At 48.1% G+C, this 71673-nt stretch overlaps 2 protein-coding genes and 1 long non-coding RNA gene across 6 annotated transcripts; all 3 read right to left on the bottom strand.

Moving 5' to 3' along the window:
• Positions 1–8632: 8632 nt before the first annotated feature.
• LOC140422024 (uncharacterized) lies at positions 8633–15239 on the bottom strand. Of its 4 annotated transcripts, none has more exons than XM_072507009.1 (3): positions 15109–15233; positions 11916–12823; positions 8633–10298 (listed from the first exon to the last, which is right to left on the bottom strand). In XM_072507009.1, exon 3 carries the CDS (start codon positions 9986–9988, stop codon positions 9206–9208), a length of 783 nt encoding a protein of 260 aa, XP_072363110.1. In that variant the 5' UTR covers positions 9989–10298; positions 11916–12823; positions 15109–15233; the 3' UTR covers positions 8633–9205. The 4 variants fall into 4 exon arrangements, with proteins under 4 accessions (XP_072363110.1, XP_072363111.1, XP_072363113.1 ...); XM_072507010.1 differs by having other exon boundaries at positions 12367–12823; XM_072507012.1 differs by having other exon boundaries at positions 12672–12823.
• A 19591-nt stretch (positions 15240–34830) lies between these two features.
• On the bottom strand, positions 34831–47975 carry LOC140417961 (uncharacterized; the record flags this gene model as incomplete). Its single annotated transcript, XM_072501392.1, has 2 exons — positions 34831–36750; positions 47231–47975. Coding segments are annotated over 2 exons (1521 nt in total), but the record flags the coding sequence as incomplete, so codon positions are not given.
• A 5470-nt stretch (positions 47976–53445) lies between these two features.
• On the bottom strand, positions 53446–54721 carry LOC140422031 (uncharacterized). The gene is made up of 2 exons (XR_011947230.1): positions 54388–54721; positions 53446–53982 (listed from the first exon to the last, which is right to left on the bottom strand). It is a non-coding gene; the product is annotated as an uncharacterized lncRNA (long non-coding RNA).
• Positions 54722–71673: the final 16952 nt, after the last annotated feature.

The following is a 71673-nucleotide window of genomic DNA, read 5'->3' as shown; positions in this document are numbered from 1 at the left end:
TTTCTCCTGTTTTTATTCCTGTTGTGATTACGCTCTGGGTAAGGATGGTTGACAGGTGACAGGATGGGAAATTGTGGTTTGGGTCTTCACTGACCAAATGTTTTATTGATCTGAAAGGTGTAAAAGGGACCAAACTCCAGCAGAAATCGAGCAGAGCTGAGAACAGACGACTTGCTGTGTGGGAACAGGGAGATAAACAGCTCCCAGAGGACAGAGAAAACAAGAGTGCCTGGAATCCTGGACAACACCTGGCTGTCAAGGCCACCATGTTTTCACTGCTTGGCATGGGAATGCTGACTCCCTGTACCGGGGACGGAGCGTGGGGAAGACAATTGTTTGAGAGTTTGACGTGGCTTGGGCGGGTACAGATGGTTCAATGACAGGCTTTGTAATTAGTCCATGTGTAAGGATTCTTTTTAAAATCCTTGTCTGATCCATGTCTCCCTTTTTATTACCGTCTTGCTCGCTGCTGCACCATTGCAGATTCTGGGTTTGAACTACAGACTTTGGAACCCCCCCCCCGGCTGCAAGCTGTCAGTTGAACTGACCAAAGGGATTCCCCTCTGTGCTGTGTGGTAGGGTCCCGTGGTGTCATTTTGATGGACTTGACTAGAAGTCAATCAGCTCTTCTAAAATTCCGAGATTTATCCCATTCTTCATTGTGATTGGTGGAACCCTTCAGAAACGTCAGAAGCTCGGTGTCCATAAAGCGGGGTGCCACTCTCCTCACTGCCATCTTGTTGGCTAGGATGGTGTGTATGTGGAGTGAAGTGTGTTTATGCAGCTTGTCAGCCTCCCGAGTGTCAATCGTTAATCCAGCAAATCCGGCACCGTTTCTCATTGGAATGGATTGAGTCCCATGTGGTGCTGATCCTGGCCCCTCAACAGTCGTTGAATCGGACCAGGTGCGGCATCAGTTTTGCAATCGTAGAACTCGCGAATCCTGCCCCGGCATCAACATTTAGTCTCAGGAGTGGAGAATTTAGCTAAATAAATTTCCCAAAGTTAGAGATCCAAGGAACTAGGGGGAATGAGGAATAAAGGATTACTAAGAGGTGGGGGGGGGGGGGGGGAGGGAAAGTCAGGGAACCAAGAGGTGAAGTAATCAGTGGGAAGCGTAGCTGCTTAGGAATACAAAAAAGCACGAAAAGACAAAACTCAGGAGAGGTTACGATAGTCCCCATCCCACAAAATATGACAGTGTATGGAAAGGCTCAGTAAACCAAGGTCCACCACACTAAGAAAACAAAAAGGGACGGTCAATAGAGAATTAAAGGTGCTATATTTAAATGCGCACAGTGTACGGAACAAGGTAGATGAACTTGTGGCCCAGATTGTGACTGGCAGGTATGATGTGGTAGGCATCACAGAGACATGGTTGCAGGGGGTTCATGACTGGCATTTAAACATCCAGGGATTCACAACCTATCGAAAAGACAGAGGGGGCGGGGTTGCCTTGTTAATTCGGAATGAAATTGAATCAATAGCACTAAACGACATGGGGTCGGATGATGTGGAGTCTGTGTGGGTAGAGTTGAGGAACCACAAAGGCAAAAAAAACATAATGGGAGTTATGTACAGGCCTCCTAACAGTGGTCAGGACCGGGGGCACAAAATGCACCACAAAATAGAAAGTTAATGTCAGAAAGGCAAGGTCACAGTGATCATGGGGGACTTCAATATGCAGGTGGACTGGGTAAATAATGCTGCCAGTGGACTCAAGGAAAGGGAATTCATTGAATGTTTACAGGAGGGCTTTTTGGAACAGCTTGTGATGGAGCCCACGAGGGAACAGGCCATTCTGGACTTAGTGTTATGTAATGAGCCAGACTTGATTAAAGATCTTAAAGTAAGGGAACACTTAGGAGGCAGTGATCATAATATGGTAGAATTCAATCTCCAATTTGAAAGAAAGAAGGTAGAATCAGATGTAAAGGTGTTACAGTTAAATAAAGGTAACTACAGGGGCATGAGGGAGGAACTGACGAAAATCGACTGGGAGCAGAGCCTAGTGGGAAAGACAGTAGAACAGCAATGGCAGGAGTTTCTGGGAGTAATTGAGGACACAGTACAGAGGTTCATCCCAAAGAAAAGAAAGGTTATCAGAGGGGGGATTAGGCAGCCATGGCTGACAAAGGAAGTTGGGGAATGCATCAAAGCAAAAGAGAAAGCCTATAATGTGGCAAAGAGTAGATCATAGAATGTTTCATCATAGTAGTGGGAAGTCAGAAGATTGGGAAGGCTACAAAAACAAACAGAGGATAACAAAGAGAGAAATAAGGAAAGAGAGGATCAATTATGAAGGTAGGCTAGCCAGTAACATTAGGAATGATAGTAAAAGTTTCTTTAAATACATTAAAAACAAACGGGAGGCAAAAGTAGTCATTGGACCGCTCCAAAATGACGCTGGTAATCTAGCGATGGGAGACAAAGAATTAGCTGAGGAACTAAATAAGTACTTTGCGTCAGTCTTCACAGTAGAAGACATGAGTAATATCCCAACAATTCCGGAGAGTCAGGGGCAGAGTTGAATATGGTAGCCATCACAAAGGAGAAAGTGCTAGAAAACTAAGAGGTCTAAAAATTGATAAATCTCCGGGACCAGATGGGCTACATCCTAGAGTTCTAAAGGAGATAGCTGAAGAAATAGTGGAGGCATTAGTTATGATCTTTCAAAAGTCACTGGAGTCAGGGAAAGTCCCAGAGGATTGGAAAATCGCTGTTGTAACCCCCCTGTTCAAGAAGGGAACAAGGAAAAAGATGGAAAATTATTGGCCAATTAGCCTAACCTCGGTTGTTGGCAAGATTCTAGAATCCATTGTTAAGGATGAGATTTCTAAATTCTTGGAAGTGCAGGGTCGGATTAGGACAAGTCAGCATGGATTTAGTAAGGGGAGGTCGTGCCTGACAAACCTGTTAGAGTTCTTTGAAGAGATAACAAATAGGTTAGACCAAGGAGAGCCAATGGATGTTATCTATCTTGACTTTCAAAAGGCCTTTGATAAGGTGCCTCACGGGAGACTGCTGAGTAAAATAAGGGCCCATGGTATTCAAGGCAAGGTACTAACATGGATTGACGATTGGCTGTCAGGCAGAAGGCAGAGAGTTGGGATAAAAGGTTCTTTTTTGGAATGGCAACCGGTGACGAGTGGTGTCCCACAGGGTTCAGTGTTGGGGCCACAGCTGTTCTCTTTATATATTAACGATCTAGATGACGGGACTGAGGGCATTCTGGCTATGTTGGCCGATGATACAAAAGATAGGTGGAGGGGCAGGTAGTATGGAGGAGGTGGGGAGGCTGCAGAAAGATTTAGACAGTTTAGGAGAGTGGTCCAAGAAATGGCTGATGAAATTCAACATGGGCAAGTGCGAGGTCTTTCACTTTGGAAAAAAGAATAGAGGCATGGACTATTATCTAAACGGTGACAAAATTCATAATGCTGAAGTGCAAAGGGACTTGGGAGTCCTAGTCCAGGATTCTCTGAAGGTAAACTTGCAGGTTGAGTCCGTAATTAAGAAAGCAAATGCAATGTTGTCATTCATCTCAAGAGGCTTGGAATATAAAAGCAGGGATGTACTTCTGAAGCTTTATAAAGCATTAGTTAGGCCCCATTTAGAATACTGTGAGCAATTTTGGGCCCCACACCTCAGGAAGGACATACTGGCACTGGAGCGGGTCCAGCGGAGATTCACACGGATGATCCCAGGAATGGTAGGCCTAACATACGATGAATGTCTGAGGATCCTGGGATTATATTCATTGGAGTTTAGGAGGTTGAGGGGAGATCTAATAGAAACTTACAAGATAATGAATGGCTTAGATAGGGTGGACATAGGGAAGTTGTCTCCATTAGCAGGGGAGACTAGGACCCGGGGGCACAGCCTTAGAATAAAAGGGAGTCACTTTAGAACAGAGATGAGGAGAAATTTCTTCAGCCAGAGAGTGGTGGGTCTGTGAAATTCATTGCCACAGAGGGCGGTGGAGGCCAGGAAGTTGAGTGTCTTTAAGACAGAAGTTTATAAATTCTTGATTTCTCGAGGAATTAAGGACTATGGAGAGAGAGCGGGTAAATGGAGTTGAAATCAGCCATGATTGAATGGTGGAGTGGACTCGATGGGCCGAATGGCCTTACTTCCGCTCCTATGTCTTATGGTCTTATGCTGCATTGGAGAAATTAATGGGATTGAATATTGATGAGTTCCTGAGACCTGATATTCTACATCCCAGTTGAAAGAGCTTGCTATAGAGATCACAGATACATTGGTGATCATCTTCCATAATTCTATAGATTCTGGAATGGTTCCTGCAGATTAAAAGATAGGAAATGTCACCCCACTGTTCAGGAAGGGAGGGAGAGAGAAAACGGTGAACTACAGACCTGTTAGCCTGACATCAGTATTGGGAAAATGCTAGAATCTATTATACAGGATGTGTAAATGGACACCTGGATAATAATTAACATGGATTTATGATATGGAGATGCCGGCGTTGAACTGGGGTGGGCACAGTCAGAAGTCTTACAACACCAGGTTAAAGTCCAACAGGTTTGTTTCGAATCAATAGCTTTCGGAGCGCTGCTCCTTCCTCAGGTGAAGGAGCTTCTTCCTCACCTGAGGAAGGAGCAGCGCTCCGAAAGCTAGTGATTCAAAACAAACCTGTTGGACTTTAACCTGGTGTTGTAAGACTTCTAACATGGATTTCGGAATAGGAAATCATGTCTGACGAAACCTTTGGAGTTTTTGAGGATGTTATTACCAGAATTGATAAAGAGTCCGTGGATGTGGCACACTTGGATTTTCAGAAGGTTTATGATAAACACCCGACAGGAGGTTACTCAGCAAAATGAAAACACATGGGATAGGAGGTAATATACTGGCATGGATTGAGGATTGGCTAACAGGCAGAAAACAGAGAGGAGGAATAAATGGGTCATTCTCACCTTAGCAGTTGGGACGAGTGGGTTACTGCAAAGATCAGTACTTGGGCCCCAGCTGTTCATGGTTTATACAATGATTTGGATGTGGGGACCAAATGGAATATTTCCAAGTTCACTGATGACACAAAGCTGGGTGGGAATGTGTGATGTGTGTTGTGAGGAAGATGTAAAATGGCTACAGGAGGAATTGGACAGACTTAGTGAGTGGGCAAGGACATGGCAGATGGAATATAATGTGGAAAAATGTAAGATTATCACTTTGGTAGGAGGAACCGATGAGCAGAGTATTTCTGAAATGGTCGGAGATTAGAAAGTGTAGATGTACAAAGGGACCTGGGTGTCCTCATCAATAAGTCACTGAAGGCTAACATACAGGCGCAGCAAGTTATTAGGAAGGCGAATGGGATGTTGGCCTTTATCACAAGCAGATTTCAGTAAAGGAGGAGTGAAGACTTGCTTCAATAGTGTAGAACCTTGGTTAGACCACAGCTGGAGTACTGTGTGCAGTTTTACTCCCCTTGCCTCAGGAAAGATAATGTTGCCACAGAGGGAGTAAGGAAGGTTCACCAGACTTGTTCCGGGGATGGGAGGTGTTGTTTCTATAAAACCACAGACACTTCAACCAGTTTACTAATCAAATGTTTTACCCAGGTATCTTTATTGACCAGATAAACAAAGGACAACGGAGTGTATAAATCACATAACTTTATTCCACAAGCAGTAAAACAGTTACCCTTAAATTATCCCACTAATTACAGTCCCAAGATTCTGATTAGTACCCGAGCCGATGGACTCATTCGAGCTGCGGGTTTGATTCTGTATCTCAATCTCCTCGGGGTCTTCTTCCGAGAAGATGGGTCTCGCTGCTGCTTCTTTCCGTCTCTGGTCAGTCGTCTCGATTACCTCTGCGTGGAGTCTTCACTGCTGGGCGGTCCGAGGGTTCGATCGTTATACCCTTTCTAGGTCCTTCCAGAATGTTCTCTGACCAAGCCGATGAGGTCACAGGGTGGGAGTGGTACCACCCAATGGAGTTACCAATGGCCACTCAGCAGGACACTGGAATCTGTCCACAGGAGTCCATTTCCTGGTGCGTTGTTTGTTATGTAACTTTGTCTATTCAAAACAATCAATAGATGAATAGAGCCAATTATCTCTTGATTGGTGATTGATGGAGCAGAGCAGCTCCAGACATGTGCTGGCAGCTTGTCGGAGTTCAGTGTATTCAGGCTGGTTGCTGGAGCTGGCTGTGGCTTGATTTAAAATGTCCAATTTTTAATTTAAAGTGTCTGATTTTATCGAGCCTAAAATACAGGCCACGGCACATTTTACCACCGAGGACTGTCCTGGGAAGAGACATTGGGGAAACTGGGCCTGTATTCACAGTTGTCTGTGCTAGATTGGGAAATTACAATAAAAGCTATGACGATACACAGGCAATCACAAGTATTTGAGGAATTGTTACATATTTACATAAAATATAGACTCCCTTAATAAACAAAAATCCAACAGAAGTTTTGCAACCGTGGCTGACAAGCAAAGTTAAAGATTGCATTAGATCAAAGGAAGAGGTTCATAAAGTGGCCCAAATAGTAGCAAGCCCGAGGATTGGGAACTTGGTTCTCCTTTGCTGAAAACCAAACCAAGAGACTGATAAAGAAAGAGAAAATAGAACATGAGAGCCAACAGGTGAGAAACATAAAAACCAACAGGAAAAGCTCCGATAGGAATGTGAAAAGGAAAAGATTAGCAAAGACCAATGTGGGTCCATTCCAGGCAAAGGCAGGAGAGTTTATAATGGGGAAGTGACAGAGAAACTAAACTGTGTGTCTGTCTTCACAGAGGAAGATACAGAAATTTCCCCCAAACATGAGAACACCAAGGGACTAGTGAGATTGAGGAACTGAAAGAGATTAGTAATCGTGAAAAACTAGTACTGGAGAAAATAATGTGGTTGAAAGTTAATAAATGGTATTTTTTCTATGTATGGAATGATCTGTCTGGACTGTACGTAGGACAATACTTTTCACTGTACCTCGGTACACGTGGCAATAAAAAAATAAATCAGAAATCTCCAAAAGCTGACGCTCTCCATCCCAGAGTGTTGAAAGAGGTGGCTGGAGAGATAGTGGATACATTGGTGATCATCTTTCAATATTCTATAGATTGCAAGGTGGTAAATCTAAGCCCGCTATTTAAGGAGGTAGAGAGAAAACAGGGAACCAGAGACCACACGGGATGGCAGGACTGTCCTATGAATAGAGATTGGGGAAACTGGGCCTGTCTTCACTCGTGTTTTGAAGAATGAGAGGTGATCTCACCAAAACTTCTGAGATATTGAATGGAATAGACAGGGTGGGTGCAGGTGAGATGTTTCCCCTGGTTGGGGAGTCTGGAACCAGGGGACACAGTTTCAAAATAAGGGGAAAATCACTTAGGATCGGTCTCGGAGGAGACATTTCTTTACTCAAGAGGGTTGTGAATCTTTGGAATTCTCTACCCCAGAGGGCTGTGGAAGCTCAGTAATTGAGTGTGTTTAAAGCAGAGACTGACAGATTTCTAAATACCAATAACACAAAGGGATATGGGGATAGTGCGGGGGGAAAAGGCATTGAAGTGGATGATCAGCCATGATCATATTGAATGGTGGAGCAGGCTCGAGGGGCTGAATGACCAACTCCTGCTCCTATGTTCCAATGATACAAAGATAGGTAGGAAAGTAAATTGTGAAGAGGACATAAGGAGGTTACAAAGGGATATAGAAAGGTTACGTGAGTGGGAAAAGATCTGCCCAAACGAGTATTATGTGGGAAATTGTGACATTATCCATTTTGGCAAAAGTAATTAAAAAAGTTTCTTATCTAAATGGTGAGAGATTGCAGAGCTCTGAGATTCGGAGGGATCTGGGTGTCCAAGAGCATGAATCACAAAAGGCGAGTATACAGGTACAGCAAGTAATTAGGAAAGCTCATAGAATGTTATTGTTTATTGTGAGAGGAATTGAAAACAAAAGTAGGGAGGTTATGCTTCAGTTATTCAGGACATTGGTGAGACCACATCTGGAGCACTGTGTACAGTATTGCTCTCATTTAAGGAATGATGTCAATGTGTTGGAAGCAATTCAGAGAAGGTTTACTGGACTCATACCTGGAATTGGAGGCTGGTCTTATGAGGAATGATTGGACAGGCTGGGCTTGTGTCCGATGGAGTTTAGGTGACTTGATTGAAGCGTACAGGATCCTGAGGGGCTTTGACAGGTGGATGTGGAAAGGATGTTTCCTCTTGTGGGAGAATCTAGAATTTGGAGTCACTTTAAAAGTAATAACTTGCCCATTTGAGGCAGAGGAGAACTTATTTTCTCCGAGGGTTGTGAGTATTTCGAACTCTCTTCTTCAAAGGGCAGTGGAAGCAGAGTCTTTGAATATTTTTAAGGCAGAGCTGGATAGATTCTTGCCAAGTAAGAAGGTGAAAGGTTATTTGGGGGTGGGGGGGGGGGGGGGGGGGGTCGGCGGGAATCTGGTTTTGAGGTTATAATCAGATCAGCTGTTAACTTATTGAATGGTGGAGCAGGCTCGAGGGGCCGAGTGGCCTACTCCTGCTCCTAATTTGTATGTTATCACATCCTTTATAATAGGTTGTAGCATTTTCCCTCCTACTGATATCAGGCTAATGGGTCTGCAGTTCCCCGTTTTCTCTCCCTCCTTAAATAATGGGGTTACATTTACCACCTTCCAATCTGCAGGAACCATTCCAGAATCTGTATAATTTTGAAAGATGATCACCAATGTATCCACTATCTCTACAGCCACTTCTTTCAACACTCTGGGATGTCGAGCAGCAGCTTTTGGGGATTCATCAACTTTCAACCACATTAATTTCTCCAATACTACTTTTTCACTAATACTAATCTCTTTCAGTTCCTCCTGCTCACGAGTCCCTTGGTTTTCTCGTGTTTTTAGGACAATTTCTGTATCTTCCTCCGTGAAGACAGACACACATTGTTTAGTTTCTCTGTCATTTCCTTATTCCCCATTATAAACTCTCCTGTCTCTGCCTGGAATGGACACACATTGGTCTTTGCTAATCTTTTCACATTCCTATAGAAACTTTTCCTGTCTCAGAATCCCGGAGAGAGAAAGAGAAGAGAGAACGAAATGCAGTCCTGGATGTAATCGAAGCAGAAACAATAACGGCAGAATCCATCACTGTAATCAATTGTGAACTTGTTGGTGTCTCAGCAGGGACGAGGAAACACAGAATCCCTTCCCACACTAAGAGCAGGTGAACGGCCTCTCCCCAGTGTGAACTCGCTGGTGTCTCCGCAGGTTGGATAAGTAAGTGAATCCCTTCTCACACTGAGAGCAGGTGAACGGCTTCTCCCCAGTGTGAGCAAGCTGGTGTGTCTGCAGGCTGGATAACTGAGTGAATTCCTTCTCACACACAGAGCAGGTGAACGGCTTCTCCTGATTGTGAACAAGTTGGTGTCTTCGCAGGTTGGGTAAGTCACTGTATCCCTTCTCACACTGAGAGCAGTTGTACGGCTTCTCCCCAGCATGAACAAACTTGTGTCTCCGCAGGTTGGACAAGTAAGTGAATCCCTTCTCACACTGAGAGCAGGTGAATGGCCTCTCCCCTGTGTGAACTCGCTGGTGTGCCTGTAGGTTGATTAACTGACTGAATCCCTTCCCACACTGAGAGCAGGTGAATGGCCTCTCCCTAGCATGAACACGCTGGTGTATCTTCAGGCTGGACAACTGAGTGAATCCCTTCTCACACTGAGAGCAGGTGAACGGCCTCTCCCCAGTGTGAATTCGCTGATGTAAATTCAGGCGAGATAATTGAATGAATCCCTTCCCACACTGAGAGCAGATGAACGGCCTCTCCCCAGTGTGAATTTGCAGATGTAAATTTAAGCTAGATAACTGAGTGAATCCCTTCTCACACTGAGAGCAGGTGAATGGTCTCTCCCCAGTGTGACTGCGTCGATGAATCTCCAGCTCTGATGGGGCTCTGTATCCCTTCCCACAGTCCCCACATTTCCATGGTTTCTCCATATTTTGGGTTTCCTCGAGTCTCTCCAGGTTGGACTATCAGTTGAAGCTTTGACCACACACAGGACACGTGTACAGTCTCTCCCCGCTGTGAATGGTGTGATGTTTTTCAGGCTGTGTAACTGGTTAAAGCTCTTTCCACAGTCAGTGCGTGTGTCTCGGTGCTTTTCCAGTCGCAATGATGTTTAAAATCTTTTGAAGCCTACAGGTTGAGTAAACATTACTCCTAGATAATGGCCGATGAATCGAGTGACTGTCAGAATTAGCCGTGATGTTTGAGATTTTGGTCTGTAAATCAGATCCTTTTAACATCCTGTAAAAGGAGTTTGGAAAAGAGATCACAGTCAGTACATTATAGAAATTCAGAAGAGATTATTTTAATTTCTCAGGAACATTCTTTCCTCTCTCGTTCCCCAAAAGCTGTAAATCTCCATCCCACACACTCTCCCTCCATTCTCACTAATATTCATCCTCCCAATTCTCCTGAAGGTGCTGATTCAGGATGATTGACAGATCCATGCTCACTGCTTCCCGTCCTGGACACAGAGATCATAACAAATAGGAGCTGCAGTCGGCCATTCAGCCCATCGAGCCTGCTCAAACATTCAATGAGATCATTGGCTGATCTAGCTCAGCACCATTTTCCCACACTATCCCCCATATCCCTCAATATCTTCAATAGCAAGAAACCTATCAATCTCTGTCTTGAAAATACTTCTCAACTGAGGCTCCACAGTCCTCTGGGGTAGAGAATTCCAAAGCTTCACTACATTGTCTTTAAATTCATTGAAGATCCTGGCCCCGTGTCACTGTCCGTGTGGAGTCTGCACATTCTCCCCGTGTCTACATGGGTCTCACCCCCACAATATAAAACGATGTGCAGGGTCGATGAATTAGCCAGGCTAAATTGACACTTATTTGGGAAAAAAAGAACTTGGTACTCTGAATTGTTTTTTAAAAATAAACGAATTTACGGGATTTGGGCGTCGCTGGTTAGGCCAGTATTTGTTGCCCATCCCTAGATGCCCTTCAGAAAGTGGTGGTGAGTTGCCTCCTTGCACACCCACTGTGCTGTTAGGGAAGAAGTTCCAGGATGTTGCCCCAGCGACAGTGAAGGAACGGCGATATATTCCCAAGTCGGTCTGGTGAGTGACTTGGAGGGGAACCTCCAGGTGGTGGGGTTCCCAGATATCTGCTGCTCTTGTCCTTCTAGATGGTAGTGGTCGCTTTGCTGAGCACCTTAGGTCTGTGCACATTCAGGACCCTGACCTTCCCGTTGCTTGCCATTTTATTTATTTACATATATATATAAATTTGGAGTACCCAATTCATTTTTTCCAATTAAGGGACAATTTTACCATGCCAATCCTCCTACACTGCAGATCTTTGGGTTGTGGGGCAAACCCCAAGCAGACACGGGCAAAATGTGCATACTCCACATGGACAGTGACCCAGAGGCGGGATCGAACCTGGGACCTCAGCGCCGTGAGGCAGCAGTGATTAACCACTGTGCCACCGTGCTGTCCCTGCTTGCCATTTTAACACAAGACCCTGCTCCCATGCCTGCCCTTGGCTTGTTGCAATGTTCCAGTGACGCTCAACGCAAACTGGAGGAACAGCATATCATCTTCCGGTTAGGCACGCTACAGCCTTCCGATCTCAACATCAAATTCAACAACTTCAGATGATGAGCTCTACCCCACCTCAACCCCTTTGTTTTCTTTCCATTTCATTTTCACTGTCTATTACCTTTTATTCCTTTCTTGACTTTCTTCATATATATATTTGCCCCTCACTCTTTCCCCCTATCTTATCCCCCCCTTTCTTTACCTTTTGTTCCCTTTGCTTCCCCCTTCCCCCCCTTTTTCTCATTTTGTCTCTCTCCCAACAATGCCCCCTTACCCCCACATCTACATCTGTCACAGCTTACCCTCTGATTTTAGTTTCTCTGCTGTTTGGTCTTTCACACCTTTTATTCTCTCTGGGGACTGCCATTATAATCTTTATTTTATTAAGTATAATTACATTAACACTGCAATTAAGTTACTGTGAAAAGCCCCTCGTCGCCACATTCCAGCAAGTTTTCGGGTACACAAAGGGAGAATTCAGAATGTCCAAATTATCTAATAGCACATCTTTCGGGACTTTTGGGAAGAAACCGGAGCACCCGGAGAAACCCCACACAGACACGGGGAGAACGTGCAAACTCCGCACAGTGACCCAAGCCGGGAATTGAACATGGGACCCTGGCGCTGTGAAACCACAGTGCTAACCACTGTGCTGCCCTTTAGCACTCTATTTCCTTTGTTTCTGTGGTTCTGACTCACCTTTCTTTCCCTTGCCCTACAGTATAAATATCTCCCACCTTCTATCCTTTTTACCTTTGACAGAGGGTCATCTGGACTCGAAAACATGAGCTCTTTTCTCTCCTTACAGATGCTGCCAGACAGGCTGAGATTTTCCAGCATTTTCTCTTCTGGAAATATATAATGTAGCTCTACAGTACTATATTACACAACTGGAAATAATAATGAATGTGCTTTATTACAGAACCAATAATATATCTAATCTGTATGATATAACAACACTACACATATTTCAATCCTACATTAATTTACTGTCCCCTTAAATGTCAGCCATCTCCTGGGGAAACCAGACCACTAATTGTGAACACTAGGAAAGAGACCATCAGGGGCAGCAAGGTAGCACAGTGGTTAGGCCAGTTGCTTCACAGCTCCAGAGTCCCAGGTTCGATTCCCGGCTTGGTTCACTGTCTGTACGGAGTCAGCACGTTCTCCCCTGTCTGCGTGGGTTTCCTCCGGGTGTTCCGGTTTCCTCCTACAGTGCAAAGATGTGCAAGTTAGGTGGATTGGCCAGGATAAATTGCCCTTAGTGTGCAAAAAGTTTAGGTGAGGTTACTGGGTTTCGGGGATGGGGTGGGCTTAAGTGGGATGGTCTTTCCAAGGGCCGGTGCAGACTCAATGGGACAATTGGCCTCCTTCTGCACTGTAAAGTCTCTGAATCCTTTTAGCCAGACAAATAAATGTGTCAAGCTGAGGGAGCAAAGGATGTCAATGTCTTTGAGAGAGAGAGAGAGAGACCTGGGCCAAGCTTTGCAGAGTCGGCACCCTCCCTGGATTCACTTCCTTTCCCTTCAGTTGCTGCAAGTGACCAATTGAAGGTGAGAATGAGAAAATAAATGGAAAGGGGGAAAAAAGAAACTGTTTTACTCACAGATGTTGGAGACAGGAGGACGTTTCAGTCTGTGTGAAGCCCAATCTCCTTTCACATAAAGCCCGTGCTGATTGGAGGACCAGCGTCCTTCCGGTCCTAACTCTATCCATTAGCCAACACCTCACAGGAAGGTCAGGGGCTGGGCTTTCCTCCACACATGCGCAGTACCTGATCACCCGCCCGTGTGGCGGATAGAGCGGGTTCCCCAGCGCGGGGGATTGTGGGAGCTACGGCCGACACTGTCCAAACTCCTGGGGTGAAAAGTGGAGGAACTTGGGCGGTTGTGTGCGAGCTTGGTGTCCGCCCCCGGGCCGATTCGAAAGGCAGGCTGCCTCTGGGAGCTTCCTGGATGGGGTGAAACAGCAACTCGGCGCCCATTGCTCCTGGTCCCCGAGGGAAGGGGAGAAGACCGGTTTCGGAGTACTGCGACCAGTCGTGTTTCAAGTCAGCGGTTGAGCTGCGGAGACGCTGCTTCGGACTGCGAGGTTTGCTGTCGGCGGTTTTGAGTTCGCCCAATGGAGGACGAAGGAATGGAGGAAGGATGGCAGCTGGATCGGCTGCTGGAAGCGGCGGGTCGGAACCGGGAGTGGATACCCGATGGGCGGCCCACGGCCTGCAGCCCGGGGTGGGTTGCTGCCGTTCCTGGGGTCTCCGGGGGTTCGGCCCCCCTGGACGCCCTGTGGGCGGTTGGGACTGACTCTGGGACTTTCTTCCCCGTTGTCGACTGTTGCCAACATTGGAGCGACTCTGGCCGCTGCCATTGGAGGACTTTGAGGACATGTTGTTCCTTGTGAAATTTCGGCTGGAGCGCCGGGGTCATGATGTGGAACGTGCAAAATTAATGGACTCTTTTTTTATGGACTTTTCTATGAGTACTAAGGGATTTTGTTTTCATGTTTTCTTTGCTTTCGTTTTCTTTAGCAGCCTATGACATTCAACTCATTTCGGGTTTCCCTGAAATGGTAATTAGTAATTGTGGTGGAACGCTAGTTGGTGTGAAACTGCTCTCTCTCCGAATGGTCCCGTGCCTTTGGGCGGGGTCCAGGAGGGGGGAACCCTCTCTCCTCCGCCGCACCCGGGTCTGGCTCTCCGGTGGTCTGTGCTCTTAGCGAGGAGGAGCCTTTCCCCCGGGGTGTCGGCTGCAGGGCGGGGTGAACGGGGGTGGATGAGCGGGGATTAGTGTTCGGTGATTGATTCTATCCTGTTAAATCTTTTCTGGGGTGAATTGAGGCCTGGTGCCTGGTGATTGGGTTTGATATGACACTGTTAAAATGTATCGAGGCCCTGTGGGTCATATTTGTTTCCGAAGCGGCCGTATTGTATCGGGGCCTTGTGCCTCGCGACTGCTTGTCTTATGTGTTTAGAGTCGTCACCTTGAAATGTGCCTGTGTCTTGTGTTGTACTTTTGGGTTTTGTTTCTTTTCTTTTCTTCTCTGTTTCTTTTGGAGTGGTCGTATGGTTTCGAGGCCTTGTGCCTCGCGACTGCTTGTTTATATGTTTAGAGGTCGTTGCCTCGATGTACTTGTGTATTGTGGTTCTCTGTTCCTTCTTGCTTTTGGAACGGTCGTTTGGTTTCGTGGCCTTGTGCCTCACGACTGTTCGTGTTATGTGACTGTCCGATTGTTACTTGAACTATGCGTAGGGCCTGTGCCTTGCGGCTGGTTGTGATAAGTGACTGGTTAATTGGTATTTGGAAACGTATTTCGGGCCTGTGCTTTGCAGCTGTTTGTGTTCAATGACTGTTACAACGTTATTGTGAAATGTAATTGTGCCTTGCAGCTGTTTCGTGTTCAGTGACTGTTTAATCGTCAATTTGAAGTGTAATGAGGCCTGGAGCCTTGTAAATTGGTTTCTGTAATAATTGTGACGACAATAAAAGAGTTACTCACAGATGTTGCGCACAGCAGGACGTTTCAGTCTGCATGAAGCTGGAACATCATTAACACAACGCCCGCACTCTGATTGGTTGGAGGACCAGAGTCCTTCCGGTCCTCCAACTCTCCCATTGGATTCTGGCCAACTGAAAACATAATCAAAGGATGTCACGTGATCATTGATGCCCTTTTGACCTCAATTGGAATAAGCGTCACTACGCATGCGCAGGATCTCCTCTCCTTTGGACATGGGCAGCCCCTGTCTTTCCTCCCCCCCCATGGCGGACAGAGCGGTTTCCCTGGCGCTGGGGACTATGGGAGATTCAGCTGCCAGTACCCATCCGGAGCCCAATCTCCAAACCCCTGGGACTGGGATGAACGTGGGAGTGGAGGGCAGTGACCCCATTCCGGACACAAAGTACATGTCACTGGGTTTGATTGTGACGTCCCCCTTAGAAAACAGTTTGTTAACTTCAGATATCTGGGTGACATATTGGGCAACGGATGTCATGTGGTCATGGATGCGCATTTGACCTCAGCGGGAATAACCGTCACTGCGCACGCGCTTCTTCGCCTCTCCTTTGGACATGCGCAGTCCCTGCCCCCCTCCCGGTGGATAGAGCAGTTTCCCCGGCGCGGGGGTGTATGGGAGACTCAGTCGCCAGTACCCATCCGGAGCCCAGTCTCCAAACCCCTGGGACTGGGATGAAAGTGGGAGTGGAGGGCAGTGACCCCATTCCGGATACAAAGGACACGTCACTGGGTTTGATTGTGACGTCCGAGAGTCAGCATCGTCAGGGGAGGAGAATTGGGGGGGAAAGCAGGAGGAGGATAGTGGGATGAATTTGTGTTACAATCAACAGGGAGGGAGTGTGTGGAGGCAGAGTCAGAGAGAAGCAGTATTTTCTGTCACATGATCGTGAGCTTGGACAATGTTGCCAAATCATCTGTCAAACCTGGATTTACAATGACCGTGAAAACACCTTGGGATATTTAATTACATTAAATGTGCTGTATAAATGCAGATTAATGTATTATTGAAGGCTGTCACTTGAGCTCCTCCAGTACCCTGAACACCAAGACCCCGATCATGAACAGTATGATTAACCAGCTTATTCACACAGATCAGGGCCAGCACGGAAGCATAGTGGTTAGCAAAATTGCTTCACAGCTCCAGAGTCCCAGGTTCGATACCCGGCTTGGGTCACTGTCAGTGCGGAGTCTGCACATTCTCCCCGTGTGTGTGTGGGTTTCCTCCGGATGCTCCGGTTCCCTCCCACAGTCCAAAGATGTGCAGGTTAGGTGGATTGGCCGTGCTAAATTATCCTTAGTGTCCAAAATTGCACTTAGTGTGGGTGAGGTAACTGGGTTATGGGGATAGGGTGGAGGTGAGGGCTTGGGTAGGGTGCTCTTTCCAAGAGCTGGTGCAGACTCGATGGGCCAAATGCATTCCTTCTGCACTCTAAATTCTATGATCAGACCAGCCCACCATTCTCAGTGAATCTGCGTTTCTCAGGCTCCCTTGTTTTTTTGGTTTTTTATTTAAATTTGTTTTTATTCAAAATGTTTACAAAATTTTACAAACGAACAAAGCAACAAAAACATAATAATAAAGAAAAGCGAATTAACAACTTAACAAAACAAGGTGGGGTATCTACACTTTACAAGTGAAATCCATCCACCACCCATACCGCCCCCCCCTCCCCTCTGGTTTGCTGCTGCTGACCTTCACTTAACATTCTGCGAGAAAGTCAAGGAACGGTTGCCACCGCCTGGAGAACCCCTGCAAGGACCCTCGCAAGGCAAACTTTATCCTCTCCAACCTGAGAAACCCAGCCATGTCACTGACCCAAGCCTCCACACTTGGGGGTTTTGCATCCCTCCACATTAACAAGAGCTGTCTCCGAGCTACCAAGGATGCAAAGGCCAAGACTCCGGCCTCTTTCAACTCCTGCACTCCCAGATCTTCTGACAAATATCGCTATCCCCCAGCTCGGCTTTTCCCGAGTGTCCAAGACCTTGACATAACCTTTGCAAAGCCTCTCCAAAATCCTGTAAGTGCCGAGCATGCCCAAAACATATGGACATGGTTTGCTGGGCTCCCTGAACACCACACAGACCTATCCTCCACCCCAAAGTATTTACTCATTATTGCCGCTGTCATATGTGCCCAGTGCACCACCTTAAACTGGATCAGGCTAAGCCTGGCGCAAGATGAGGAGTAATTGACCCTGCCCAGGGTGTCTGCCCACAGGCCCTCATCCAGCTCCTCACGCAGCTCCTCCTCCCACTTGGCCTTCAGCTCTTCCACCGAGGCCTCCTCCGCCTCCTGCAGCTCCTGGTATATGACCGATACCTTGCCGTCCCCTACCCACACGCCTGAGACCACCCTGTCCTGTATCCTCCGGACCGGTAGCAGCAGAAATTCCCCCACCTGCTTCCTCATGAAAGCCCAGACCTAAAGGTATTCCCTGGGGCAACCCAAATTTCTCTTCCAGCGCCCTCAGGCTAGCAAAGGTCCCGTCAATAAACAAGTCCCCCATCCTTTTAATACCCGCTCTGTGCCAGCTTAGGAACCCACCGTCTATTCTACCTGGAATGAACCTGTGATTGTTTTGTATCGGGGTCCAGACTGAGGCCCCTACCTCCCCCTGTGCCTTCTCCACTGACACCAGATCCTCAATGTTGCCATCACCACCGGTGTACTGTGTTGGCGTGAGTGGCAGCGGTGCCATTATCAATGCCCCCAGGCTAGTATCCCTGCAAGACACCGCCTCCAACCATTTCCACGCCGCCCCACCCCCTCCCTCTACTACCCATTTCGAATCATGGATATATTCGCTGCCCAATAATAGCTGCAGAAATTCGGCAGCGCCAGCCCACCCCACCCCGACTGCACTATAAGAAGTCTCTTGACACGCAGGGTCTTGTTTGCCCACACAAATCCCGTGATAATCCTGTTCACCCGCTTGAAGAAGGACTTGGGGATGAGGATGGGAAGGCACTGGAAGACGAACAAGAACCTGGGGAGGACCGTCATCTTCACGGACTGCACCCTGCCCGCCAGGGAGAGCGGCAGCATGTCCCACCTCTTAAAGTCCTCCTCCATCTGATCCACCAGCTGTGCCAGATTGAGCTTGTGCAGGGCATCCCAACTCTTAGCCACCTGTATTCCCAAATAACGAAAGCTCCTCTCCACCATCTTAAGCGGTAGCTCTCCCAGTCTCTTTTCCTGGCGCCTCGCATGGATCACAAAAAGCTCGCTTTACCCGACATTCAATTTATACCCCAAAAAGTTCCCGAAGTCTTTAAGGATCTGCATGACCTCCCCCATCCCCTCCACCGGATCCGAAATGTACAGGAGCAGGTCATCCGCATACAGTGAAACCCAATGCTCCTCCACGCCCCCCCCCCCCACCCCGAACCAGCCCCCTCCAGTTTCTAGACTCCCTCAACGCCATGGCTCGATTGCCAGGGCAAACAGCTGGGGGGACAGGGGGCACCCCTGCCTTGTTCCTCGATGTAGCCTAAAGTACTCCGGCCGCAGCCGGTTCATTGACACACTCGCTACAGGGGTCTGATACAGCAATTTAACCACCCTATGAATTCCTTGCCAAATCCAAATCTGCCTAACACTTCCCACAGGTACTCCCACTCCACCCGATCGAAAGCTTTCTCCGCGTCCATTGCCGCCACCACTTCTGCATCCCCTCCTTCCGAGGGCATCATGATCACATTCAGGAGCCTCCGCACATTTGTGTTCAGCTGCCTGCCCTTCACAAACCCCGTCTGATCCTCATTGATCACTCCCGGTCAGGCTCCCTTGTAATTCCATCCCTGTTCTCACTGTGCTGAGCTCAAGTGTGAACAAAGCATTTTTGTCTTCAGATTTTTACTGTGAGAGGTTAAACCTATCAGGAGACGATGAATATGCCGGGTCACTGCTCTCATCGAAATACAAGGCTGAGGGACTAATGAGGGCTGAAATTATGAAAGATTTTGAAACACATGGAGAATGTTTTCACTTGCAAGGGTAAGAGCAAAACTAGAGGCTATCAATGTGATAATCTAATCAGGAATTTAGGAGAAACTTCTTCCCCAGAGTGGTCGGAATGTGGAACTCGCTACCACAGGGATTGGTGGAGGTGAATAACATCGATATATTAATGGGGAAGCTGGATGAACACATGAGGGAGAAATGAACAAACGGATACACTGATAGAGTCAGATGGGAAAGCATGAGAGGAGACTCAAGTGAAGTCTAAACACTGGCATGGATTGGTTGGGCTGTTTCTATGTTGTATATTCAATGTAATTTAGCCTGGTATTGCCTTTAACTCTCACATAGTCGAGTCCGCGTGAAAGTGAAACAGTTTCACTCCCAGAAAAACATTTGAGCTCATTGTTTCCAAATATTGTCCAATCAGTGCCTCTTGTCAGTCAGGTGTCCGTGTGAGGAGTCAAGGTATTCAATTCAACAACAAAGATCTCATGTAATTTGTACCAATATATCTTTGAAGAGCAGATCTTATTTTCATATGGGCTGGATTATTTAAATGTAATAGGTTTTAATCAATTTTTTAAAATGCTTAATTATCAGTCTTATTCAAAGTTTGTTTTATACAGGACAAAGCAGACACTTGATCAGCACCCCATTCACCACTCCACCATTGATACACAGTGGCAGCAGTGTGTAACATCTACAAGCAGCACGGTAGCAGAGTGGTTAGCACTGTTGCTTCACAGTGCCAGGGACACAGGTTTGATTCCCGGCTTGGGTCCCTGTCTGTAAGGAGTCTGCACGTGCTCCCCCTGTCTGCGTGGGTTTCCTCCGGGTGCTCTGGTTTCCTCCCACAAGTCCTGAAGGGCGTGCTGTTAGGTGAATTATCCCTCAGTGTACCTGAACAGGCGCTGAAGTGTGGCGACTAGGGGATTTTCACAGTAACTTCATTGCAGTGTTAATGCGAGCCTACTTGTGACATTAATAAAGATTACTATTCTGAAGAAGCTCTGCATCGACCTTTCAAGCATCCTTTGTCAGCAGCATCCAAACAGGGTTACACCCATTTTCCAACATTAGAGGTCGCTGTGGCTGTTGGACAGATTCACTGTGGAGCTTCAGTGAACTCGTCTACCCAGGGTCTATTTCTAAAACCTCATCGCAACATATTGCCTAGTTAGCTCCCAACTGTCAGAATTCCTGTTACATTTCAGGATGCAACTCAAAACTCAGCATCCATGAGATGCTGTGGACCATCAGCAGCAGAATTGAATTAAATCACAATTTGTAACCTCGGGGCCTGGTATATCCCCACTCTACCATTATTTAAAAAACATTTTTTTTTTTTTAGAGTATCCAATTCATTTTTTACAATTATGGGGCAATTTAGTGTGGCCAATCCACCTACCCTGCACATCTTTTGGGTTGTGGGGGCGAAACCCACGCAAACACGGGGAGAATGTGCAAACTCCACACGGACAGTGACCCAGAGCTGGGATCGAACCTGGGACCGCGGTGCCGTGAGGCAACCGTGCCAACCCCTTGCGCCACTGTCTACCCTCCCACTCTACCACTATGATCAAGCCAGGGGATCAGCCGGTTCAATGAAGAGTGCAGGAGGGTATGCTGGGAACAGCACCAGCCATACCTGAACATGAGGTATCATCCTTGTGAAGCTACAACATAGGACTACTTACCTGCAAACAGCAAAAGCAACCTGTTATAGGAAGGGCGAAGAGATCCCACAGCCAAGGGATCAGATCTAAGCTCTGCACTCCTGTCACATCCACTGGGAATGGTGATGGACAATTAAACAACGAACAGGAGGAGGAGGCTGCACAAATACCCCCATCCTCAATGATGAGGGAGCCCGGCACTTCAATATAAAAGACAAGGCTGAAGCATTCGCAACAATCTTCAGCCAGAGGTGCCGAATGGATGATCCATCTCGAACTCCTCCTGAGGTCCCAAACATCTCAGACGGCAATCTTCAGTCAATTCAATTCACTCAGAAGCTAAACTGAACCATCCATATCAATACTATGGCTACAAGACTAGGTCAGAGGCTGCGAATCCTGCAGCGAGGAACTCACCTCCTCAATCCCCAAAGCCTGTCCACCATCTGCAAAGCACAGGTCAGGAGTGTGATGGATTATTCTCATTGTCTGGATGAGTGCGGCTCCATCAACATTCTGGAAGCTTGACACCATCCAGTACAAAGCAGACCACTTGATTGGGACCGAATCTAACACTTTCAACACTCACTCCCTCCACCACCATCACACAGTGGCAGCAGTGTGTGTACCACCGACAAGATTCACTGCAGGAATTCACCATGGCTCTATCACCAGCAACTTCCAAACCCACGGCCTCTGCCACCTAGAGAAGGACAAGAGCTACAGACACACGGGAACACCATCATCTGCAAATTCCCCTCTGAGCCACACATCATTCTGACTTGGAAGCAAATCGCCGTTTTTCACTGTTGCTAGGTGAAAATCCTCAAGCATTATTAAGGAAGTAATATCAGGACATTTGGAAAGTCAAAACACAATCCATGGTTTTATGAAGGGTAAATCATGTTTGACTAATTTGCTAGAGGTCTCCGAAGATGTAACAAGCCAAGTGGAGAATGGAGATCCTGTAGATGTAGTAAGGAACTGGATGAAAACTGGAAACGTTAGTTTCCCTGCTATTTGACCTTTCACATCTTTTGTTCTCTCCGGGGACTGCCATTAGCACTCTTTCCCCTTGGTTTCTGTGGCCATTAGCACCCGGTTTCCCTGGGTTTCTGTGGCTATGGCTCATCTTTCATTCTCACTCCACAGTAAAAATATTTCCCACTTTCTCTGTCTGTTAGCTTTGACAAAGAGTCATCGGACTCGAAACGTTAGCTCTTTTCTCCCCCTACAGATGCTGCCAGACCTGCTGAGATTTTCCAGCAATTTCACTTCTGTAGATGTAGTATCTTTGGACTTCCAAAAGACATTTGATAAGGTGCCGTAAAGAAGGTTAATGAACAAGGTTAGGTCACACAGGATTAGGGGTAATTTATTAGCTTGGTTAAAAGATTGGCTCATGGACAGAAGACAAAAAATCGGGATGAATGTATCTATTTCTGGATGGCAAGATGGAACTAGTGGAGTGCCACAGGGTTTGGTCCTTGGGCCCCAACTATTTACAATTTATATAAACGACTTGGAGACAGCGTTAGATGGTTCTGAAGCCAAATTTGCAGATGACACTAAAATAGGTGGGACAGTAAGTTGCAATGAGGAAATAAGAACCTTTCAAATGGATATAGATAGGTCAGGTAAGTGGGTCAAAATGTGGCAGATGGAGTTTAATGTGGATAAGTGTGAGGTCATCCATTTTGGTCAGAAAAATTGAAACGCAACTTATTATCTAAATTGAGAGAGACTTCGGGGTGCTCCGATGCAGAGGGATCTGGGTGTCCTCTGCATGAGTCACAGAAACCTAGCATGGAGGTACAGCACGTAGTATAGAAAGCCAATGGAATGTTGACATTTACAGCTAAAGGCACAGAGCATAAAGGTAAGGAAGTGTTGTTGCAACTATACAAGGCATTGGTGAGACCACACCTGGAGTATTGTGCACAGTTTTTGTCCCCTTATTTGAATAAAGATGTAGTAGCATTGGAGACAGCTCAGAGGAGGTTCCTAGGAACATAGAAATTAGGAGTAAGCAATTCAGCCCTTCGAGCCTGCTCCACCATTCAATCAGATCACGGCTGATCTCTTCCTGGTCTCAAATCCACTTCCCTACCTGTTCCCCATATCCCTTTAACATGTTTTTAAAATCAGAAATATATCTATCTGCTTCTTGAAACCATTTATTGATTCAGTTTTCACTGCACTTTGGGCCTGCGAGTTCCACAAATTCACCATTCTCTGCGAGAAGTAGTTCCTCCTCATCTCAGGTCCAAATCTACCGACTCTCAACCTATACCTGATCTTCAATTGGTGACTTGCAGCATCTGAAGGAAAAGAAAGTGAATCCAGGGAAGGTGCAGGTGATTCTGTTCTGATACTGTATAAGTATTGAGGATTTCTGTTGTTCAGTGGAGAAGGCTTACTCCCTGCGAGCATAATCATTAAATGTTTGATGTTTGGGGCAGACCCGAAAGAGTGATACTTTCAGATTCATTCCTGCTAACAGGAGATTTTCAGGTTTGGAAAGAAAGGGATCAGCATGGATCTGTCAATCAGCCTGAATCAACATCTTCAGGAGAATTGGGAGGGTGAATATTAGATACAGCAGAGTGAGAATGGAGGGAGAGTGTGTGGGATGGAAATTTACAGTTTTTTGGGAGCGAGAGAGGAAAGAATGTTCCAGGGAAACTACAACTGTCTGTTCTGAATTTCTATCCTGTACTGACAGTGATGTATTTTATAAACTCATTTTACAACCTATTACAATGTGAGATCTATAGACAGAAATCTCACATTAAATGTCACGTCAAGATCTGACAGTCACTCAATTCACCTGAATATCATTGGCTTGTGAATCTCGAAGGAGAAATGTTTGTTCAGTCGGCTTAAACAGATTTTTAGCATTAGTGTGACTGGAAATGCACCGAGACACACACACCCGAGTGAGAGTGTTCCAGAGCACTGACTGTGGAAAGAACTTTAACCAGTTACTCAGCCTGAAAAAACATCACATCATTCACAGCGGGGAGAGACCCTACACGTGTTCTGTGTGTCGATGAGCCTTCAATTCATCATCAATCTTTGATGGTAACAAGGACACCTGAACCATGAAAAAACCGTGGAAGTGTGATGACTATGGGAAAGGATTCCAGTCCCCATCTGCTCTTGAAACCCATCAACGCAGTCACACTGGGGAGAGGCCGTTCACCTGTTCTGAGTGTTGGAAGGGATTCAGTGACTCATCCAACCTGCTGTCGCACCAGCGAGTTCACACTAGGGAAAGGCTATTCAACTGCTCTGAATGTGGGAAAGCATTCACTCGTTCATCCTCTCTGCTGCGACACCAGCAAGTTCACACTGGGGAGAGGCTGTTCACCTGTTCTCACTGTGGGAAAGGATTTACTCAGTTATCCAGCCTGCAAACACACCAGCGAGTTCACACTGGGGAGAGGATGTTCACCTGCTCTCAGTGTGGGAAGGGATTCAGTCGGTTATCCCAACTGCAGACACACCAGCGAGTTCACTCTGGGGAGAGACCATTCACTTGCTCTGTCTGTGAGAAGGGATTCACTGATACATTCTACCTGTTGATACACCAGCGGGTTCACACTGGGGAGAGGCCATTCACCTGTTCTCAGTTTGGGTAGGGTTTTAGTCAGTCAGCCCAACTGCTGACACACCAACGAGTTCACACCGGGGAGAGGCCATTCATCTGCTCCGAATGTGGAAAGGGATTCACTGATTCACCCGCCCTCCAGAAGCACCGGCGAGTTCACACTGGGGAAAAGCCGTTCACCTGCTGTGACTGTAGGAAAGGATTCGCTCAGTCTTCCCAACTGCTGACTCACCAGTGGGTTCACACAGAGGAGAGGCCGTTCGCCTGCTCTGAGTGTGGGAAGGGATTCACTCAGGTGTCCAACCTGCTGAGGCACCAGTGTATTCACAAGTGATTAAAGGAGGTGGATTCTGTTGTTATTGCTGCTGTTAATCACATCCATGATTGAATTGTAACATAGAATCTCTACAGTGCAGGAGGCCATTCGGCCCATCGAGTCTGCACTGACCCTTGGAAAGATTACCACATCGAGGTCCACGCCCCGACCCTTATTCCTGTAACCCAATAAACTCACCTAACCTCTTTTAGACACTTAGGGACAATTTAGCACGGCCAATCCACCTAACCTGCACATCTTTGGTTTGTGGAAGGAAACCGGAGCAGCCGGAGGAAACCCACGAAGATATGGGGAGTAAGTGCAAACGCCACACAGTCACCCAAGGCCAGAATTGAGCCTGGATCCCTGGCGCTGTGTGACAGGAGTGTGCACCACTGTGCCATCCCTGTGCCATTGTTCTGCCCCAAACATAAAGGATTAACAGCTGGAATGCGCTAATGTCTGACACTGATGATGATGTACCAGTGGCATCAGCCTGTCGTGTGTTAGACTCAGAGGTTGGAATCCTGCCTCTGAGCAGCATGCCTGCTCTGTAACCTGTTCAGATATCGGACTAATAAACTATTTTCAAGCAGATATCAGAATGTAACCATAGTTTGTGCAAGAACCGAGGCCCTTGCCTGTAGTCCAATGTAGAAGGACACATCAAAGAACATGGTGGCAGTGATGAAGATGTTGATGTAAAAAACATTTTGGTCATATCGAAGAAGGAGACTAACTGGAGAGAGGGGTAATAAATACCCTACCTGGTGAGCAGTCCCTGTCCTTGTCCTGAAGTGGAGATGCCGGCGTTGGACTGGGGTGGGCACAGTAAGAAGTCTTAACAACAGCAGGTTAAAGTCCGACAGGTTTGTTCCACATCATTAGCTTTTGGAGCACAGCTCCTTCACTGACACTCACCTGAGGAAGGAGCTGTGCTCCGAAAGCTAGTGATTCAAAACAAACCTGTTGGATTTTAATCTGGTGTTGTAAGACTTCTTGTCCTGGAGGAGGAGGTTCACTGGAGAGACAGGTAATGATGACCCTCCCTGCTGAGCAGTCCCTGTCCTTGTCCTGAAGGAGGAGGTTCACTGGAGGGAGAGGTAATGATGACCCTCCCTGCTGAGCAGTCCATGTCCTTGTCCTGAAGGAGGAGGTTCACTGGAGGGAGAGGTAATGATGACCCTCCCTGCTGAGCAGTCCCTGTCCTTGTCCTGAAGGAGGAGGTTCACTGGAGGGAGAGGTAATGATGACCCTCCCTGCTGAGCAGTCCCTGTCCTTGTCCTGAAGGAGGAGGTTCACTGGAGGGAGAGGTAATGATGACCCTCCCTGCTGAGCAGTCCCTGTCCTTGTCCTGAAGGAGGAGGTTCACTGGAGGGAGAGGTAATGATGACCCTCCCTGCTGAGCAGTCCCTGTCCTTGTCCTGAAGGAGGAGGTTCACTGGAGGGAGAGGTAATGATGACCCTCCCTGCTGAGCAGTCCCTGTCCTTGCCCCACCCACAGAGAGGCCAGCAGTGCGGGTTGTGGAAACACCATTTTCTCTGGTACCGGCTGCATCAGGTCTTCATGAAATGAAGCAAAAGCTTCAAGTCAGCACCTTTCTTGTCTGTTACTGGACCGACTGCAGCAACGTTCTCAAAGGCAGGTGTGCAGGCGGCACTGCAGACTTTGTGTACATTCTCATAACTGTTGCATGTATTTTAGACGGCTACAGAACTCCTGGATAGTATATTTGGGAGTGGGGAGGGGTGGGGGGGGGGGGGGGGGAGAGAGATCTAGTGTAACAGGTTAAGAGATGGCACATGCTACTGTATGATGTGGATGCTGATTTATTAACATGTGTTAGACTCTCAAGGGAGGGTTGAAATCGCACCGAGGAGTAACATGCCTACTCTGTAACTTGTTTAGATGTAGAACTAATAAACAAGTGTTAAACAGACACCGGAGTAAGTCCATAGTCTGCGAACCAAGTCCCATGTCTCGAGTCCAATCTAAAAGGACACATCTCAGAATAGGGATGTTTGGTTTGTGTTTCCTGTCTGCAAAAACCTCTCTACTCATCGCCTGGGAAAGGAGATTACAAAGGACATCGCCGTAAGGAAAGGGCAGAAATCCAGAACTGACAATTCTAGTCATCAGAAAACATACTTTTCCCTCTCAAACTATAAATCATTGTTCCCCCGCACACTCCCTATTGATTGTGACCCTAATGCATCTCCTCCCATCACACTTGCCATGGGCACCTCACTAACAGAGAGACAGGAAGGTGCTGGAGGATGGACTGGGAAATGGGCCTCTATCAATCAGGGCACGAGGGGGAGGGGGGGGGGGGGTTATTGGGGCTGATGGTGCCCTGGCCACAGGGTTCAGTGCCCGTGTCCAAAGTAGGGAGTCACAGGAACAGGGTACAGAGGAACCAAAGAGAAACAATTTGCATCCTTAACATTGTGAACATCCTTTATTCTGGTTGGCTTTGATCCTCAAATAACCTTCTATATCTCACCTTTTCTCTTAGATTAATAAACATTTGTTATAAAAGTATTTGATTTTTCTGGACTTTTCATGAATAGATTGATGTACTTTAGGGAAAGTGGGTGAGAGGGGTTGACAGGCTCTTTAACAGAAAGTGAGTCCCTCAGAGGTAATTGGCAAAGGAGCCAGAGGGAGAGATGAGAATTTATTTTTGACACAGCGATGTTAGAAATGGGGTTCCGGGGCAGAACGGTGGATCAGTGATTAGCACTGCTGCCTACGGTGCTGAGGACCCGGGGTCTATCCGGGCCCCAGGTCACTGTCCGCGTGGAGTTTGCACATTCTCCCCGTGTCTGTGTGGGTCTCACCCCCACAACCCAAAGATGTGCAGGATAGGTGGATTGGCCATGCTAAATTGCCCCTTAATTGGAAACTCTAAATTTTAGGGAGTCAGTTAGCCCTTTTTCCCAAACTCTGAAATGATTCGCAGTGATAACCTTTATTGGTGACCGTGGTTAGATGCTATTCAGTATAAATAAGAGCTGACACATGCTAATGTCTGAGCAGTAATATCAAAGTGCAGCAGCATTCCCATTACACTCTGGGTGGAAGCACCATCTCCAGGTAAATGCTCCCTGCTCTGCCCCAGATGCCATGGTCCCAGTCAGTGGAATATGTAAAACCTCAACAAATCTCTGTGCTCGGGGAATCCCTTCTTATACTTTATTACATCACAAAGTCTATGGAGACTGATTTCACCCAATCATTGCTGAGATAACATTTGAATGGACCAATTACAAAACCTGTCATTGAACCATCTGACCCCGCCCAAGGCACATCAAACTCTCAAACAATTGTCTTCCCCACGCTCCGTCCCCGGTACAGGGAGTCAGCATTCCCATGCCAAGCAGTGAAAACATGGTGGCCTTGACAGCCAGGTGTTGTCTAGGATTCCAGGCACTCTTGTTTTCTCTGTCCTCTGGGAGCTGTTTATCTCCCTGTTCCCACACAGCAAGTCGTCTGTTCTCAGCTCTGCTCGATTTCTGCTGGAGTTTGGTCCCTTTTACACCTTTCGGATCAATAAAACATTTGGTCAGTGAAGACCCAATCCACAATTTCCGATCCTGTCACCTGTCACCCATCCTTACCCATAAGACCATAAGACATAGGAGCGGAAGTAAGGCCATTCGGCCCATCGAGTCCACTCCACCATTCAATCATGGCTGATTTCAACTCCATTTACCCGCTCTCTCTCCATAGCCCTTAATTCCTCGAGAAATCAAGAATTTATCAACTTCTGTCTTAAAGACACTCAACGTCCCGTCCTCCACCGGCCTCTGTGGCAATGAATTCCACAGACCCACCACTCTCTGGCTGAAGAAATTTCTCCTCATCTCTGTTCTAAAGTGACTCCCTTTTATTCTAAGGCTGTGCCCCCGGGTCCTAGTCTCCCCTGCTAATGGAGACAACTTCCCTACATCCACCCTATCTAAGCCATTCATTATCTTGTAAGTTTCTATTAGATCTCGCCTCACCCTCCTAAACTCCAATGAATATAATCCCAGGATCCTCAGACGTTCCATCGTATGTTAGGCCTACCATTCCTGGGATCATCCGTGTGAATCTCCGCTGGACCCGCTCCAGTGCCAGTATGTCCTTCCTGAGGTGTGGGGCCCAAAATTGCTCACAGTATTCTAAATGGGGCCTAACTAATGCTTTATAAAGCTTCAGAAGTACATCCCTGCTTTTATATTCCAAGCCTCTTGAGATGAATGACAACATTGCATTTGCTTTCTTAATTACGGACTCAACCTGCAAGTTTACCTTCAGAGAATCCTGGACTAGGACTCCCAAGTCCCTTTGCACTTCAGCATTATGAATTTTGTCACCGTTCAGAAAATAGTCCATGCCTCTATTCTTTTTTCCAAAGTGCAAGACCTCGCACTTGCCCATGTTGAATTTCATCAGCCATTTCTTGGACCACTCTCCTAAACTGTCTAAATCTTTCTGCAGCCTCCCCACCTCCTCCAAACTACCTGCCCCTCCACCTATCTTTGTATAATCGGCAAACTTAGCCAGAATGCCCCCAGTCCCGTCATCTAGATCGTTAATATATAAAGAGAACAGCTGTGGCCCCAACACTGAACCCTGCGGGACATCACTCGTCACCGGTTGCCATTCCGAAAAAGAACCTTTTATCCCAACTCTCTGCCTTCTGCCTGACAGCCAAGCGTCAATCCATGTTAGTGCCTCGCCTCGAATACCATGGGCCCTTATTTTACTCAGCAGTCTCCCGTGAGGCACCTTATCAAAGGCCATTTGGAAGTCAAGATAGATAACATCCATTGGCTCTCCTTGGTCTAACCTATTTGTTATCTCTTCAAAGAAATCTAACAGGTTTGTCAGGCACAACCTCCCCTTACTAAATCCATGCTGACTTGTCCTAATCCGACCCTGCACTTCCAAGAATTTAGAAATCTCATCCTTAACAATGGATTCTAGAATCTTGCCAACAACCGAGGTTAGGCTAATTGGCCTATAATTTTCCATCTTTTTCCTTGTTCCCTTCTTGAACAGGGGGGTTACAACAGCGATTTTCCAATCCTCTGGGACTTTCCCTGACTCCAGTGACTTCTGAAAGATCATAACTTAATGCCTCCACTATTTCTTCAGCTATCTCCTTTAGAACTCTAGGATGTAGCCCATCTGGGCCCAGAGATTTATCAATTTTTAGACCTCTTAGTTTCTCTAGCACTTTCTCCTTTGTGATGGCTACCATATTCAACTCTGCCCCCTGACTCTCCCGAATTGTTGGGATATTACTCATGTCTTCTACTGTGAAGACTGATGCAAAGTACTTATTTAGCTCCTCAGCTATTTCCTTTTCTCCCATCACTAATTACCAGCATCATTTTGGAGCGGCCCAATGTCTACTTTTGCCTCCCGTTTGTTTTTCATGTATTTAAATAAACTTTTACTATCATTCCTAATGTTACTGGCTAGCCTACTTTCATAATTGATCCTCTCTTTCCTTATTTCTCTCTTTGTTATCCTCTGTTTGTTTTTGTAGCCTTCTCAATCTTCTGACTTCCCACTACTCTTTGCCACATTATAGGCTTTCTCTTTTGCTTTGATGCATTCCCTAACTTCCTTTGTCAGCCATGGCTGCCTAATCCCCCCTCTGATAACCTTTCTTTTCTTTGGGATGAACCTCTGTACTGTGTCCTCAATTACTCCCAGAAACTCCTGCCATTGCTGTTCTACTGTCTTTCCCACTAGGCTCTGCTCCCAGTCGATTTTCGTCAGTTCCTCCCTCATGCCCCTGTAGTTACCTTCATTTAACTGTAACACCTTTACACCATTGCGCTTTACAAGCATTGAGCTGGTCAAGGAGACACAGCCTGAGTGAGTGAGACACAGACAGAGTGAGAATTTGGTAATTTGGTGCAGTGAGGTAACCAGGCAAGGTAAGTGGTTAATCTAATTTTGTTTTTCAGTTAAAAGTGCAGTGTAGATTAGTGTCTGATTGGCTGAAGCTGCCCCCACCCTAATTGCTGAGAGGCAGTTATCTGCCAGTCACCCGAGGCCTGTTAAGGGGCACAAAGGTACACATTGTATTCTGCTCTTTGAAGTTTTAGTGTGAGTCATCCTAAAGTCTGTATAAAAGACAGACAGAAAGCGCACTTAGTAAGCATTGCGCTGGTCAAGGAGACACAGCCTGAGTGAGAGAGACACAGACAGAGTGAGAATTTGGTAATTTGGTGCAGTGAGGTAATGCGGTGAAGAGTGGGAGAAGGTGCTTTTACCCAACTGTTTTGTTCTCTCCCTTTCTTCGGGCCTAATTTTGGGAGCAGTTCGGAGGAGGAGGAGCAGTCTCTGTGAGTATAAAAACCTAACGGAAACTTCCTGTTTTCCAGTTTTTTTTCTCCAAAAGTGACGTCAGAGGGAAGCTGTGATCTGATTGATTGCTAGCAAATCTGCCCCAAATTTTTTTAAAAACACAGCTAAACTCGTAAACTTAAATTAAACTAATTAATTAATTAGTGATGGCTGGTCAGGTGATGTGCTTGAGCTTCTTGATGTGGGAGCTGGCAGATCCCATTGCGAGCTGCAGCGACCACATCTGCAGTAAGTGTTGGCTGCTCGAAGAGCTCCGGCTCAGAGTTGATGAGCTGGAGTCTGAGCTTCAAACACTGAGGCACATCCGGGAGGGGGAGACTTACCTGGACACTGTGTTTCAGGACGCAGTCAAACCTGTCAGAGTGAGTAGTTTAAATCCTGCCAGTGGCCAGGGACAGCAGGGTGTGACTGCAAGTCAGGCAGGTAAAGGGAACCAGCAGTCAGGAACTCAGGAGCCTCAGCCCTTGACCCTGTCCAACTGGTATGAGGCACTTGCTCCCTGTGTGGATGGCGAACAGGGCTGCAGGAAGGATGAGTCAGCTGACCAAGGCACCATGGTTCAGCAGGTCATTCAAGGGGAGGGAGTAAATAGGCAAGTTTTAGTTGTAGGGGATTCTATTATCAGGGGGATAGATAGTATCCTTTGTGAGCAGGATAAAGAGTCCCGCATGGTATGTTGCCTGCCCGGTGCTAGGGTGCGGGACATCTCTGACCGGCTTGAAAGGATACTGGAGAGGGAGGGGGAGGATCCAGTTGTTGTGGTCCATGTCGGTACCAACAACATAGGCAAGTCTAGAAAAGAGGACCTGTTTAGAGATTATAAAGAGCTAGGATTCAAATTAAAAAACAGGTCCTCAAGGGTCATAATCTCCGGATTACTGCCCGAGCCACGTGCAAATTGGCATAGGGAGGCAAGAATAAGGGAAGTTAACACGTGGCTGAAAGAGTGGTGTGGGAAAGAGGGGTTCCTTTTCATGGGACACTGGCATCAGTTCTGGGACAGGAGGGACCTATACCGTTGGGATGGTCTCCACCTGAACCGAGCTGGGACCAGTGTTCTGGCGAAAAGAGTAAATAGGGTGGTCAATAGGACTTTAAACTGGAGATTGGGGGGGAAGGGAAAGTCAGGGGACCAAGAGGTGAAGTAATCAGTGGGAAGCGTAGCTGCTTAGGAATACAAAAAAGCACGAAAAGACAAAACTCAGGAGAGGTTACGATAGTCCCAATCCCACAAAATATGACACAGTGTATGGAAAGGCTCAGTAAACCAAGGTCCACCACACTAAGAAACAAAAAGGGACGGTCAATAGAGAATTAAAGGTGCTATATTTAAATGCGTGCAGTGTACGGAACAAGGTAGATGAGCTTGTGGCCCAGATTGTGACTGGCAGGTATGATGTGGTAGGCATCACAGAGACGTGGTTGCAGGGGGTTCAGGACTGGCATTTAAACATCCAGGGATTCACAACCTATCGAAAAGACAGAGAGGTGGGCAGAGGGGGCGGGGTTGCCTTGTTAATTAGGAATGAAATTAAATCACTAGCACGAAACGACATAGGGTCAGATGATGTGGAGTCTGTGTGGGTAGAGTTGAGGCACCACAAAGGCAAAAAAACCACAATGGGAGTTATGTGCAGGCCTCCTTACAGTGGTCAGGACCGGGGGCACAAAATGCACCACAAAATAGAAAGTGCATGTCAGAAAGGCAAGGTCACAGTGATCATGGGGGACTTCAATATGCAGGTGGACTGGGTAAATAATGCTGCCAGTGGACCCAAGGAAAGGGAATTCATTGAATGTTTACAGGAGGGCTTTTTGGAACAGCTTGTGATGGAGCCCACGAGGGAACAGGCCATTCTGGACTTAGTGTTATGTAATGAGCCAGACTTGATTAAAGATCTTAAAGTAAGGGAACACTTAGGAGGCAGTGATCATAATATGGTAGAATCAAATTCAAAATAAATCCACAGCCAGTCATAGAATTTAATTTAATGTTCACTAATTAGTGAGAAAACCTGAAGTAGGGAGTCCCCCAGGAATCTTACAGTCCACACCTTGAGGGGGAGAACTCTCCCTCTGACCCCTCACTCAGTTATTTTCCCATTTTGTTCTGGCTCAGTTTGGGGTAACATCTACTCGATCTTTCCTTCTCCTGAAGGAGCGCCGTGAGTTCTCGGTTCCTGGTACATTGGGACAGATGCTTCAAGGAACAGATCAAACATGGATGTAAAAAATTCTCCAGCTCCCTCTTTACCCCATCCAACAAGTGGAATGTTCTTACTCAGTAATATTTCTCTCAAACCCTTAATTGGCCCAATCAAATTCTAATTAAAAATGATTTACAGGATGTGGGCATTGCTGGCTAGAACCAGCATTTATTACCTCTGAGAAGGTAGTGGTGAGCTGACTTCTTGAACCGCTGCAACCCATGTAGTGTTGGTACATTCACTGTGCTAATGGGGCAGTGAAGGGAGGTGATGTATTTACAAGTCAGGATGGTGTGTGGTTTGGAGGGGAACTTCCAGGTGATGATATTCCCATGTCTGTTGCCCCTCTATAAGTTAGTGGTCATGGGTTTGGAAAGTGTGTCTGAGGAGCCTTGGTGAGTTCCTGCTGTGCATCTTATAGATGGTACACTATGCTAATGTGCCTCAGTGGTGAAGGGAGTGAATGTTTGTGGGTGGGGTGCCAATGAAGTGAGCTGTATTGCCCTGGATGGCGTTGAGCTCCACTCATCATGATAACTGGAGAGTGTTCCGTCACACTTCTGACTTATAGATAGTGGACAGGCTTTGGGGAGTCAGGAGGTGAGTTACTCCCTGCAGGACTCCCAGCATCTGACCTACTCTTGCAGCCAAAGTATTTATATGGCTAGTCCAGTTGAGTTTCTGGTCAAGGGTAACCCACAAGATGTTGATAGTGGGGGATTCAGTGATGGCAATGCCATTGAATGTCAAGGGGAGGTGGTTATATTCTCTCATGATGGTGATGGTCATTGCCTGGCACCTGTGCAGCTCAAATGTTAGTGGCAGCTTAGATCTAATCATTTAGCTCTGACTTATTGCTTGCTGCTTATGAGGTTTGGCATGCAAATAGTCCAGTTTCATTCAGAATAACATTGCTACCTCACAGCGCCAGGGAATAAGGTTCGATTCTGGTCTATGGTGGCTGTCTATGTGGTGTTTGCACGTTCTCCCTGTCTGTGTGGGTTTCCTCTGGTGCTCCGGTTTCCTCCCACAGTCCAAAGATGTGCAGATTAGATGGGGTTATGGGGGTAGGACCGAGGAGTGGGCTGAATTAGGGTGCTCCTTTGGAGGGCTGGTGCAGACTGGATGGGCTGAATGGCCTCCTTCTGCACAGTAGGGATTCCATGGATTCTCCCATGACAATGACATCATACCCACACGTTTTAAGACTCCTTGCATTAAAATAAATGGCATGCAATCTTGACAAACTCTCTTGTGACTTAACTGTTCTACAACTTCTATGTTCCCTGACTCACTTTCTTTTGAACTCTTGCAAATTTGTCTTTTATTCATTTACAGGATGTGGGTGTCGCTGGCCGGACCTGCATTTATTGCCCATCCCTAACTGTCCTCCATTTCAGAGGGCATTTGAGAGTCAATCACATTGCTGTTGATTTCCCCCTTTATAAATGGTGGTGTATTTTCCCAACCCTTAAATTTGGGGTGTTTCAATTCTCTGTGAATAACTTGCACGGGAAACTCAAGGTAAGGTGAAATAAAGAGGTTGGTTTATGTTTACATACACGGGGGTGAGAGGGGTTTAACAACGTCCACCCCCTTTTACACTCACACAACAAATGGGGAATAAGGAAAAAGGCAAGGGTTCCGGGCACAATAAAATACATGTTATGGTTTTCCATGTATCCAGAGTCCAGAATCCAAAGTCTAATAGAATGTTCCTTCAGAGGGAGGTTTACTGTTGCAGGAGATCCGTCTTTCCAGCAGTGAGACTTCGACAATGGGGTAAGACACGGAACGTGAGTCAGTCTGGGAGGCACAAGTTCCAATATTTCAGCCCTTTGCAGTTTTGATGAGGGTCAGAGTTCTTACTGCTGCCACGGGCTTGATGGTAAGATGTGGACAGTGCAGGCTGCTTGCCTGGAGCTACTGTTTCCTTCAGAGATCCAGCAGCGTCTGCCTGAGTTCAGTTCCACAGGACAATATTACAAGCGCTAGCAACTTGGGGAAGGTCATGTGACACACCTCCCATCATTCCTCCGAGATGTTGGATAAATGATGTATTTTCCCAGGGCTGGAAACTTGAGGTGTTCAGTTGTTATCCGGGTTCCTTTTGTTCTTGGAGACACTGGTTACAGGTTGACTAAATGTGGCCCTCTTGTTAAAACCTCTGTGTTGGAACAGTTACTGTTGAGGCCATTGGCAACATTATTGGAGATTATGACTTGCAGCCAGATGCCCTTGTGGAGAACTAGCTGGGCAGACAGCCCGTCTGCTGGGACAGTGTGTTAGCTTGGCTGGAACGTTCATGTGATGCAATGTGGGTTACATTCCAGGATGTTTGAGACGTTAACCTTCGTTCACTTTGAAACTGCACAGAAACTTCCAGAAACCAGCATGTGACCAGCTGGAGCCATCTCATCATTTTGAAAAACATTTTAAATATACTTTCGAAAGTAGTCCAGTTAACACAGATACATATACCTTTCCATTCTTGGTGGTGATGTACTTTTAATTAAAACTTTAATTTTTAAAATCTTTTTAACTTGTTAATTTTCAACGTCTTAACAGTTAATGAATCTTTTGCATTTACCATTTGAAGTGTTCATACTGGCTGGATGGTTAAGTCTTGTCACTTTATTTACAAGATTTGGAGTGGAGATTTATTAAAAACAACCTGTACCCCATAAATCAACCAATCATTTGTGAACTCGCTGGTGTCTTTGGAGGTTGGATAACTGAGTGAATCCTTTCCCACAGTCAGAGCAGGTGAACGGCCTCTCCCCGGTGTGAACTCTCTCATGCTTTAGCAGGTTAGATGACTGACTGAATCCTCTCCCACACTTGGAACAGGTGAACAGCCTCTCCCCTGTGTGAATTCGCTCGTGCTTTAGCAGGTTGGATGAGTGACTGAAGCCCTTCCCACACTCAAAGCAGGTGAATGGCTTCTCCCCAGTGTGAACACGTTGGTGTGTCTGCAGGTGGGATAACTGAGTGAATCCCTTCTCACACATAAAGCAAGGGAAAAGTCTCTCCCCAGTGTGAACTCGCTGGTGTATCTTCAGGTGGGATAACTGAGTAAATCCCTTCTGACACACGGAACAGGGGAAAAGTTTCTCCCCAGTGTGAAATTGCTGGTGTATCTTCAGGTGGGATAACTGAGTGAATCCCTTCCCACACACAGAACAGATGAATGGCCTCTCCCTAGTGTGAACTTGCTGGTGTGTCTGCAGGTGAGATAACTGAGTGAATCCCTTCTCACACACGGAGCAGGTGAATGGCCTCTCCCCGGTGTGACTGTGTCGATGTCTTTCCAGATGGGATGGGCGTTTGAATCCTTTCCCACAGTCCTCACATTTCCATGGTTTCTCCATGATGCGGGCATCCTTGCATCTCTCAAGATTCAAAGATGATACAACATGTGTATGGTCCCTCTCCGCTGTGAATGGTACAATGTTTTTTTCAGGCTGTGTAACTGTTTAAAGCTCTTTCCACAATTCATACAATGGAACACTCTAAGTTGCATGTCTGTGCATTCCGGTGCCTTCCCAGTCACACTGATCTTAAAACTATTTTGAAGCAGACAAAACAGATAAACATTTCTTCTTCTAGGTTCAAAGGCCAATGATATTCAGGTCCTGCTGAATCAATTGACTCTGTCAGATCTTGATGTGACGTTTGGTTTGAGATTTCTGTCTGTAAATCCTCACCTTTAGTATCCTGTAAAAGATTACAAAACGTTACCTCTGTCAGTACAGGATAGAGATTCAGAACAGACAATTCTAGTTTCTCTGGAACATCCTTTCTTCTCTCGTTAACCAGAAGCTATAAATCTCGTCCCACCCACTCTCCCTCCATTCACATTCTGTATACCTAATATTCACCCTCACAATTCTCCTGAAGATGCTGATTCATGCTGGTCGACATATACATGTGTGCTGAATCTCTACATATTTATTGCAACAAAAATGAATGCAATATACAGGACTGTATTAGCTGAGAATCTGGGATGAGAGGAAGGGATTCTTGGCGTTTGGTATTCTTGCATCCATCCTGATGAGTGAAGATGAAAAGCTTCAACAGCAGGTCCCACATTTCAGCAATACTAAGTAACAAGTGATGACTGATATGACAAAACAGAAAAGAATAATCAATGCAACTTATCGATAACCAACAACACTAAACATATCTCTGTCCTGTATTAATTTACTGCCACCTTAAATTTCAACCAACTATTGGGGAAACCAGCCCTTTAATTGTAACATTCGGAAAGAGACCATCCTTTTATCCAGACAAATAAATGTGTCAAGATGAGGGAGCAAAGGATGTAAATGGCTTTAAGAGAGAGAGAGAGACCTGGGTCAATCTTTTCAGAGACTGCACCCTCCCTGGATTCACTTCCTTTCCCTTCAGTTGCTGCAAGTGACCAATTGAAGGTCAAAATGAGAAAAGAAATGGAAAGCGGGAGAAAAGAAAGTGTTTTACTCACAGATTTTGGAGACAGGAGCAGGTTTCAGTCTGTGTGAAGCTCAATCGTCATTCACACAAAGATCGCGCTCTGATTGGCTGGAGGACAAGAGTCCTTCCGGTTCTTAAGCGGTTTCCATTGTCATACCTCAACAGAAAGGTCAGGGGCGTGCTCCCCCCGCACATGCGCAGCTTCCCCTTTCCTTTGGACATGCGCAGCTTCCCCTTTCCTTTGGACATGCGCAGTCCCTGGACACGGGGGAGGGGGAGACCACCGAGCGGCTTCTCGCTCTGCCGTGAGCCGTCAGCTGGTTGCCTGGAAACCTGGCCTCGAGAAGGTTATGGGGGAGGGTACTACAGGGAGGAAGGCGCCCCGTGACAGCGCATCAGCGGAACCCGGAGACGTCACCGCGGAGCAGAGTAATTTCTATTGGCTGTTTCATGTTGGGTTAACTTGTGACGTCACAACACGGAGTTTGGACAATGAGTTTCAGACTAAAACTTCCTTCTCTGGGCAACATGTGCGAGGAAATCAATCTTTCTTCCTTTCCATTTATTTTCTCATTCTCGGGGACGGACGGACATTGGTGACTGAAGAGAAAGGAAGTGAATCCAGTCTGTATATTACACACATTTTAATCCAGTAATATAGACATATATCTGTCTGGCAGCCTGCATGAAGATTTTCAGGTCTCTGTGTCCAGGACAGGAAACAGTGAGCTTGGATCTGTCAATCAGCCTGAATCAGCACCTTCAGGAGAACTGGGAGGGTGAATATTAGAGACAGCAGAGTGAGAATGGAGAGTGTGGGATGGAGATTTACAGCTTGTGGGGAATGAGAGAGGAAAGAATGTTCCTGAGAAATTGTCTGTTTTGAATTTCTATCCTGTACTGACAGTGCTAACTTTTGTAAATTGGGGGGTGGGGGGAGGTAGGGTTAGGGGAATGTAGCATAGGGAGTCAATTAGGCAGATCTGGGTGGGATGGGTTACGGCAATTGCACTATGTACTTTGCTTAGTGTACAGTCCTTTTGTTTTCTCGTTCTGTAATTCTACTGTTTACTATGCCAAAAAATAACTTTTTAAAATTGTTTATTTAAAAAAAACTTTTGTAAATTGTTTTGACAGGATATTAACAGACAAAAATCTCAAAGTTCACGTCTCAATCTGGCAGTCACGCAATTCATCGGCGCCTGAATATCATCAGCCTTTGAATCTAGAAGGAGAAATGTTTGTCTGTTCTGTCTACTTCAGAAGGCTTTAAACATCAGTGTGACTGGAAAATCACCGAGACACACACACCCGAGTGAGAATGTTCCAGGGCACTGACTGTAGAAAGAGCTTTAACCAGTTACATTGCGTGACAAAAATATCACACTATTTTCAGCGGGAACAGACCGTACACTTGTTCTATGTGTAGATGAGGCTTCAACTGATTGTCCGAGGAAACTCAAACATGGAGAAACCATGGAAATGTGGGAACTGTGGGAAGGGATTCAGAGTCCCATCTAAGCTGGAAGCTCATCGACGCATTCACAATGGGGAGAGGCCGTTCACCTGCTCTCAGTGTGAGACGGGATTCAGTGATTCATCCAGCCTGCAGAGACACCAGCGAGTTCACACTGGGGAGAGGCCGTTCACCTGCTGTCAGTGTGGGAAGGGGTTCTGTGATTCATCCACCCTGCGGACACACCGGCGAGTTCACACTGGGGAGAAGCCATTCACCTGCTCCCAGTGTGGGAAGGGATTCAGTAATTCATCCACCCTGCGGACACACCAGGGAGTTCACACTGGGGAGAGGCCGTTCACTTGCTCTCAGTGTGGGAAGGGATTCAATCGTTTATCAAACCTGAAGTCACACCAGCAAGTTCACCCTCGGGAGAAGCCATTCACCTGCCCTCAATGTGTGAAGGGATTCACTACTTTATCGAGTCTGCAGGCACACCAGCGAGTTCACACTGGGGAGAAGCCATTCGCCTGCTCTCAGTGTGAGATGGGATTCACTCAGTTATCCACCCTGCGGAGACATCAGCGAGTTCACACTGGGGAGAAGCTGTTCACCTGCTCTCAGTGTGGAAAGGGATTTTGTGATTCATGGCACCTGCTGAGACACCAACAAGTTCACAATTGATTTCAGGGGTCGGATTCTGCTATTATTTATTTCTTTATAAATTTAGAGCAGCCAATTCTGGGTTTTTTTCCAATTAAGGGTCAGTTTAGCGTGGCCAATTCACCTACCCTGTATATCTTTGGTTTGTGGGGGTGAGACCCACGCAGACACAGGGAGAATGTGCAAACTTCACACGGACAGTGACTCGGGGCCAAGATCGAACCTGGGTCCAGCACTGTGAGGCAGCAGTGCTAACCACTGCGCCACCCTGGATTCTGCTGGTATTGTTTCTGCTCTCAATTACATCCAGGACTGCATTTCGTTCATTCTGTCAGTTGGTCAATGTGGGTGGTTGGATGTTTTTTTTTCCCACCAGACTGGCCGGTCTCATGACTTTGTGAGTCTTGTTGCCGATACCTGGGTTCAAATTTCATGAGGATCACAGAGTGAAAGGGTGTTTGGAAGTTAAAAGATATTTGGTTCACAATTCTGTTTGGAACCCTCCAGAGCATGCCACATTACCATGGAGTTGGGCTATGGTGATTACATGGTTAGTTTGTTTAATTTATCTGAGTGTTTGTCACAGAAGGAAACTTTCAAGGTCTATGGGGCGAGTTGCCTGTGTTAGATTGAGAACTTCCAATAAAACAAATGATGATAGACAGGCAATCACTATCACTTCAGGAATTGTTACATATTATGTAAAATATAGATTCCTTCAAGGAACAAAACTCCAACAGGAAAGGTGATGCAACTGTGGCGGACAAGAAAAGTTAAAGAATCCATTAGATCAAGGGAAAACACCCATAACGGGTGCTACGGTGGCACAGTTGTTAGCACTGTTGCCTCACAGCTCCAGGGACCCGGGTTCAATTCCGGCCTCGGGTGACTGTGTACAGTCTGCACTTCCTCCCTGTGGCTGCATGGGTTTCACAGTCCAAAGATGTGTAGGTCAGGTGGATTGGCCATCCTAAATTGCCCCTTAGTGCCGAAAAGATGAGGTGGGGTTACTGGGTTGCAGGGATAGGGTGGAGGTGTGGGCTTAAGTAGGGTGCCCTTTCCAAGGGCTGGTGCAGACATGAAGGGCTGAATGGCCTCGTGCACCGTAAATTCTATGACTCTATAATAAAGTGGCCAAAATAGTAGTAAGCCTAAGGATTGGGAACCGAATGAGATTAGGATTCGTGAAAAAGTAGTACTGGAAAAATTATTGGGAGCTGATACTCTACATCCCAGAGTGTTGAAAGAGGTGGCGATAATGGATAAATTGGTGGTATTCTTTCAAAATTCTATAGATTCTGGAATGGTTCCTGTAGATTGGAAGGTGGTAAATGCAACCCCAATATTTAAGGAGGGAGAGAGAAAACGGGAACCACAGACCCATTAGCCTGACATCAGTAGGAGGGAAAATACTACAATCTATTATAAAGGATGTGATAACATATGAATTAGCAGCAGGAGTAGGCCACTCGGCCCCTCGAGCCTGCTCCACCATTCAATAAGTTCCCGGCTGATCTGATTGTAACCTCAAATCCACATAGGCCCCATAGAAAATAAATCTGGGGAGATAGCTGTAGGGAACAAGGAAATGGCAGAGGAGTTAAACAGATATTGTGCATCAGTCCTTATGGTGATAGAGACATCGAACATCCCATTATTACTAAAGAATAGGGGGAGGAATTAAATACCATCACTACAGAAGTAGTATTAGATACACTAATGGGGCTAATGGCTGATAAGCCTCCTGGCTTAGATGGCTTGCATCTTAGGATCCTAAAGAAATGGCTATCGGGATAGTGGATGCATTGATTATAACTTTCCAAAAATCCTTGGATTCTGGATGAGTGCTGGAGAATTGGAAAACTGCCAATGTGACACCCCTACTCAAAAAGGGAATGAGGCAAAATGCAAGTAATTATAGGCAGATTAGCTGAACATCAATTGTTTGAAAAATGTTGGAATCAGTTATTAAGGAAGGAATAGCAGCACATTTGGAAAATGATAATCTAGTCAAAGAGTCAGCATGACTTTGTTAAAGGGAAACCGTGTCTGACGAATTTATTGGAGTTCTTCAAGGAAGCCTCAATCAGAGTGGATAGAGGAGAACCGGTAGATGTGTTGTGTTTGGAATTCCAGAAGATGTTCGGCAAGGTACTTCACAACAGATTAAGTCATGAGATAAGAGCCTGTGGTGTTGGAGGTAAGGAGAGATTGTCTTAGGAGCAAAGGTTAAACAGGTTGGGACTCTACTCACTGAAATTTAGAACAATGAGAGGTGGTCTCATTGAAACATACAGGATTCTTAAGGGGCTTGACAGGGTAAATGCTGAGAGGATGTTTCCCCTCATGGGAGAGTCTAGGATCAGAGAGCATCGTCTCAGAATAAAGAGGAGCCAGATTAAGATTAAGATGAGAAGGAGTTTCTTCTGATGGTTGTGAGTCTTTGGAACTGTGAAAGCTGTGGGGACAGAGTCCCTGTGTATATTTAAGACTGAGATAGATTCTGATCAGTGAGGGAATCAAGGTTTACAGGGAAAGGGCAGGAAAATGGACGTGAGACATGTCGGATCAGCCGTGATCCAATTGAAAGGTGCAGCAGGCTGGAAAGGCCGAATGGCCCACTCCTGTTCTATTTCTTATGGTCTTATTCCCGGCTACCCTCCCAATAAACTTTCGCCCCCTTGCTTATCAAGAGTCTATCCAGATCTGCCTTCAAAATATTCATAGACTCTGCTTCCACTGCCCTTTGAGGAAGAGAGAGTTCCAAAGACTCACGACTCACTGAGAGAAAAAAGTTCTCCTCCGCCTTAAATGGGAAAGCTGTTACTTTTAAAGTGGCTCCAATTTCTAGATTCTCCCACAAGAGGAAACATCCTTTCCACATCCACCCTATCAAGGCTCCTCAGGATCTTATACGGTTCAATCAAGTCACCTAAACTCCATCGGACACAAGCCCAGCCTGTCCAATCATTCCTCATAAGACTAGCCTCCAATGCCAGGTATGAGTTCAGTAAACCTTCTCTGAACTGCTTCCAACACATTTACATCATTCCTTAAATGAGAGCAATACTGTACAGCCTGATTGGACAGGCTGGGCTTGTGTCCGATGGAGTATTGCTCCAGATGTGGTCTCACCAATGTCCTGTCTAAATGAAGCATAACCTCCCTACTTTTGTATTCCATTCCCCTCACAATAAACAATAATAATCTTTATTAGTGTCACAAGTAGGCTTACATTAACACTGCAATTAAGTTACTGTGAAAAGCCCCTAGTTACCACATTCCGGCGCCTGTTCGGGTACACGGAGGGAGAATTCAGAATATCCAAATTACCTAACAGCACGTCTTTTGGGACTTGTGGGAGGAAACCCACGCAGACACGGGGAGAAGGTGCAGACAGTGACCCAAGCCGGGAATCGAACCTGGGACCCTGGCACTGTGAAGCAACTGTGCTAACCACTGTGCTAACGTGCCGCCCTCTAAATAACATTCTACTAGCTTTCCTAATTACTTGCTGCACCTGTATACTCGCCTTTTGTGATTCGTGCTCTTGGACACCCAGATCCCTCTGAATCTCAGAGCTCTGCAATCTCTCACCATTTAGATAATAAGCTTTTTTTATTCATTCTTCCTGACAGAATAGACAATTTCACATTTTCCCACATTATTCTCCATTTGGCAGATATTTTCCCACTTACTTAACCTATCTATATACCTTTGTAACCTCCTTATGTCCTCTTCACAATTTACCTTCCTACCTATCTTTGTATCATTGGAACATAGGAGCAGGAATTGGCCATTCAGCCCGTCGAGCCTGCTCCACCATTCTATACGGTCATGGCTGATCAACCACTTGAAAGCCTTTTTACCCACACTCTCCCCATATTTATTTGTGTTATTGGTATTTAGAAATCTGTCAGTCTCTGTATTAAACACTCAATAATTTAAATTTATGGTCACGTGTACTAAGGTACAGTGAAAAGTATTGTTCTGTGTACAGTCCAGGTAGATCTTTCCATGCATGAAAAAAAACAGGACATACGAAAAATACACAATGTAAATACATAGACATCAGGTGAAGCATACAGAGTAGTGCTGAAATAATAGAGAAGATGCCGAGAGATCAGTTCAGTCCATAAAAGGGTCATTCAGGAGACTGGTAACAGCAGGGAAGAAGCTGTTTGTGAATCTGTCGGTGTGTGTTCTCAAACTTTTATATCTTCTGCCCGATGGAAGAGGTTGGACCAGCGAATAATCCGAGTGAGAGGGGCCTTTGATTGTGCTGTCCACTTTCCCAAGGATTTCACATCCCCTGGGGTAGAGAGTTCCAAAGATTCGCAACCGAATCCGGTCCTAAGTGACTTCCCCCTTATTTTGAAATTGTGTCCCCTGGTTCCAGACTCCTCAACCAGGGGAAACATCTCACCTGCACCCACCCTGTCTATTCCATTCAGTATTTTGTAGGTTTCATTGCGATCACCTCTCATTCTTCGAAATTCCAGAGAATACAGGCCCAGTTTCCCCAATCACTCTTCATACGACAGTCCCGCCATCCCCTGAACAAGTCTGGTGAACCTTCATTACCGTCCCTCTGTGGCAATAATATCTTCATTAAGGTAAGGGCAGTAAAACTGCACACACTACTCCAGCCGTGGTCTAACCAAGGTTCGAGACAATGGGTATATTCTAGTCGGTCTCATGACTTTGCTTCCAGTGGGCTGATGCTCTTTGAGCCTGGGAGAGCACATTCCCACTGAAATGATCCACAGACGCTGCTGAAGGACATTTATTTTATCCTGAATAGTAAATAGTGTTTTTCCCCCCATTACAGGTAGATCTAAAATAAATACATTTGTCTCTATTCCATTGAGTCTACAGCACAGGGCCAGGCCAGTCGGCTCAATTGGTCTCTGTCAGTATTTATGCTCCACATCAGCCTCCACCCACCCCTCTTCATCGCCCCATCAGCATATCCTTCTCTTCCTTTCTCCCTCCTGTATGTATCTAGCTTCCCCTTCAATGTATTCAGGTTGTTCACCTCAACCACTCGCTGTGGTAGCGAGTTCCACATTCTCACCACTCGCTGGGTAAAAATCTATTGGATTATTGAACCCCTTCATCATCTTAAAGACTTCCTTCAGGTCACCCTTCAGTCTTCTCTTTTCTAGAGAAAAGCAGCCCCAGCCTTTCCTGAGGGTGAAATGCTCTCAGTTCTGGTATTGTTTTTGTGAATCTTTGTTGCACCTTCTCCAGTGTCTCTGTTTCCTTTTTCTAAATGGAGGTGACAAATGTTGACAGAGACTCCTAGTGCAGTCTAACCCTGGTTCTGAACAAGTTGAACATAACCCCCCTGCTTTTCAATTCTATCCCTCTGGAATGGAGCCCTATATATGGGCCCCACACTTTAGGTCAGATGTGAAGTTCTCAGAGAGGGTGCAGAGGAGATTTACAAAAATGTCACCAGGGATGAGGGACTTCAGTGAGTTGGAGAGACTGCAGCAGCTGAAATTTCTCTTCTGAGATCACAGCATCTGGAGAGTGGGGAATGCGGCCATTCAGCCCTTTGAGTCCTTGCCGGCTCTCTGTCGAACAAACCAGTCAGTCACATTGCCCCAATCTATCCCCAAAGCGCTGCAGATTTATTTCCCTCAAAGTGCCCATCCAATTTCATTTTGGAATCCTTCCATCATCTCTACTTCTGCTGCCCTTGCAGAAAGTAGATTCCAGGCCATTGCCACTCACTTTACATGTACACAAGGCTCCCAGAGCATAGAAGCAGTCCTGTTGGCCCATTTTTCCCATGCCAGCTCCTTGTAAAACTACCCACTTGATCCCATCATCCGACAGTTTTGTTTTCTTTTCAAGAATGCATCTATTTCCATTTTGAAGGTACAGTCCAATCAGCTTCCAGCACCACTTATAGACAGTGAATTCCACATCACAACACCTTGCTGTGTTTTACAACAAATAATTGTGGATATAGTATGTCTGGAGTTTCACCAAGTGATCGAAATGGTGTCAAAGACATGGTTGTTAGACAAAATTAAGATTCACTCTTTATCAATGATTTTGGTGAAGACACCAAGTGTAATTTATCCTAGTTTGCAGACTACTAGAACAGGTGCATTTCTAAAGCACCACTCATGACCACTGAACCTCTTTTACAGTCTTTTACAGCCAATGAAGTACATTTGAAACATATTTACTGCTGTAATTTAGGAAACTTAAGTACGCATGTATAATCAAATAAAGTTTTCAAATTGTTATTTTCATTGTGTATTCACTGCCATAAGTAACAAGGTCAAGGAAGCCTTTTTAACCTCAAACATGTGGCTCCCTGCAGGCGTTTCGCATTTGTATCTTTTCTATATTAACTCTGTATTGATTATATATCAAAAGCCAGTTATTAAACCAATGATTATTCAGTAGTGAACACTAATTATCATTCGTGAATTTGTATATTCGGTAATTATATTGTAAAATTCCCAAAGGACCATAGGCTGCTCTCCCCTTTGAGAGAGAGAGAGCTTACTGGTGATGACTTACTTGAGGGTCCCCACACTTCAGGTGAGGGGCAATGTTGAGAAGGCAGGGCCTTCATGGATAACCTCTGTACGGGAATTGAACCCATGCTGTTGGCGTCGCTCCGCATCATGAACCAGCCAACTGGGCTAACTGACCAGCTGGTAAATATGTAATATTTCCTTTAATATTAGCTAATCCCTGTTTCCCAATCCACCTCAAACAACTTGCCCCTCTGAGGGCTGTTTAGCACAGGGCTAAATCGCTGGCTTTGAAAGCAGGCCAGCAGCACGGTTCAATTCCCGCAGCAGCCTCCCCGAACAGGCACCAGAATGTGGTGACTAGGGGCTTTTCACAGTAACTTCATTTGAAGCCTACTTGTGACAATAAGCGATTTTCATTTCATTCATTTCATACCCTCATAATTTTCTTCTGTGAGGAAAAGCCAAATAAATTAAACAGAATAAAACATATAACCACCACAGCCCATCTCCATGGCAAGGTGGCATGCTTTGGGGGTTCCAAACAGAAATGGGAACTAAACATCTTCTAACTTACAAATACTCTTTCAGTCTGTGATCCTCGTGAAATTTAGAACCAGGCAATTGCAACAAGTCTCAAAGAGCATCAGCCCACTGGAGGCAACGTCGTGAGACCGGCCAGTCCAGTAGAAAGAAATCGTCTGACCATCCCCATTGACCAACTGTCAGAATGAACAAAATGCAGTCCTGGATGTAATTGAAGCAGAAACAATAACAGAATCCAACCCCTGTAATTAATTGTGAATTTGGTAGTGAATCAGCAGGTGCGATGAATCACAGATTTCCTTCTCAGGCTGAAAGCACGAGTGGCCTTTATCCAGTGTGAAGTCGTTGGTGTGTCGGCAGGCTGGATGAGTGAATAAATCCTTTCCCACACTGAGAGCAGGTGCATGGCCTCTCCCCATTGTGAACTCGCTCATGTGACTGCAGGGTGTCTGACCGAGTGAATCTCTTCCCACACTGGGAGCAGGTGTATGGCCTCTCCCCAGTGTGAACTCGCTGGTGTTTCTTCAATATGGATAGCTCAGTAAATCCCTTCCCACAAGCAGAGCAGGTGAATGGCCTCTCTCCAGTGTGAACTCGATGGTGTTTCACTAGTACGGATGAAACATGGAATCCCTTCCCACACTGAGAGCAGGTGATCGGCCTCTCCCCAGTGTGAACTCGCTGATGTTTCTTCAGGCTGCATAACTCAGTGAATCCCTTCCCACACAGAGAGCAGGTGAATGGCTTCTCGCCAGTGTGAACCTGTTGGTGGCTTGTCAGCTGGGATAACTGAGTGAATCTCTTCCCACACTGAGAGCAGGTGAACAGTCGCTCCCCAGTGTGAATTAGCTGATGATTCCGCAGGTTGGATGAATCACTGAATCTGTTCCCACATTGAGAGCAGCTGAATGGCTTCTCGCCGGTGTGAATTCGCTGGTGTGCCCGCAGGTTGGATAACACAGCAAATCTCGACTTCCGGGTGCGGCGATGACCAGCTGAGTCGCACGTTTCGGCAGCTCCCTGTGAAACGGACTTTTGGGCTCTTGATAGGCGCCCCAACGGCAATTTTGACGGCTAAAAACACTGTGCGGTAAACCAGAAGGGAATCCCCCCTGGATACGGATGGAAAAAGGAGGAGAGAGTGGCCAGATTGCAGTGGATCCTTTAGAACAGCGGCAAGGAAGGCAAGCAAAAACCAAGATGGCGTTGGAAGGTGGCAGTTTAACATGGGGCCCTGAACAACAAGAGTTCTTGAAATGCTGTGTGGAAGAGATCAAAAAGGAAATGAAGAAAGAGCTGTTGGCCCCGATACTACAGGCGATCGAAGGGCTAAAGGAGGAACAAAAGACCCAGGAGCGGGAGCTTCGGGTCGTGAAGGCAAAGGCAGCCGAGAATGAGGACGATATACAGGGCCTGGTGGTGAAGACGGAGACGCAGGAGGCACATCAGAAACGATGTGTGGAAAGGTTGGAGGCACTGGAAAACAACGCAAGGAGGAACAACCTGAGGATTCTTGGTCTTCCTGAAGGTGTGGAGGGAGCGGACGTCGGGGCATATGTGAGCACGATGCTGCACTCGTTAATGGGAGCGGAGGCCCCGGCGGGTCCGTTGGAGGGAGCATACCGAGTGATGGCGCGAGGACCGAGAGCAGGAGAAATTCCCAGAGCCATAGTGGTGAGATTCCTCCGTTTTAAGGATAGAGAAATGGTCCTTAGATGGGCGAAGAAAACTCGGAGCAGTAAATGGGAGAACGCGGTGATCCGCGTTTATCAAGACTGGAGTGCGGAGGTGGCGAGAAGGAGGGCGAGCTTTAATCGGGCCAAGGCGGTGCTTCATAAAAAGAAGATAAAATTTGGAATGCTGCAACCGGCAAGACTGTGGGTCACATATCGAGGGAGGCACCACTACTTTGAGACGGCGGATGAAGCGTGGACTTTTATTGTGGAAGAAAAACTGGAATGAGCGGGTTATTAAAAAGAACGTTCGAACAAAGTGGTGGGGCGAATGTGGGGGGCAAAGAGGGGTTTTATGTACTAATCCTGCGATGTGGTAACTTTTCTCTCTCCCACAGGTGGTGATGGGGGGAGGTGGAGGAGATGGGGCGTTGGCCATTGGGGGCGGGGCCAAGGGAGAAGCACGGGCTTGGTTCCCGCGCTATGATAATTATGGCGGGAATAGAGAAGCAGGAAGGAGGGGGCGTCGCACGGTGCGAGCCGAGGTCACGGGGGGAAGCCGAGGTCAGCCAGAGTTTGCTGACTTCTGGGAGCAACATGGGGGGAGTAATTATGCTAGCGGGGGATCTAGCGGGGGGGGGTGGGAGGGGGGAATTACTGGGTTGCTGCTGCTGGGGAGAGGGGGGAGCTGGTATGGGAGAGGATGGGCGGGGGTGCACCGCCTGGGGGAGATACAGCTGCGTGGGAACCGGGTGAGGAGCTGGAAAAAGGTGATGGCTAATCGACAAGGGGGGGGGGGTAGGAAGCCCCCCAACTCGGCTGATCACGTGGAACGTGAGAGGGCTGAACGGGCCGATAAAGAGGGCACGGGTACTCGCACACCTTAAGAAACTTAAGGCAGATGTGGTTATGTTACAGGAAACGCACCTGAAACTGATCGACCAGGTTAGGCTACGCAAAGGATGGGTGGGGCAGGTGTTCCATTCGGGGCTAGATGCGAAAAACAGGGGGGTGGCTATATTAGTGGGGAAGCGGGTAATGTTCGAGGCAAAGACTATAGTGGCGGATAACGGGGGCAGATACGTGATGGTGAGTGGCAAACTACAGGGGGAGACGGTGGTTTTGGTAAACGTATATGCCCCGAACTGGGATGATGCCAATTTTATGAGGCGGATGCTAGGACGCATTCCGGACCTAGAGATGGGAAAGCTGATAATGGGGGGAGATTTTAATACGGTGTTGGAACCAGGGCTGGATAGGTCGAAGTCCAGGACTGGAAGGAGGCCGGCAGCAGCCAAGGTATTTAAAGATTTTATGGAGCAGATGGGAGGTGTAGACCCGTGGAGATTTAGCAGACCCAGGAGTAAGGAGTTCTCGTTTTTCTCCTATGTCCATAAAGTCTACTCGCGAATAGACTTTTTTGTGCTGGGTAGGGCATTGATCCCGAAGGTGAGGGGAACGGAGTATACGGCTATAGCCATTTCGGATCACGCTCCACACTGGGTGGACTTGGAGATAGGGGAGGAAACAGGAGGGCGCCCACCCTGGAGAATGGACATGGGACTAATGGCAGATGAGGGTGTGTGTCTAAGGGTGAGGGGGTGCATTGAAAAGTACTTGGAACTCAATGATAATGGGGAGGTCCAGGTGGGAGTGGTCTGGGAGGCGTTGAAGGCGGTGGTTAGAGGGGAGCTGATATCAATAAGGGCACATAAAGGGAAGCAGGAGAGTAAGGAACGGGAGCGGTTGCTGCAAGAACTTTTGAGGGTGGACAGACAATATGCGGAAGCACCGGAGGAGGGACTGTACAGGGAAAGGCAAAGGCTACATGTAGAATTTGACTTGCTGACTACAGGCACTGCAGAGGCACAATGGAGGAAGGCACAGGGTGTACAGTACGAATATGGGGAGAAGGCGAGCAGGTTGCTGGCACACCAATTGAGGAAAAGGGGAGCAGCGAGGGAAATAGGGGGAGTGAGGGATGAGGAAGGAGAGATGGAGCGGGGAGCGGAGAGAGTGAATGGAGTGTTCAAGACATTTTATAAAAAATTATATGAAGCTCAACCCCCGGATGGGAGGGAGAGAATGATGGGCTTCTTGGATCAGCTGGAATTTCCCAAGGTGGAAGAGCAGGAAAGGGTGGGACTGGGAGCACAGATCGAGGTAGAAGAAGTGGTGAAAGGAATTAGGAGCATGCAGGCGGGAAAAGCCCCGGGACCGGATGGATTCCCAGTCGAATTCTATAGAAAATATGTGGACTTGCTCGCCCCGGTACTGACGAGGACCTTTAATGAGGCAAAGGAAAGGGGACAACTGCCCCCGACTATGTCTGAAGCAACGATATCGCTTCTCTTAAAGAAGGAAAAGGACCCGCTACAATGCGGGTCCTTTCGACCTATTTCCCTCCTAAATGTAGATGCCAAGGTCCTGGCCAAGGTAATGGCAATGAGAATAGAGGAATGTGTCCCGGGGGTGGTCCACGAGGACCAAACTGGGTTTGTGAAGGGGAGACAGTTGAACACGAATATACGGAGGTTGTTAGGGGTAATGATGATGGCCCCACCAGAGGGAGAAACGGAGATAGTAGTGGCGATGGATGCCGAGAAAGCATTTGATAGAGTGGAGTGGGATTATTTGTGGGAGGTGTTGAGCAGATTTGGTTTTGGAGAGGGGTATGTTAGATGGGTGCAGCTGTTGTATAGGGCCCCAGTGGCGAGCGTGGTCACGAATGGAGGGGGATCTGCATATTTTCGGCTCCATAGAGGGACAAGGCAGGGATGCCCTCTGTCCCCATTATTGTTTGCACTGGCGATTGAGCCCCTGGCGATAGCGTTGAGGGGTTCCAAGAAGTGGAGGGGAGTACTTAGGGGAGGAGAAGAGCACCGGGTATCTTTGTATGCGGACGATTTGCTACTATACGTGGCGGACCCGGCGGAGGGGATGCCAGAAATAATGCGGATACTTGGGGAGTTTGGGGATTTTTCAGGGTATAAATTGAACATGGGGAAAAGTGAGTTGTTTGTGGTGCATCCAGGGGAGCAGAGTAGAGAAATAGAGGACCTACCGTTGAGGAAGGTAACAAGGGACTTTCGTTACCTGGGGATCCAGATAGCTAAGAATTGGGGCACATTGCATAGGTTAAATTTAACGCGGTTGGTGGAACAGATGGAGGAGGATTTCAAGAGATGGGATATGGTATCCCTGTCAATGGCAGGGAGGGTGCAGGCGGTTAAGATGGTGGTCCTCCCGAGATTCCTCTTTGTGTTTCAGTGCCTCCCGGTGGTGATCACGAAGGCTTTTTTTAAAAGGATTGAAAAGAGCATCATGGGTTTTGTGTGGGCCGGGAAGACCCCGAGAGTGAGGAAGGGATTCTTACAGCGTAGCAGGGATAGGGGGGGGCTGGCACTACCGAGCCTAAGTGAGTATTATTGGGCCGCTAATATTTCAATGGTGAGTAAGTGGATGGGAGAGGAGGAGGGAGCGGCGTGGAAGAGATTAGAGAGGGCGTCCTGTAGGGGGACTAGCCTACAGGCTATGGTGACAGCCCCATTGCCGTTCTCACCGAGGAACTACACCACAAGCCCGGTGGTGGTGGCTACACTGAAGATTTGGGGACAGTGGAGACGGCATAGGGGAAAGACTGGAGCCTTGGGGGGGTCCCCGATAAGAAACAACCATAGGTTTGCCCCGGGGGGAATGGATGGGGGATATGGAATGTGGCAAAGAGCAGGAATAACGCAACTGAAAGATCTGTTTGTGGATGGGAAGTTCGCGAGTCTGGGAGCGCTGACCGAGAAATATGGGTTGCCTCAAGGGAATGCATTCAGGTATATGCAACTGAGGGCTTTTGCGAGGCAACAGGTGAGGGAATTCCCGCAGCTCCCGACACAAGAGGTGCAGGACAGAGTGATCTCAAAGACATGGGTGGGGGATGGTAAGGTGTCAGATATATATAGGGAAATGAGGGACGAAGGGGAGACTATGGTAGATGAACTAAAAGGGAAATGGGAAGAAGAGCTGGGGGAGGAGATCGAGGAGGGGCTGTGGGCAGATGCCCTAAGCAGGGTAAACTCGTCGTCCTCGTGTGCCAGGCTAAGCCTGATTCAGTTTAAGGTATTACACAGGGCACATATGACTGGAGCACGGCTCAGTAAATTTTTTGGGGTGGAGGATAGGTGTGCGAGGTGCTCGAGAAGCCCAGCGAATCATACCCATATGTTTTGGTCATGCCCGGCACTACAGGGGTTTTGGATGGGGGTGACAAAGGTGCTTTCGAAAGTAGTAGGAGTCCGGGTCGAACCAAGCTGGGGGTTGGCTATATTTGGGGTTGCAGAAGAGCCGGGAGTGCAGGAGGCGAGAGAGGCCGATGTTTTGGCCTTTGCGTCCCTAGTAGCCCGGCGCAGGATATTGCTAATGTGGAAAGAAGCCAAGCCCCCGGGGGTGGAGACCTGGATAAATGACATGGCGGGGTTTATAAAGCTAGAGCGGATTAAGTTCGTCCTAAGGGGTCGGCTCAAGGGTTCACCAGGCGGTGGCAACCGTTCGTCGAATACCTCGCAGAAAGATAGACGGAATGGGAAAAAGAAGGCAGCAGCAGCAGCCCAGGATCGGGGGGGGGAGGAGGAGGAACCAGAAGGACTCTCAGGGTTGTTAATATATACTGTATAGTATGTATAGGTCGTTGCTACAGATAATTATATATTGGACTGTTAAATTATATTTTTGGAGAGTGTTACTTGTGACAAGGCAGTTGCCAATTAGGGCTAGTTTTTATTTTTGTTATTTATTATTTATTCATTTTTTGTTTATAAAATAGGTCATTGTTATTTGTGTTGTTATAATATTGTGTAAAGGATGCACAATGTACTGTGTTGGTTGACCAAAAATTTTCAATAAAATATTTAATTAAAAAAAAACACAGCAAATCTGTTTCCACACACAGAGCAGGTGAATGGCCTCTCCCCCGTGTGAATGCGTCGATGAGCTTCCAGCACAGATGGGGATCTGAATCCCTTCCCACAGTTCCCACATTTCCACGGTTTCTCCATGTTTTGGGTCTCCTTGTGTCTCTCCAGGTTGGACAATCAGTTGAAGCCTTGTCCGCACACAGAACACGTGTACGGTCTGTCCCCGCTGTGAATGGTGTGATGTTTTTTTCAGGCTGTGTAACTGGTTAAAGCTCTTTCCACAGTCAGTGCTCTGGAACACTCTCACTCGGGTGTGTGTGTCTCGGTGCTTTTCCAGTCACACTGATGGTTAAAATATTTTGAAGCCGACAGAACAGACAAACATTTCTCCTCCTAGATTCAAAGGCCGATGATATTCAGGTCCCAAGGAAGAGAGTGACTCCGTCACATCGAGAGGTTACGTTTGTGATTTCTGTCTGTAATTCCTCATCTTCTAATATCCTATAAAAGGAGTTTACAAAATGAGTTTACAAAAGTGAAGGATAGAAATTCTGAACCGACAACTCTCGTTTCTATGGAACATTTTTTCCTCTCTCATTCCCCAATACCTAGTCGCCAAAACTACCCCATACGTCGTCTTCAGGGAGCGGATTCGGAGGGGCGGAGTGACAGAGCTGTGAGCATTGGGAAAGAGACCATTCTTTTAGCCAGACAAATAAATGTGTCAAACTGAGGGAGCAAAGGATGTCTCTCTTTAAGAGAGAGAGAGAGACCTGGGCCAAGCTTTGCAGAGTCTGCACCCTCCCTGGAATCACTTCCTTTCCCTTCAGTTGCTGCAAGTGACCAATTGAAGGCCAGCATGAAAAAAGAAATGGAAAGGGGGAGAAAAGAAAGTGTTTTACTCACAGATGTTGGAGACGGGAGGAGGTGTGAAGCTCAAGCTCATTCAGAGTGAAGAGCAGCAGCTTTGCTGGGCAGGAATGAGCAGGTTAACAAGCTCAATTTCCATAGTCTGCAGGCAGACAATGAGGGAACTCTGATTGACTGGCGGAGAAGAATCCTTCCGGTCCACCCAGTTTGCCATTGGTCAATATCTCTGCATGAGGGTCAAGGGGCGGGGCCTCCCCGCACATGCGCACCAACCCGCCCCTTGAACATGCGCAGTCCCGGACCTGGGCGGAGATCACCGAGCGGCTTCTCGCTCTGGCGGGAGCCGTCAGCCGGTTGCCTGGAAACCTTGTCTGGAGGAGACAAGGGGGAGGGGAAATAATGGGGGCGGGACAGCGCACTGGAACCCGCATACGTCACGGTGGAGCAGAGTGATTTGTTATTGGTTGATTCAGGCAGGGCTCCATTGTGACGCCACAATTCGGAGATTGGACAATGAGTTTCAGACTAAAACTTCCTCCTCATCTGGGAGCTCAGTGTTTCCCCCTTTCCATTTCCTTTCTCATTCTGGGGAGACATTGGTGACTTGCAGCAACTGTAGGAAAGGAAGCGAATCCAGGGAGGGTGCAGACTCTGAAAAGGTTGGCGCAGGTCTCTCTCTCTCTGAAAGACATTGATATCCTTTGTTCCCTCAGCTTGACACATTTATTTGTCTGGCTAAAAGAATGGTCTCTTTCATAATGTTCACATTAAAGGGGTTAAGCCATTTATTATTATTTCTTGTCTTCTGTGAATAAGTTCTCTATTTTATTACAGCACAGAAGGAGTCCATTCAGTCACTTGAGTCCATGCCGACTCTTTGCAGAACAATTCAGGCTGTCCCATTTCCCCTCGATATCACCATACCTCTGCAAGTTTATTTCCTTCACGTGCCCTTCTACATTCAGTTTCAAATAATCTTATCGTCTCAACTTGCACCACTAGGTAGTGAGTTCCAAGTCATCAGCACTCACTGCCAAAATAAAGTTCTCCCCCACTGCCCCATATGTCTAATCATGGGTGGATATTAGATACAGCAGAGTGAGAATGGAGGGAGAGTGTGTGGGATGAAAATTTACAGCTTTAGGGGAACGAGGGAGGAAAGATATTCCATTGAAACTAGAATTGTCTTCTGAATTTCTATTTTATTTGACAGTGATGATATTTATAATCTCCTTTTACAGTATATTAGAAAGTGAGGCTTTACAGACAGAAATCTGAAAGTAAATGTCGCATCTGGGTCTGACAAAGTCACTCGATTCCTTGGGACCTGAATATCATCGGACTTTGAATCTAGAAGTAGAAATCTTTGTCTGTTTCAAGAGATTTTAAAGCACCAAGACACACAGACACGGTAATTGTGTTCCAAGGAACTGACTGGAAAAAGCGTCAACCAATTACTTTGTTTGATAAATTTAGAATACCCAATTATTTTGTCCAATTCAGGGGCAATTTAGTGCGACCAATCGACCTAACCTGCACATCTTTGGGTTGTGTGGATGAGACCCATGCAGACATGGGGACAATGTGCAACTCCACACAGCCAAGGGGCCAGCATCGAACCCGGGTCCTCAGCACCCTAGGCAGCAGTGCTAACCACTCCACCACCGTGCCGCCCTGCAGTTAACCAATTACACAGCCTGATAAAACATCGCACCATTCAGAGCAGAGAGAAATCCTGCACGGTTTTGCTGTGGATGAGGCTTCAACTGATTATGAAACCTGGAGAGTCTCAAGGACGCCTGCACCTGAAAATGTGGGCACTGTGGGAAAGGATTCAGATCCCCATCTGTGCTGGAAACTCATCAATGTCGTCACACTGGGGAGAGGCCACTCACCTGCTCTGTGTGTGGGAAGGGACTCACTCAGTCATCCCACCTGCTGACACATCAAAGGGCTCACACTGGGGAGAAGCCATTCACCTGCTCTGAATGTGGGAAAGGATTCAATAATTTATCCACCCTGCAGACACAGCAGTAAAATCACACTCGGAGAGGCCTTTCAAATGCTCTGCATGTAGCCAGGGATTCAACAAAGAACAAAGAAATGTACAGAACAGGAACAGGCCCTTCGGCCCTCCAAGCCCGTGCCGACCATGCTGCCCGACTAAACTACAATCTTCTACAATTCCTGGGTCCGTATCCCTCTATTCCCATCCTATTCATGTATTTGTCAAGGTGCCCCTTAAATGTCACTATCGTCCCTGCTTCCACCACCTCCTCCGGTAGCGAATTCCAGGCACCCACTACCCTCTATGTAAAAAAACTTGCCTCGTACATCTACCCTAAACCTTGCCCCTCTCACCTTAAACCTATGCCCCCTAGTAATTGACCCCTCTACCCTGGGGAAAAGCCTCTGACTACCACTCTGTCTATGCCCCTCATAATTTTGTAGACCTCTATCAGGTCGCCCCTCAACCTCTGTCGTTCCAGTGAGAACAAACCGAGTTTATTCAACCGCTCCTCATAGCTAATGCCCTCCATACCAGGCAACTTTCTGGTAACTCTCTTCTGCACCCTCTCTAAAGCCTCCACATCCTTCTGGTAGTGTGGTGACCAGAATTGAACACTATACTCCAAGTGTGGCCTAACGAAGGTTCTATACAGCTGCAACATGACTTGCCAATTCTGATACTCAATGCCCCGGCCAATGAAGGCAAGCATGCCGTATGCCTTCTTGACTACCTTCCCCACCTGTGTTGCCCCTTTCAGTGACCTGTGGACCTGTACTCCTAGATCTCTGTGACTTTCAATACTCTTGAGGGTTCTACCATTCACTGTATATTCCCTACCTGCATTAGACCTTCCAAAATGCATTACCTCACATTTGTCCGGATTAAACTCCATCTGCCATCTCTCCGCCCAAGTCTCCAAACAATCTAAATCCTGCTGTATCCTCTGACAGTCCTCATCGCTATCCGCAATTCCACCAATCTTTGTGTCGTCTGCAAACTTACTAATCAGACCAGTTACATTTTCCTCCAAATCATTTTTATATACTACAAACAGCAAAGGTCCCAGCACTGATCCCTGTGGAACACCACTGGTCACAGCCCTCCAATTAGAAAAGCATCCTTCCATTGCTACTCTCTGCCTTCTATGACCTAGCCAGTTCTGTATCCACCTTGCCAGCTCACCCCTGATCCCGTGTCATGATCCTGATCCTGATTCACGAAGTCATTCAGCCAGCGCGTTCACACTGGGGAGAAAGTGTTCACCAGGATGTGGTGTTCACCTGCTCTACTGCGGGAAAGGATTCTGTGATTCATATCGGCTTCTGACTCAGCGAGTTCATACCAGGGAGAGGTCATTCACCTGCTCCATTTGTGGGATCGGATTCACTCAATTCTCCAGCCTGCGACACTCCAATGAGTTCACACCGGGGAGAGACCATTCACCTGGCTGACTGCGGGGAGGGATTCACTTGGTTCAAGAATAAAGAACAAAGAAAATTACAGCACAAGAACAGGCCCTTCGGCCCTCCCAGCCTGCGCCGATCCAGATCCTTTATTTAAAACTGTCTTCTATTTTCCAAGGATCTACTTCCCTCTGTTCCCCGCCCGTTCATATATCTGTCTAGATGCATCTTAAATGATGCTATCATGCCCGCCTCTACCACCTCCGCTGGCAAAGCGTTCTGGGCACCCACCACCCTCTGCGTAAAAAACTTTCCACGCACATCTCCCTTAAACTTTCCCCCTCTCACCTTGAAATCGTGACCCCTTGTAATTGACACCCCCACTCTTGGAAAAAGCTTTTTGCTATCCACCCTGTCCATACCTCTCAATGTTGTAGACCTCAATCAGGTCCCCTCTCAACCTTCGTCTTTCCAACGAAAACAATCATAATCTACTCAACCTGTCTTCATAGCTAGCACCCTCCATACCAGGCAACATCCTGGTGAACCTCCTCTGCACCCTCTATAAAGCATCCACATCCTTCTGGTAATGTGGCGACCAGAACTGCACGCAGCATTTCAAATGTGGCCCAACCAAAGTCCTATACAACTGTAAAGTGACCTGCCGACTCTTGTACTCAATACCCCGTCCGATGAAGGCAAGCATGCTGTATGCCCTCTTGACCACTCTATCGACCTGCGTTGCCACCTTCAGGGTACAATGGACCTGAACTCCCAGATCTCTCTGTACATCAATTTTCCCCAGGACTCTTCCATTGACCATATAGTCCGCTCTTGAATTAGATCTTCCAAAATGCATCACCTCGCATTTGCCTGGATTGAACTCCATCTGCCATTTCTCTGCCCAACTCTCCAATCTATCTATATTTTGCTGTATTCTCTGAGTCCTCGCTATCTGCAACTCCACCAATCTTAGTATCATCTGCAAACTTGCTAATCAGACCACCTATACCTTCGTCCAGATCATTTATGTATATCACAAACAACAGTGGTCCGAGCACGGATCCATATTGAACACCATTAGTCACCTTTCTCCATTTTGAGACACTCCTTTCCACCACAACTCTCTGTCTCCTGTTACCCAGCCAGTTCTTTATCCATCTAGCTAGTATACACTGAACCCCATACGACTTCACTTTTTCCATCAACCTGCCATGGGAAACTTTAGCAAACGCCTTACTGAAGTCCATGTATATGACATCTACAGCCCTTCTCTCATCAATTAACTTTGTCACTTCCTCAAAGAATTCTATTAGGTTTGTAAGACATGACCTTCCCTGCACAAAACCATTCTGCCTATCACTGATAAGTCTACTTTCTTCCAAATGTGAATAGATCCTATCCCTCAGTATCTTCTCCAACAGTTTGCCTACCACTGACATCAAGCTCACAGGTCTATAATTCCCTGGATTATCCCTGCTACCCTTCTTAAACAAAGGGACAACATTAGCAATTCTCCAGTCCTCCGGGACCTCACCCGTGCTCAAGGATGCTGCAAAGATATCTGTTAAGGCCCCAGCTATTTCGTCCCTCGCTTCCCTCAGTAACCTGGGATACATCCCATCCGGACCTGGGGACTTGTCCACCTTAATGCCTTTTAGAATACCCAAAATTTCCCCCTTCCTTGTGCCGACTTGACCTAGAGTATTTAAACATCCATCCCTAGCCTCAACATCCGTCATGTCCCTCTCCTTGGTGAATACCGATGCAAAGTACTCATTAAGAATCTCATCCATTTCCTCTGACTCCACGCATAAATTCCCTCTTTTGTCTTTGAGTGGGCCAATCCTTTCTCTAGTTACCCTCTTGATCTTTATATACTTTGGGATTTTCCTTAACCCTGTTAGCCAAAGATATTTCATGACCCCTTTTAGCCCTCTTTATTGCGCATTTGAGATTTGTCCTACTTTCCCGATATTCTTCCAAAGCTTCATCAGTTTTAAGTCGCCTGGATCTTATATATGCTTCCTTTTTCATCTTAGCTAGTCTCACAATTCCACCTGTCATCCATGGTTCCCTAATCTTGCCATTTCTATCCCTTATTTTCACAGGGACATGTCTGTCCTGCACTCTAATCAACCTTTCCTTAAAAGACTCTCACATTTCAAATGTGGATTTACCCTTAAACAGCTGCTCCCAATCCACATTCCCTAGCTCCTGCCGAATTTTGTTATACTTGGCCTTTCCCCAATTTAGCACTCTTCCTTTAGGACCACTCTCGTCTTTCTCCAGGAGTATTCTAAAACTTACGGAATTGTGATCGCTATTTCCAAAGTAATCACCGACTTAAACTTTAACCACCTGGCCAGGATCATTCCCCAATACCAGGTCCAGTATGGCCCCTTCCCGAGTTGGACTATTTACATACTGCTCTAAAAAAACTCTCCTGGATGCTCCTTACAAATTCTGCTCCATCTACATTAGTCCCATTCAATGTTGGGGAAGTTAAAATCTCCCATCACAACCACCCTATTGCTCCTACATTTTTCTATAATCTGTCTACATATTTGTACCTCTACTTCACGCTTGCTTTAGGGAGGCCTGTCGTAAAGTCACAACAATGTTACTGCACCCTTCCTATTTCTTAGCTCTACCCATATTGCCTCAGTGCTCGAATCCTCCATCGTGCTCTCCTTAATCACAGCTGTGATATCATCTCTGACCAGTAATCCAACTCCTCCACCCCTTTTACCTCCCTCTCTATTCCCCCTGAAGCACTATACCCTGGGATATTTAGTTGCCAGTCTTGCCCTTCCCTCAACCAAGTCTCAGTAATACCAATAACATCATATTCACAGGTACTAATCCAAGCCCTACGTTCATCTGCCTTACCTGCTACACTTCTCGCATTGAAACAAATGCACCTCAGACCACCTGTCCCTTTGCGTTCATCATCTCTTCCCTGTCTACTCTTCCCCTTAGTCACATTGAGTTTATTATCTAGTACCTTACTGGCTTTAGTTGCTGCCTCTTTACTGACCTCTAACTTCCTAACCTGGTTCCCATCCCCCTGCCACATTAGTTTAAAACCTCCCCAACAGTGTTAGCAAAAGCACCCCCTAGGACATTGGTTCCAATCCTGCCCAGGTGTAGACCATCCGACTTGTAATGGTCCCACCGCCCCCAGAACCGGTTCCAATGTCCCAAAAATCTGAACCCCTCAATCCTGCACCATCTCTCAAGCCACGTATTAATTCTGACTATTCTTGAATTTCTACACTGACTGTCCCGTGGCACTGGTAGGAATCCTGAGATTACTACCTTTGAGGTCCTACTTTTTAAACTTATCTCCTAACTCCCTAAATTCTCATTGTTGAACCTCATCCCGTTTTTTACCTATATCGTTGGTGCCTATATGCACCACGACAACTGGCTGTTCACCCTCCCCCTTCAGTATGTCCTGCAGCCGATCTGAGACATCCCTGACCCGTGCACCTGGGAGGCAACATACCATTCGGGAGTCTCGTTTTCGACCACAGAAACCCCTGTCTACTCTCCTTACGATTGAATCCCCTGTGACTATAGCCCTGCCAGTCTTTTTCCTGCCCTTCTGTGCAGCAAATCCAGCCACGGTGCCACGAACCTGGCTACTGATGCCTCCCCCTGGTGAGCCCCCAACAGTATCCAAAACGGTATACCTGTTTTGGAGGGAGATGACCACAGGGGACACCTGTACTGCCTTCCTGCTCTTTTGCTGCCTTTTGGTCACCCATTCCCTGTCTCCCTCACTAATCCTAATCTGCGGTGTGACCAACTCACTGAACGTGCTATCCACGACCTCCTCATCATCGTGGATGATCCAAAGTGAGTCCATCTGCAGCTCCAGAGCCATCATGCGGTCTAACAGGAGCTGCAGCTGGACACACTTCCCGCACATGAAGGAGTCATGGCGATCAGCATGGCGTATGGACAGATCGGTGAGGGAGCGAATGAGGGAGAGGGAGGGAACGAGGGAGAGAGGGGATGAGGGAGGGAGGGGAAGGGAGAGAGAGGGTGGGAGGATCAGCATGGCGTATGGACAAAAAAAAGGGCAGCACAGTAGCATTGTGGATAGCACAATTGCTTCACAGCTCCAGGGTCCCAGGTTCGATTCCGGCTTGGGTCACTGTCTGGGCGGAGTCTGCACATCCTCCCCGTGTGTGCGCGGGTTTCCTCCGGGTGCTCCGGTTTTCTCCCACAGTCCAAAGATGTGCAGGTTAGGTGGATTGATCATTCTAAATTGCCCTTCGTGTCCAAAAAGGTTAGGTTGGGTTATGGGGATAAAAGGGATAGCGGGGAGGCGTGGGGCATATGTAAGGTGCTCTTTCCGAGGGCCAGTGCAGACACGATGGGCTGAATGGCCTTCTTCTGCACTGTAAATTCTATGATTCTCAAGGGCAATTAGGGATGGGTAATGCAAGACTGGCCAGCAAAGTCCACATCCCGTAAATTATTCAAAGAAAGAAAAAAAGTTAAATCTCACCATCCTCCTCCTGCTTTTCCCCAATTCTCCTTCCCTGAAGGTGCTGACCCTCGGGTTCAGTTTCACTCTCATCCATTGCCCTCCCCAATATGTCGCACAAGTGTCTAAATCTTTGAAGTTAACAAACTGTTTTGCTAAGAGGGACGTCACAATCAAATCCGCTGACCATCCAGACGCACTTTATGTCAGGGTGGGGGTCACTGCACCCCCCACTTTTCATCCCAGTCCCAGGAGTTTGGAAACTGGGCGCCGGGTGGGTAATGGCGATTGTGGCCCCCAGAATCCACCGCGTTAGAGAAACTTCTCTATCCGCCGCGCGGGTGGGCGGCCTGGGACTGCGCAGGTCCAAGGGCGGAAAAGCTGCGCCTGTGCGGAACACGGCGATTTCCATTGGTCAAAGGGTCCGCGCTTCTTGCGGTCAAACGTTTACCCATGGCCACGTGATGCCATTGTCTTCAGGCGGCGGATAACCAAGGGAAAATCCTGGCGAACCGGAAGGACTCTTGTCCTCCAGGCAATCAGAGCGCGGGCTTTGGGTGAATGAGGAGTTAGCTTCACACAGATTGAAACTTCCTTCTGTCTCCAACATCTGAGAGTAAAACACTTTCCCCCCTTTCCATTTATTTTCTCATTCTGGTCTTCAATTGGTGACTTGCAGCAAGTGAAGAGAATGGAAGTGAATCTAGGGAGGACACAGACTCCGGAAAGGTAGGCCCAGGTCTTTTTCTCTCAAAAATATTGATGTGCAGATGCCGGCATTGGTCTGAGTTGAGCACACTAAGAAATCTTACACCACTAGGTTAAAGTCTAACAGGTTTGTTTTGAATCACTAGCTTTTGGAGCACTGCTCCTTCCTCAGGTGAATGAAGGGGTAGGTTCCAGAAACATATATGTATATATATATATATAGACAAAGTCAAAGATGCAAGGCGATACTTTGATTGCGAGTCTCTGCAGGTAATTAAGTCTTTACAGGTCCAGACGGAGTGACTGAAGAGAGGGATAATCACAGGTTAAAGAGGTGTGAATTGACTCAAGCCAGGACAGTTGGTAGGATTTCGCAAGCCCAGGTCAGATGTGGAGTGAATGTAATGCGACATGAATCCAAGGTCCCGGTTGAGGCCATACTCGTGTGCGGAACTTGGCTATAAGTTTCTACTCGCCGATTCTGCAATGTCGCGCATTCTGAAGGCCGCCTTGGAGAATGCTTACCCGAAGAGGCTGAATGCCCTTGACTGCTGAAATGTTCAATTTGTCTATATATATATATATCCCATATGGTCTCTTTCCTTATATTCACAATTAAAGGGCTGGTTTCCCAGGACATGGCTGACATTAAAGGCAACAGTAAATTAATATCAGACAGAGATATGTCTAATGTTGTTATGTGGTACAGAAGGGCGGCACAGTAGCACAGTGGTTAGCACTGTTACTTCACAGCTCCAGGGACCCAGGTTCAATTCCCGGATTGGGTCACTGTCTGTGCGGAGTCTGCACGTTCTCCCCGTGTCTGTCTGTGTTTCCTTCGGGTGCTCCGATTTCCTCCCACAGTCGAAAGATGTGCAGGTTAGGTGGATTGGCCATGATAAATTGCTCTTCGTGTCCAAAAATGTTAGGTGGGGTTACTTGGTTACAGGGATGGGATGGAGGTGTGGACTTAAATGGGGCGCTCTTTTCAAGGCCCGGTGTAGACTCGATGGGTCGAATGGCCTCCTGCACTGTAAATTCTATGATTAGATATATAATTTATGGTTCTGTAAAAATGTACATTTATTATTTACAGTCTTTTTTTTAATCAATGTTTTTATTGAGGAAATCATACACAGACATCAAACACAACCAAAACCAAAAAGAGAACAAGCAGGAAATCGGCTAATAAATAACTAAAACCCCACCGACCCACCCTCCCACCCACCCCACTGTCCCACCCTCCCTGCCGCTCCCCTCCCCCTCCCCACCGTCTCACCCTCCCTGCCGGTCCCCACCCTCCCCCTCCCCTCCCTCCCTCCCTCCCTGCCGCTCCCCTCCCCACCGTCCCTCCCTCCCTGCCGCTCCCCTCCCCGCCGCTCCCCTCCCCCTCCCCCTCCCCACCCTCCCCACCGTCCCTCCCTCCCTGCCGCTCCCCTCCCCCTCCCCCCCTCCCACCGTCCCTCCCTCCCTGCCGCTCCCCTCCCCCTCCCCCCCCTCCCACCGTCCCTCCCTCCCTGCCGCTCCCCTCCCCCTCCCCACCGTCCCTCCCTCCCTGCCGCTCCCCTCCCCACCGTCTCACCCTCCCTGCCGGTCCCCACCCTCCCCCTCCCCTCCCTCCCTCCCTCCCACCCTGCCGCTCCCCTCCCCACCGTCCCTCCCTCCCCGCCGCTCCCCTCCCCCTCCCCACCCTCCCTCCCCCCTCCCCACCGTCCCTCCCTCCCTGCCGCTCCCCTCCCCCTCCCTCCCCCCCCTCCCACCGTCCCTCCCTCCCTGCCGCTCCCCTCCCCCTCCCCACCGTCCCTCCCTCCCTGCCGCTCCCATCCCCCTCCCACCGTCCCTCCCTCCCTGCCGCTCCCATCCCCCTCCCCACCGTCCCTCCCTCCCCCTCCCCACCGTCCCTCCCTCCCCACCGTCCCTCCCTCCCCCCCTCCCCACTGTCCCTCCCTCCCTGCCGCTCCCCTCCCCCTCCCCACCCTCCCTCCCTCCCCACCGTCCCTCCCCTCCCCACCGTCCCTCCCTCCCTGCCGCTCCCCTCCCCCTCCCACCGTCCCTCCCTCCCCGCCGCTCCCCCCCCTCCCACCGTCCCTCCCTCCCCGCCGCTCCCCCCCTCCCACCGTCCCTCCCTCCCTGCCGCTCCCCTCCCCCCTCCCACCGTCCCTCCCTCCCTGCCACTCCCCTCCCCCTCCCCACCGTCCCTCCCTCCCTGCCGCTCCCCTCCCCACCCTCCCTCCCTCTCCACTGTCCCTCCCCCCCTGCTGCTCCCCTCCCCCTCCCACCGTCCCTCCCTCCCTGCCGCTCCCCTCCCCCTCCCACCGTCCCTCCCTCCCTGCCGCTCCCCTCCCCCTCCCACCGTCCCTCCCTCCCTGCCTCTCCCCTCCACCCTCCCCGCCGCTCCTCTCCCCCTCCCACCGTCCCTCCCTCCCTGCCTCTCCCCTACACCCTCCCCGCCGCTCCTCTCCCCCTCCCACCGTCCCTCCCTCCCTGCCTCTCCCCTCCACCCTCCCTGCCGCTCCCCTCCACCCTCCCCACCCTCCCTCCCCACCCTCCCTCCCCCTCCCACCGTCCCTCCCTCCCAGCCGCTCCCCTCCCCCTCCCCACCATCCCTGCCGCTCCCCCTCCCACCGTCCCTCCCTTCCTGCCGCTCCCCTCCACCCTCTCCACCCTCCCTCCCTCCCTTCCGCTCCCCTCCCCACTGTCCCTCCCTGCCGCTCCCGTCCACCCTCCACACCCTCCCTCCCCCTCCCCACCATCCCTCTCTCCCTGCCACACCCCTCCCTTCCTGCCGCTCCCCTCCCCACCCTCCCTCCCTGCCGCTCCACTCCCCCCCCGCCACACCCCTCCCTGCCGCTCCCCTCCCCACCCTCCCTCCCTGCCGTTCCACTCCCCCCCCCACCGTCCCTCCCTCCCTGCCGCTCCCCTCCCCCCCCACCGTCCTTCACTCCCTGCCACTCCCCTCCACCCTCCCTCCCTCCCGCTCCCCTACCCACCGTCCCACCCTCCCTCTCCCCTCCATCCTCCCCACCGTCCCTCCCTCCCTGCCGCTCCCCTCCCCCCGTCCCACCCTCCCTCTCCCCTCCATCCTCCCCACCGTCCCTCCCTCCCTGCTGCTCCCCTCCACCCTTCCCACCGTCCGGCCCACCCTGCCGCTCCCCTCCACCCTCCCTCCCTCCCTTCCGCTCCCCTCCCCCTCCCCACTGTCCCTCCCTCCCCACCAACCCACCCTCCCTGCCGGAAGATTGGCTGACAGAAAACTCAAACCAAGCATCAAGATCTGACAGAGTCACTCAATTCATCAGGAGCTGAATATCATCGGTCTTTTAATTTGGAAGGGGAACTGTTTGTCTGTTCTGTTTCAGCAGTGTGACTGGAAAAGCACCGAGATATACACACCCGAGTGAGAGTGTTCCAGAGCACTGACTGTGGAAAGAGCTTTAACACAGCCTGAAAAAACATTACACCATTCACTGCAGAGAGAAATTATACACATGTTTTGGATGTGGACAAGGCTTCAACCGGGAGAGACATAAGGACACACTCACCATAGGGAAACCGTGGAAATGTGCAGACTGTGGGAAGGGATTCAGTTACCCATCACATCTGGAAGTTCATCGGCACAGTTACACTGGGGAGAGACTGTTCACCTGCTCCATTTGTGGGAAGGGATTCACCCATTCATACAACCTTCTGACACACAAGCGTATTCACACTGAGGAGAGGCCATTCACCTGCCCTGTGTGTTGGAAGGGATTCACTCGGTCATCCCACATTGTGGCTCATCAACTTGCTCACACTGATGAGACCATTTACATGTCCTAAATGTGAGAAGAGTTTTAAACATAAAATTGATCTGCTGACAGATCAATGTATTCACACTGGCGAGAGACCTTTCACCTGCTCCGTGTGTGGGAAAGGATTCATTCAGTCATCCCACCTACAGACACATCAACTTGTTCACTCTGATAACAAACTTTTTAACTGTCCTGACTGTGAGAAGAGCTTTAAAAACAAAAAGCATTTACTAATACACCAATATGCTCACACTGGGGAGAGACCATTCACCTGCTCGGTGTGTGGGAAAGGATTCAGCCGTCCATCTGCCCGTCTGAACCACCAGAGAATTCACACTGGGGAGAGGCCATTCACCTGCTCTGACTGTGGGAAGGGATTCATTAATTAATTCAACCTTCTGACTCATCAGCAGGTTCACAGTGACGAGAGGCCATTCACTTGCTCAGTGTGTGGGAAGGGATTCACTCGTTCATCCAACCTATTGAATCACCAGCGAGTTCACACTGGGGAGAGGCTGTTCACCTGCTCGGTATGTGGGAAGGGATTCAGTCAGTCATCCAACCTGCTGACACACCAGAGAGTTCACACTGGGGGGAGGCTGTTTACCTGCTCCATCTGTAGGAAGGAATTTTCTCATTTATCTTATCTCCTGAAACCCATTGAATTCACACCTCTAATGTCTGTGGGACGGGATTTACTCAGCCATCCCACCTGCTTACACACCAGCGAGTTCACAAGCGACTACAAGGTTTGGATTCTACTCTTATTGATGCTGTTAATCATGTCCAAGACCGAATAATGTTCACTCTGACAGTCTTAATCTGCTGTAGAGGTTTAATATTCTGAATAAATCAGCTTTGTTTGAAAAGTTGTTGCAGATTTTTGTCTTTCCTACCTGAGTGTTTAACAGCACCTGCCTGGAGCTCAGAAAGGACAATCTGGGGAAGGATCATATGGCAGGAACAGAACTTCAGCCTGGACACAGTCCTTCAGGGTCACACTGAGAGGGACAAACAACACTTTGGTCTTTCTCATCTCTCTTCACTGTCAGCAAAGTCCCCGTGTGGCTAAATCCTGAGGTGTGCAAGGAATGTGTTCCAATCACACTCTTCCACATCTCAGAACCCCTAAATCCCTAGAACAGAAGCACCTTTACAACTGTGTTCAGAGTCGGGAAGAACAACGGTGAGTACTGGGAATGTGGTGTCAAATCAGAGATTGGTGTAAAACTGTGATGTTCCTGATTGAATGTAAAGCAGCAGGATTCAGTTTCCATGCTGAAAATGCATCGGAATCCATCTCAAACATTTTAATGTGTTTCTGTGATAGTTGCAATTATTTCATTGAATAGAAAGCTACTTAAAACAAATTGATTGAAGTTTGCATTAAAATAGCAGCTGGAGGACATCACAGGAGCCTGGTAACAGCAGGGAGAATTAGACAATAGTTTCATTCCCAGATAAAGAAGGAGCTGCTGTTTGTGTCCAAGAATTCCCAGTTTTGTTGATGTGTGCTTCCCACATTCTGTCCTTTTAAATAAACCTCACTCCGACCAGCCTTTAGCAATCATAAACATACCAGAGAAAACGGCAAAGCTGTGTCTGCCCCTTTAACTGGGAGCTGAGCAGTGTCAGGGCCCCGACTGTCCCTTTAAGAATAAGTGATGTGTTCAGCTGAAGCTTCCTATTGGCTGTTTTCTGAGTGGTCTCCTTATTCTGATCATTCTCAGTGATCCTCCGGTATGTGAACCTGCTCTCCTGTCTCTCATTCACTAAACATCTCTCGACTCACTCAGATTCTCATTGAGGTGCAGGGTAGGTGGATTGACCACGTTAAATTGCCCCTTAATTGGAAAAAAATGAATTGGGTACTCAAAATTTATTTTTTTAAAAGGTTATGGTCTAACAGTGACAGAGTAACACACACCAGAAGTGGATTATATTATGTTGTTAACAAACCATGACTAACTCACTATTATACGAAAACAAAACTTTAGTTATGGTTCTCTAGATACTGAATGAAATGAAATGAAAATCTCACTGTATTATCGTTACATTGGATCCAATGATGTGTTCACTCACGCACAGCAGCCCGACTCTTATTATTGGAACAGACACTGTGTTTGTTACTCTCAAAATGAGTGAATCCTTTGCTGTTTATCCTCTGGGCCCCATCTCCACTATTATTGTCTGAGACCCTGTAGTTTTATAGGGTTTAATGACTGTCATTTGATAAGTAGAGATAATTATAACAATTTTACTTCTTGTTTTTGGAGTTTTGTGAGTGATGACCTGCTGCGTTTATCTACATGCAGCAGGAGTATATCCTGCATCCGCCACTTAGTCTGGCGTGATACACGGTGTGAAAACTTAACAAAACCCGTCAAATCAAAGTGCGGAAATCAGGGGCTAAAGGCAGTCAACCCCTGGGGTGCCCATCGAGCACGGAAGGCCTCGAGTGTGCCCGTGGACACTGCATGCTCCCACTTCAGGGACACCCGGCCGCGAACAAGGCTGCAGAAGAGGGGCAGACAGTCAGGCTGGATAGCCCCCTCAGTCGTCCGCTGCCTGGACCTATTAGTGGCAAGTTTGGACAGGCCCAGGAGCTGGTTCACAAGGAGGTCCTCCGCCTTCTCCGCGCCGGATGTCCGTAGATTAGGAGCGTGGGGCTGAAGTGCAAACACCGCACAACTGCGACGTCTCGAGTCCAAGTGTGCCCACGGGGCCGAGCACGACTGATTTTAGGCCTTGGATGACTTTATCCGCGCGCTGGACGGACACTGCTCCGCGCTTGGCAAGCTCGTAGGGCGTCATCCAGCCCACTCCTCCGCCACCCAGCATGTCCCCGATCCTGGTCACCCCAGCATCCACAGCCCTCCACTCTGCAGGCCACTGGAATGGATATTGGCGGAGTTGCGAATTCCTGAGCACCGGCTCCCTTACGACAGCCACTACTCCTAACGGGGGGAGAGCTGCGGTGCGTGGCGACCATGTTCCAGATTTTGAGAAGGTCCTGGTACAAGACAGGCATTGCCAACAAAGAACTCCGAAGACCTTGCTGGTCAACGAACAGGAGCTGCACATCGTAGTTCAGGCCATGCACCTGGCAGAAGAATACGTCGCCAGGGCACACCATCATGGAGGAGGTTCAACGTATAGGTAACGTTGCAGACTGAAGGCGGAAAGTCGCTACCTGGGTGCGAAGGCACACCAACGCCTGACTGTCCTCCGCAATTGGGAGATTCAAGACCTCCGCAGTGACCCAGTGCAATCCACTGTCACAGAAGAGCCAAATCAGGGTTCTCTGGATGTGTGTGACAAAGTTAGGGGGAGGAGTCAAAGTAACCAGCCGGTACCACAACATGGAGGCAACCCAGCTGGTTTATGACGAGAACGCGACCCCTGTGGGACAGCACTCGGGGCAGTCCTGTCCAGCGTCCCATGCGAGTGGTGATATTGGTCTCCAACTCCTGCCAGTTCGCTGGCCAGGCTTTCCCTGCTGGGCAAAGATGGACTCCCAAGTAGAGGATGTTGGTCCGGCTCCAGCTGAAGGGCCTGAACTCCTCTGGGAGGGGTCCATTTGCCATGGACCAACCAGGAGTCTGGAACATTTAGCCCAGTTGATCCTAGCAGAAGACGCGGCGGAGTATACAGGCACTCTCGCATCCTCCGCAGGTCACCAGGGTCAATGAACGTGAGGAGCACATCATCAGCATAAGCCGAGAGGACCACCTCCATGTCCGGCTCGCGCAGAACCAGCCCCGACAACCTCCTCTGTAGGAGGCGCAGGAAAAGGCTCCAAGCAGAGAGAATAAAGTTGGCCGGACATGGGTCAGCCCTGACGCATTCCTCTCCCAAAGCGAAGGGGCGCCGTCAGGGACCCGTTAACCTTAATCAGACACTCCGAGGCAGCGTACAGTAATCGGATCTGGGCGACAAAGTGTGTTCCGCACCCGAAAGCTTACAGAGCCCCGAGCAGATACTCGTGCCCCACCCTGCCGAACGCCTTCTCCTGGTCAAGAGACAGGAAGGTGCTCGACATACCAGCTCGCTGCTTTGGACTCGAGGAGCCGCCCCAGATTTCCCCAGTTGTCCAGGGCCACGATGCTTTTCAAAAATGCCCGGAGGGGATGAGGGGAGACTCAGTGCTGGGCATGAGGGTGCCCTCTGCCTCGCTGCAGAGCGTCTATATCCTCCTCCTCGCCCGCCACTGAGCAGCCTTCCTCCTCCGAGTGGTCACCGCCTGAACCCGAGCCCCCGTGGCGGGCGCCGCGGGCCCATCAACTAGCCCTTGGCCCGAGTTGATCCGGGGCTGGTTTAGCACAGGGCTAAATAGCTGGCTTTTATAGCAGACCTAGGCAGGCCAGCAGCACGGTTCAATTCCCGTACCAGCCTCCCCGAACAGGCGCCGGAATGTGGCGACTAATGGATTTTCACAGTAACTTCATTTGAAGCCTACTTGTGACAATAAGCGATTTTCATTTCATCCCACCCCCAGGATCGTCCTCAGGTGGGTTCCTTACAAGCTCCCCCCACGATTCAGGGTCCGTGGCCGGCGGCGGCTCCGATCCCGCCTGCGCTGTCGATGCCGGGCCCTCAGAGAGACCCCGGGGAACAGCTCCGGGGTGGAACCTGGCATCATCTGCTTGGGTGTTGTGAGCGGGGAGCCTTCCTCGCCGTCGCTCGCCCATGACCTGAATATATAAGGTCACTGGTGGCTGCCGCCAGCCCCCGGCGACGAACAAAAGGTGACCGGGGAGTAAAACTGTACTGGGCGGAATGAGCCCTCGCGGGTCACATCTCCGTCCGGCCCCCCTGTTCGGGGGACGACGGCAGAACGGGCACCTCGGTGGCCTTGGAGGCCATCTTGACCTTCTTTTTAATGGGGCTGGGCGTCAGTGTGATGGG

This window comes from Scyliorhinus torazame, chromosome 5, assembly GCF_047496885.1.
Source record: "Scyliorhinus torazame isolate Kashiwa2021f chromosome 5, sScyTor2.1, whole genome shotgun sequence".
Lineage (NCBI taxonomy): Eukaryota > Metazoa > Chordata > Chondrichthyes > Carcharhiniformes > Scyliorhinidae > Scyliorhinus > Scyliorhinus torazame.
Note: the sequence above shows the minus strand (reverse complement) of the source record. Positions and strands in the feature narration are given on the sequence as shown.

Bases quoted from the DNA above. Each gene is read 5' to 3' on its own strand.
- LOC140422024 (XM_072507011.1), bottom strand. From the start codon at position 9,988: ATGGAGAAACCATGGAAATGTGGGGACTGTGGGAAGGGATACAGAGCC.